This window comes from Saccoglossus kowalevskii, chromosome 17 (genome assembly GCF_978046115.1).
Source record: "Saccoglossus kowalevskii chromosome 17, keSacKowa6.1, whole genome shotgun sequence".
Taxonomy (NCBI): domain Eukaryota; kingdom Metazoa; phylum Hemichordata; class Enteropneusta; family Harrimaniidae; genus Saccoglossus; species Saccoglossus kowalevskii.
The window spans coordinates 12,404,101-12,465,048 of NC_140657.1; the positions used below are offsets into that span (position 1 = coordinate 12,404,101).

General features: G+C 35.2%; 3 protein-coding genes and 1 long non-coding RNA gene across 6 annotated transcripts; 3 read left to right on the top strand and 1 right to left on the bottom strand.

Moving 5' to 3' along the window:
• Positions 1 to 2,556: 2,556 nt before the first annotated feature.
• LOC100374899 (carbohydrate sulfotransferase 1-like) lies at positions 2,557 to 3,585 on the top strand. The gene has a single exon (XM_002741727.1). The coding sequence runs from the start codon at positions 2,557 to 2,559 to the stop codon at positions 3,583 to 3,585; it is 1,029 nt and encodes a 342-aa protein (XP_002741773.1).
• A 3,996-nt stretch (positions 3,586 to 7,581) lies between these two features.
• Positions 7,582 to 9,224, top strand: LOC102802339 (microsomal glutathione S-transferase 1-like). Its single transcript, XM_006825236.2, has 3 exons — positions 7,582 to 7,704; positions 8,673 to 8,740; positions 8,879 to 9,224. The coding sequence occupies exons 1-3, from the start codon at positions 7,582 to 7,584 to the stop codon at positions 9,114 to 9,116; spliced, it is 429 nt and encodes a 142-aa protein (XP_006825299.1). The 3' UTR covers positions 9,117 to 9,224.
• A 16,108-nt stretch (positions 9,225 to 25,332) lies between these two features.
• On the bottom strand, positions 25,333 to 51,584 carry LOC102802467 (axonemal dynein light chain domain-containing protein 1-like). 3 transcript variants are annotated; one of them, XM_085492559.1, is made up of 26 exons: positions 51,004 to 51,584; positions 50,158 to 50,339; positions 48,925 to 49,034; positions 48,686 to 48,806; positions 47,713 to 47,801; positions 47,179 to 47,235; positions 46,665 to 46,773; positions 46,335 to 46,409; positions 45,433 to 45,527; positions 44,662 to 44,754; positions 42,727 to 42,793; positions 42,056 to 42,093; positions 41,366 to 41,486; positions 40,524 to 40,792; positions 38,996 to 39,067; positions 37,806 to 37,890; positions 37,159 to 37,341; positions 32,992 to 33,043; positions 31,898 to 32,114; positions 31,519 to 31,612; positions 30,879 to 31,069; positions 29,182 to 29,278; positions 28,906 to 29,028; positions 28,114 to 28,326; positions 27,719 to 27,837; positions 25,333 to 26,644 (listed from the first exon to the last, which is right to left on the bottom strand). In XM_085492559.1, exons 1-26 carry the CDS (start codon positions 51,158 to 51,160, stop codon positions 26,278 to 26,280), a joined length of 3,396 nt encoding a protein of 1,131 aa, XP_085348685.1. In that variant the 5' UTR covers positions 51,161 to 51,584; the 3' UTR covers positions 25,333 to 26,277. The 3 variants fall into 3 exon arrangements, with proteins under 3 accessions (XP_085348685.1, XP_085348684.1, XP_085348686.1); XM_085492558.1 differs by having other exon boundaries at positions 27,719 to 27,840; XM_085492560.1 differs by lacking the exon at positions 38,996 to 39,067 and having other exon boundaries at positions 27,719 to 27,840.
• A 5,064-nt stretch (positions 51,585 to 56,648) lies between these two features.
• Positions 56,649 to 58,493, top strand: LOC146732642 (uncharacterized). Its single transcript, XR_014926757.1, has 2 exons — positions 56,649 to 56,863; positions 57,843 to 58,493. It is a non-coding gene; the product is annotated as an uncharacterized LOC146732642 (long non-coding RNA).
• Positions 58,494 to 60,948: the final 2,455 nt, after the last annotated feature.

Sequence of the window (60,948 nt, forward strand, 5' to 3'; positions counted from 1 at the left end):
TTATTATTATATATCTTATCCTTCCAAGGATACACCATGGGAATGATGAAATCCAAAATGTTTTGAACAGAATCAGCGAACTTCTTTGTGTGCAGTGCGGCCAAACTCTGATGGTAGCCATGTTTGTTGTCATTATTAGAGAACGCTTACGCGAGTAATCATTACATATTTGGAATTTGCATTTCCTTATATGGTAGAATGAAAATTGCTCGTAAAATACCGCAATTTATATAATTTATGGCGTTACGGTGACAGACGTATAATAATATGTTTTATAAACCTCGCCAAAATCATAAATATACTACACAGTACCCATGCACAGAATGTTGTAAACATGGGTATACGAGGGTGATCAATAAGTTCTCGGCCTCACCATAAAACAAAAGGCGGAACTCCTATTCTGGGGTATAACTCCATACTATAATGTTCACTCACTACCTATAGAGATGCAAAATTTAGGTATTCATTAATTAGCACTTGGTACCCATTTAAAATCAGAAGGTGAGGTGAAAATCACAAAATGGACTAGATAGAAGCTCGTGCTGTGATCAAGGATCTCTATAAAAAAGGGGATGACTCTCAAAGAAATCAGCGAAGACATGGTCACTCCCCTTCTTATTCCACTGTAAAGAAGTGGGTTGTTAACTTTAAGCAAGGCAAGGTGAGCACGAAAGATGACCCAAGCGTGGACGCCCAAACTCTGCCACCACGGAAAATCAGGTTGAGGCCATCCATAGCATGGTAATGAATGACTGACATATCGGCACCAGTTATGGCGCAGTTTAAAATGTCTTGTCGAACATCTTGGGGATCAGCAAGCTGTCTGCAAGGTGAGTGCCCCGAATGTTGACTCCATATCAGAAGTTCAATAGGTTGGAAGTTCCAAGGACGCTTTTTGCCCGTTTCCAGTCAAATCCTGGCAACTTCCTCAAGAGATTTGTGAGACATGGGTTCACCACTTTGATCCAGAATCAAAAGAGCAGAGCAAACAATGGACACACACGGGTTCGCAGCCGCCCAAAAAGCTCAAGCGAGTGGCATCAGTCGGCTAGGTGATGCCCAGTGTGCGCTGGGATAGCAAAGGTGTCATCATGATTGAGTACTTGCAAAAGGGTCAAACAATCAATGTAGAGTACTAGTACTATGCTTCAGAACTGCACAGTTAGAAGCAGCAATCAAAGAGAAAAAGAGAGCTGGTGTGCTGTTGCTCCAGGACAATGCACCTCACCAAACAGCACAGGTGGCAGTGGCAGCAGCAACCGAATGTGGCTTTGAACTCTTACCTCACCCTTCCTGCTCACCTGGCCTGGCATCGTCGAACTTCTACCTGTTTTCTAAAATTAAGTTCTACTTGCGTGGTCACTGTTTTGAAACTGATGATGACGTCATCCAAGCTGTTGAAGCTTATCTAAAGAATCAAGATGAAATCTTCTTCCAGGAGGGAATAGGAAAACTTGAACATCGATGGACAATGTGCATTGAACTTAGAGGATACTATGTTTGAACTATTTTTCAACTTTTTATGAGGAAGGCCGTGAACTTATTGATCACCCCTCGTATATCAAGAAAACGCATAAATGATACACAGATCATAAGATGACCTGATGTACAGTATTACTGAATAATGTAATGAAAGTATATATAAACAAGGTATAGTTCAAATAACGTGGAGATATATCACAACCATGTGGACTTTGAGTGATAGTAGATGAACACGCTATACAAATACTACGACATTTAAACGAAGGGTAGTATGATACGTGATAATGCAAGTACAGCGTGTGTCAATTATCGCTGTTTCCAGTTGATTAATATTATAGATGTAACGTCTGTAAAATATCCCTGATGTTCAGGATTTGGAACACGGTTGTAAAAAGATAAATGGTCAATGTTACTCCTTACACACGATCTCTTGGAGCACATGTTGCTGTTTTCCCCTTTCTATAACGCTGGCTCCCAACAACGCCAGTTTCATTAATGACAACCCTGTCGGTCTCGTTACAAACGTGTTGGCTTGTCTTCTCTCTGTTTGCACACAGACGACTGAAAGTCATTCCTGCCTTGTGACACGCAGACACACAACAAATAAATAATTGAAATTGAATAAATTAAACACGACATACACATATTACTGCCTCTACTACATACACCTGTACATTAATTTGCAATTCTAATTGGAGGCGGATTCTCGCGTGTCACTTATTTTTATACAACTTTACGTGTGTTTTTTTCATTATTTTGTCCTGGCTACTTACTCCTTAGAATAATTAGGATATTTATACTTAATCCACAATAAATTGAAGCATGTCTTGAAGCCTGTGTTCCACTATGAATAAGTGATAGTTAACGAGCAGCTACAGTATGATAACAATAGTTTTGGGTCGTGGTTCTACACCTGAGGCCCAGTCTCTTCCATTAAACAGACATTGATGAGTGGGAACAAAGTCGTAAACAGCTTGCGTTAATTCAGTCAAAAAAGTATGTTTATATTATACCAACATATTATTTTATTTTGTTTACATATTACAGTGAATGTATTTAATACTCTCCTACACAATGTATTCAAATAATATCTACCTTTTTTTAAGGAATGAAAGGCACGATGGCACGCTGGCAGTAGACAAGTATGCTAACCTGGGAATGCTCAAGCTGAAAAGAATCAATGTACTTGTTATGGCATCTTTCCGCAGTGGTTCAACATTTATTTCCGAAATTTTTATCAGGAATCCACTCGCATTCTACATCTTCGAGCCTGGGTATGTGTTACACGACAAAAAATGTCTACTCCCAATGAGTAAATATACCATGTCGTCACAACGGATTAATATGTTGTATGACATTTATTCCTGTAATTTCACAACGCCTACTACTAACTGCTATGAGTACGTCAACATTGAACAATTCCAGGCACACTGGATAATTAATGAAAGATATCAGCAGAAAACCAAATATATCGACATGACGCATGTGACTGAATTCTGTATGAATCACCCAATTACGGCGATTAAAACAATTCGAGTAGATCGTTTATCTGAACTTGTGCCGCTCATCAAAGACCCGCAGATACAGCTCAAAGTTTTGCATCTTATCCGTGATCCAAGAGGAAAGTTTTCGTCGATGGAAAATATTCGCAAACAGAATAGTGTCAATCAACTAATACAAAAATTGGATGATTACTGTTCTAGATGGGTGGAAAACATGGCCATTGGGAGAACCATGGGGGAATGGCTCCTCGGTAATTACAGAGCGATTAGATATGAAGATTTTGCAGAGAATCCAATAAACAAATCACGAAAACTTTACAAGTTTTTAGGACTCGACCTTCCTGCTACAGTGATAGATTGGTTAAACAATAATACCAAAATCAATAAGGGTAACAACCCTTATTCGACAAGTCGTGATTCCATAAAAACTGCGCATGCGTGGAAATATAGATTACCATTTAATATAGCAAGACAGATTGAGACATTGGACTCATGTCGTGATCTCATGAATTTTGCTGGATATACGCTGAGTAAAGATGAACACGAATTTCAAAACAAAAGTGTTTCGTATCTAAAATCACGCCTAGACTGGTTTATGTGAGGGAAGAACTGGTTATCCTAGATGATAGCTAAATCACATTTATTCAAAATACTTGCATTGTCATTCAAGTGTGATGTTGATGTTTTTTGTCATTTGTGACTTCGTATTCTAATTGCTTTGATATGTTATATATACATAGTGTAGTGATCTTATTTAAATATCGATGCAACAAATGAACCCCGAACCCTACGTGAATAAAGCTGAACAAGTTGTTCATTTGAAATTAGGCCACTCTGTGTACGTGTTACGTGTTCGAGTTCCCTTCCTCTCCACGTGTTCGTCGCACCGGCTATGTGCGAATAGTGCATTGGCGATGAGGATTCTAGTGAACCCGTAACTGTAGACAACCGAAGCGTGACTACCATAATGTAAGGTCAGATAAACGTGCACTTTTTGAAAATAGCTGTGTTGCTTGACAAATTACTGATGCGTGACAGAAAAAGGTCATTCTTTAGATAGAGGAGGGGAAGATTGTTTCGTAAACACTGATAATACCTACTACAGCTTAATTTGACAATGCGCACAAAAAATTTGTAAAATTTCTGGAGATTATTTCTTGCCGAAATAAAATATTTCAATTCAGACGCAAACTACAGATCTGTTCGTCACACGTCCTCGCCTCGCCCTGGATTCACGGCGCTGTCAGATTGCGGGGCGTTATTTACATTCGGTCGCTGGTTGCCCACTCAAACATCGCCATGGATCCGGATATAGCATAATGAAGTGGACATGGACGCATATCTGCTTGATTGAAAACAGTGCGCAACTTCTTTACATTCACCATTCACCAAGGTAACTATCAACAATAAGTTAATTCATTAAATGCTGCTGTCATATTATTTTGAACCAACACGGTTTTGATTCTATCATTGATTCTGTTACCTAATGCCAACTAACAGAAATGTGTTTGCATACCGGTGTGTTTTGTGCCATTGAAGCCATAGATTCGGGGGAAAAAACATTAAAATTCTGAAAACTCTGAAGACTCATATATCATGGGCTATTCCTCTGCAACTCAACCATGTTTTCTTCACAGGTACATCCCCAGTACGAATACACACTAAAAGGCATACACCTACCGCCTTCCTTAACTAAATTAATCTCTGATTTGAGTATTCCACATTGTCCTGAATTCGTTACGAACAATATATGCAATCATACTGGTGTATTCCAAGATATGGAAACGTTTAACTTTGAAATTTTGGAAGGCTCAACACCCTGGATGAGATCGATTGAGGTTGGTACTGGGAATATTACAAGGCCGTTAATAACGCGATACAAAGAGAGCGTCGTGATCCTCACTGTCGCACCAAATGAATACACCGTATTCATTATATTAGATGCAAATAATCGGTATTTACAATTTTAGCTTTACGAAGAATCACGAAATTGGACAACAATTTGTACGTATGTATGACTCAGACTGTATTTTACGCTCACCATTTGGCCTTAATTCCAAAACCGAGGTATGTATTTAGTTCTGTGGAGAGTATCTCAGAGGATATATTTATTCTTGGCAAAGATCAGAAGTCACATGACATTGTCCTTCGTAGTTGTTTGAAACAATGAATCTTTGTAAACATATATTTTTTTCTGTTCCGGAAATTTGACAAAAGTGTTATGCGATGCGACGAAAGGTGTGTCCAAACAATTCGTTAGTGAATACACCCTGACAAAAATCATTTTTAGGCATGTTAGGACTTCCGCCAATGATGATCCCACAGCTTAGCACATTGAGTGAACCAATACGAAATCTAACAATGTTAAATTGTGTGCAATTTATTTGGGGTCAAACGCAACAAATGGCATATCAGTATCAATATGTTAAAATAAAATCCTTGGTTAGTTTGATGTAAACAAAGAGACAACTGACAATGTTGATGTTAGTCTAGGGGCATTTTTTTCGGCAGGGAGATTAACTTATCAGTTGCGCTAGTCGAACACTTTCTGAAACTGAAACACGCTACAGCAAACTTAAAAGGAAACCACATGTCAGTATTGAACTGCACAAATGTCGACCGCATGGAGAGATGGGTGTCCAAAGGACAACGGTTTAAAATTGAAGTTGTATTCAGACCTGGGGCAAATAACCCGAGTGATTACTTTTCCCGACATCCTTTGCGTCGAAGTCATTCTTGAAGCAAGGGTACTGATGTGTATATTTCGTTTGTACAGGGAAATAACAATACAACGTGCTATAAACAAAATCCAGTCTGCTACTAAAGATCACCCAATTATAAAGTTTGCCGTGAAACTAATAAATGACATAAATAATCAATGAACAAAAAAATAATAAAATTATACAGAAATACAGAAATGATGTATATGAAATCGAGTGAATAAAAGTATGGTTACGACAAAAAAATTAGTTAGATACGTCACACTAGATAGATCGTTATAACATATGCTCCCGAAACAAATCATTCTGATGCCGATCTTGACCACATGTTCCAACATTATATTGACGCCCTTGCAGAACTATTAAGACGCATCATCCGTCCTAGAATCAAAACAGGACAGCGTATGCCACATATTGATACACGTTCAAACACTAACACAGAACCACCTACAATGGAAGAACCCAATATTAATCCAGACTATGTGTATTATTGAATTAACTGTATATCACATGTATTTATATTGAAATACATTTAATTTCCATGTTTGAAATGTATTGAGCTATTACGTTATGTGTACATATATACTATATTAACAGTAAAAATAAAAAAAGCATAAACAAATAAAAGATATTAATGATCAAAATAACTTGATGGATACCCCATGCTAAAGTAAAGTAGGTGTAGTGATTTCATTTAAATATCGATAGATCAGATGAATGAATTTGTTCCTACTGCATATCACAGGATTCGTGTAACCACAGACCTTATATAGGTACGTGAATACAACTGAACGAGTTGTTCATTTCATAATCAGCGTGTTACTTACTTTCTCTTCTGTCCCTCTCTATGTGTTCGTTCAGGTACAGTGGATGTTGGGTCGCTGTCAGATTTATTAATTTTAGCATAATTTCAATATTTGTTGACTATTTGTTATATTTTTACGTTTTTTCGCATACATATTTAATGTACCGTATTTACTTTATTAAAAGTATATATTATACATTATATTGTGTGTATACTAAAACATTACAGTATGTGCCACTAATAGGCAAATATGTTATTCATCTTCAATGGCCTCAGTCAAATTTGTTCACAGTGTGACAATATCACGACTTTCATGAAAGTCGTTACGTAACAGATCATTTTCTTTTTTTCATTAAGCTACATTATCCTTGCATCTCAATAGTGAAACATTCTCAAATACATGTTGTTACGGGAAGCGATATGTCTTTAATCTATTGCCACAATCTTGAAATTTCATTGACTTCAGCTTAAATCAGCAAACATTTTGCGAAGTGTGCTTTCCCCTGGCGGAATGATGAACAGATGATTATTCAGTGAATATTCACAATTGGCAGAGCTAATTCTAAATCATTGTTACATGTACTCAATTAATCGATGATCAATATTCAGAGCCCAGCACGTGTGCAAGGCCAAGATTTGTGGTTACCTTAGAACATGGTTGGATTCAGCCTGGAAAGCAAGTTAGAAATCGCGGAGCATCCCGTAACAATATTGTTACCCACATACACTTTGATACCGATATTTTCAAAATAAAACTTGGATCTAACATTACGATATTCAAAAATGGAGAATGCAAAAATGGTTGGGGATGGGGGATTCTATTCAATTATTAAACCGTCTCCATGGGTTACCGACTGTAGAATACTAGTACATCTTATTCTACAATAATGAATAAAGAAATACTGAATACCCTGAATGATCAAATGACACCAAACCAGCGAACTAGTAATGATTAACCCAATAACCCAACGATAAAAGGTCATCAGTTTTGATATAGACATCAGATTTCCTCACATGTTTAGTTCATATCTAGGCATCGCGCTCTGTTGATACTCATTGAACGGAACACATCATGGCTGATATTTTCCACCTTGACAACGACGTCTTCAGGTCGTACCTTGCATGTGGCACTGTTATTATTGTGAAAATGATGGCCCTGTCGCTTTTTACCACATACCGTCGGTTTAAGTACAAGGTACTAGTATACAGATATATACATGATTATATTCCATTCAAGAGCTTAATGTCACAGGACATTCTTAACCATGTACGTTGATTGTCATGTTTAGGGAGTGAGCAACTTGGTGTTCGGGGGAAGGCCAATGACTCAGATTGCCGGAGTGTTTCTCGCCTTTCAAATTTGTAATGGCGATTGATAAGGTATGAAATGAGCAGTTGGTACTAAGTCCACGTGTACTGATCTGTATTGTCAGTATAATTGGTCACCAATTGAATAAGTAACTTGAAACTCTACTGCATGTATGATGTCGAGTGTAGACGACACGTTGTGTGGAAGCAAGTACCAATTAAAATCATTCTCCCATATTACAGTAGACTCGCGTTTTAAGATGTAAAGACAATCAACAAGCATTTAAAAAGACTGCTTTCTTCGATGTTTAGCCTGCGCTAACCCCACTCAAAATATGTTTTTAATTAAAATATGAAAAATACATTTCGGTGTATAATAATTGGATAATTATCATATTAATTATTTGTTCCTTTGGCGTGGATTACACGGATAACAATATCAAGCATATTGAACACGTACACAATTTCAACAGAGTAATCCTGTTAGAGAAGGACTTACTTCAGACAATATACGCTAACTAACGTGAAATTAATGTGTGAATATCCATGATGAATATCTTGAAAATAAAGTGTACTTGCAAATATACATACACGTAAAAAAAGATTAGATGCAAAACTATAGGAAAATTGTTATAATGTTAATTATTGACAGAGTCAAATTGTATGTACATTTCTTGTGTGTGTTATTTTGCAAGTATCCCATCTTCGCCAGCCAAGGACCATTTTTTGGCCGAAGCCTCAATATTATGAATGGCCTGCTTTAGAGAAACCGTGCGATTCGGACGATGCAAGTAACGGTATTAATGTGATGATTTTCTTTAGAAAACATATGTTCTCAATTTACACATTTTTCAGGCGTTTTCCAATCCAGAAGACACTAAAAGACCTGTTACGAAACATGAAGATGTAGAAAGAGTCAGAAGGTGGGAAATTTGTCAGTTATTCGTTTAGAACCAAAATATAGTACTTACGAGTTTTGACCAATCTGTGCTTATTATATTCATTTAAGCATGTGCTAATCGCTATATTTATAATTGTATAATATTTGTATTTTTACACAGGCTCCATAGAAACGACTTGGAAAACATCCCAGTATTTCTAGCATTGGGTTGTATGTACATAGCAACGGAACCAGTACCCAGCACTGCAATATGGCATTTCCGCGTTTTTGCAATCTCTCGGATTCTGCATAGCATAAGTTACCTGGCCGGAATTCAGCCTTGGCGTGTTCTAGTCTATTCAGTTGGATTTTTAGTCAATGCTTCCATGGCTTACCATATCTTATGTGCTGCACTTTAAACATCATTAATGGGAAGTTTGAAACATATCAATTTAGTCTGTTAGTGTATTGAGGTATAAAAGTGTATATGTATAATTTATCTATTAAAATTGACTGTAGGATTGTAATTTTTGGGATTATTTGAATTCGTATGTTCCAATGCTGTCGTATGAATGATACATATACGAGTTTATCATATTTATCAAGCACAAATCATGTGAAAGGCCATGCGACATTTTTTATATCACATCTCCGAGTATTACACACTCTATTGGAACATTCATTGGTCTTTGCACGTAATTTGTGACCACTACGTCGTCGATTGACAATCTCCTAGGAGACATGGCTTGTTTGCCGCCTGCGAACAATATTTTGGTAATAGACGTTTTGGAATATGGCAGTCAGTCTTCTTTTTGGGATAACTGAATTTAGTTGACTTCACCATGTGTACTTCATGTTAACCTTCCATTTCCTTCAATTGTGAAGCAGTTACTTAGTAGCGGAAAAGTTAAATTCACTCATCGTATTTACCGGCCGGAATTCAATTTTGACGACAGTTTGTGGATTCTTTCACTTGTTCACAAATCTTCAGAACATCAAGTTGCTTCCCTGCCACCATGTTATTGTATTAGGGGATGTGTGGGGATAAACACGGAGGTTATTATCTGGACAGGTTGCAAGTGCAATGTTTACTTAGCAGGCATCTTATAGTCCAGTCATTCTAGCAAAAAAAGGGAGCCAACCCGTCACAAACAGAAATAATTTCTTCACAGTATATATATATGCATATATTCAAAATGGACGTTTTGCACAATTTTACAACATGGAAATATAAGTATTTGGACATATCTTTGGACATAATATAATTATTTAATGTAACTTCTTTTCCGGCTTCTCTTCTATGTGGCACAAGTAATAAGTTTAATATGCTACAATTTTAAACAGAATCGTACAGTACAGAAAAGATGTAAATAAATGGTTTCCTGGGTAGACGGATGCTTCATCTGCATAAATTTTACGAGGCCGTCCCATCTAAAAGAAAACTAGAGGAATGAAACACCTTGGTTGGATCTACAAATCTGCTATACTATATACATAATAGACAATTTAAACGTAAATTTTCAACTCTATAAACTATATTTTTGATTTAACAAACTGTATTAACTGGTTATAATTCTGTCCAAAAGTTTATTGTTTGATTAATGTAATTGCTAATCATCATCACTATCTTCATAAGATATCTGAACTACATTTGTGCATCCTCGACATTGACCACAAACTGCAGAACATTCAAGGTTGTGCTTTCTGCAGGTACATCTGAGACTGCGACAGTGTGTGCAGCAGTTGCATCTCACTATCCTCAAGAGAAATTCAGGTGCTGCCTCCTTGTCAGTCATTACAGGAATGATGATCAGTTGTGGAACGCGTCCTGGGATTTGCTTCCTGGCGAGAAACCTGATTCGTGTCTTTATCACGACTTGATTGTCCATAAAGGCGAAACACCCGTCCGAAAAGGACAGGGCCCCTACTTCAGCCCGACGCCTACCTGAGGTGAGGGTGAGTAGGAAGACTTTTTTCCACTTCAAAAGTTTGAATGGTGCTGATCAGAGAGGCTCAAAGGGCAGTCTGCTTAGAGTGGCCAACACAACCGATATGTTCCAATTGGTTGGTTCCCTCGTTCGGGGTCTAGGCTTCTGATTAAACAGTAAACAGTCTCCTAATGGTAGGAAAACCGGCTAGCCTCGTCCCCGGAGAATCCCAATGGTGGGTGACAAGGCTGACCTATAGCCAACAATCGTCCATTTCATTCAAACGATGGACGAAAAGTCAGCTGTCTGGCCAACAAAGGGATGGCATTGATCTCCCTTCCACTACACCAATCAGTGTTTGTACGTCATTTCGAGGCGTAGGCTGTGTTGGTGGGATCCTGTTCGCCCTGGCCAGGATGTTGGCAGCCCACTCAGAAAAAATCTGAGTGAGTCAACTGAGAGCCTCGATGCGTGTAAGTGGTACACAGCTGGGCTCAAAGGCAGTGCGCTGTCTGGTTGGGACAGCAGATCCGGAAGTTCGAAAGCACCCCTGGTGTTTCGACTAACATTTCCAACAGTAGTGGGAACCAGACTTTGCTTGACCTGTTGGGCGCCACCCGCATCAAAGTGAAGATGCGCTACTGTTGAAGTTTCTCCAGTACCCGGTGAATAGTGGGAGGGGAGGAAAGGAGTACATGTTTATGTGGGCCCACGGGGGTCGACAAAGTCCAGGCTCCTGGAGTCAGCAGGAGTGTTGTGTATGTCGACGGCTTGGCGTTCTGGGGTGTGATGAGTACACGTTCATGGGGGCCCACGGGGGTCGACAAAGTCCAGGCCCCTGGAGTCGGCAGGAGTGTCGTGTATGTTGAGAGCTTGGCGTTCCGGCATGTGATGAATAGGTCTAAACTTGGACCGTCCCACCGTCAAAACAGTCTGGAAGTTACCCATTGGGGTATCTGCCACTCCGCGTTCTGGAGTGGTTCTCAAATCTAGTGAGACTACACAGTAGAAACAGAGCATGGAGAATAATATGGTACTCGGCATTTCCAAGAGGCTTATACTGATTTAGTCTGCTTAAGTCCAGAACGGGGCACAGCCACCTGTAGTCTCAGTCTTTGGAACCACCAATACTTGTGAGTAGAAGCCCGGACTTAATGCTGGGTCCCCTATCCTGTGTATAGCACCCTTTGTAAGTGAACTATCTACCTCCTGTCGGATTGCTCCCACTTTGCGGGGGTCCCCTGGTAGTGCCCCGAGTGGGAGCTGGTGCCAGGAGGATGGAGATTGCAGCGGGATCTTGTAACCATGTATCGCCACCTGGAGAATCCAGGGATCAGTTGAGCACTGCCTCTGAACCAGAAGACCGGTTTTAATATGCCCATACCCCTTGTAGCAAGCGGAAGCATCCAACCTGCTTCCCCTGCGAGCTGGGTAAGTGACCCCTGAGGAAGAGGGGGCCACCACCTGGTCCCTTCTTCGGGGGGGCACTCTTCCCTCCCCAGAAGAGTCGGGACGCCTGCCTCCTGGCTACTTCTGGCCAGTGGGTGCTGACTTTGGTCGTTACGTTTTCTCAGTTTGGAGTTCTTATCGCTTGCCCTTGGCAGAAGCCAAACTGGCTCGCGGGTCTCACCTGTACCAACTGGTCAGTGGGATCCAGAAGCACTGAGACTGCTTCTTCCATCCTCAAAAAAGAAGAGGGTGGGGCAGGTCCAGCCTGTGTAACTGAGGCGGTGTCCCACCAACTGCTGTGTCTGCTGGTCTAGAAGGCTGGTGCGTTCTGCCATTGAGACTTCAGAGTGCTGGCGGCGCAAAACTATTCGTTCCAGTAGGCTGAGGGTAGCCACTCATTATTTCCGACTAACCGGTCTAAATATTCCATGAACATGGCCACCCCCTTTGCCCCTCCCACAGAACCAACAAAATTTGTGGTACCGGGGTCGGGGGAGGAACCGAAAAATCCGATCCGATCAGGTCACTAGGATTAATGTTCCCCCTTCAGTCCACGGCGTGGCTCACGGAGTCATTACGAGGAACAGGCTCCGAGGGGCCGCCCAAGGTTGCACATTTATATGATACTATTTTGACGGCCATATTGAATTTATGCAAATGGTTGTTATTCAATCAAATGTTTCACAATCACATACATTCACACACACCAAACCATATCGTAGCAACTTGAATATCTAAAAATATCATCTACAATTAAAGATATATCCTAATAGTTATACTTACCATGTTGTAAAAATGCACCAAACGGTCATTTTGAATATATGCAAATTAGGTATATTTCGGAAGCCTAGATTTTTCTAGACTTTTAGTATGTCAATCTAGGCACCTCCCCGGAATGTATTGTGAAGAAATTATTTCTGTTGCAATTTGTGATAGGTCAAACCATAAATTTACTGGACTATTAGTATAGTATGTCCAGTTCTCTATAGTGAAGTCATCTATTTGGTGCACTTGTATATGTTTTTGAAATTGGTGACATTGTTTGCTCCTTTTTCGAAATGATTATTTTTAAATACATGTTCACTATCCCAGTACTTTTATATTTGTCACACTGAGGCGTTGCTTTCTGTTTTTCATTCAATTTTGTGTAGCGTTGTTGCTTTTTAGCACCACTTCTGCTGTCACGCTTCACAGAGTTGACAGGGTTGGCTGTATTTTCTGGACCCATTTTCATCAACTGTTATTGTATTCTCAGAAACTCTAATACTTTTGTGGCTCTATCTGCAGAATCTTTACAACCAAGAACCATACTGTCTCGAACCATTCCATCTTCAAAAGTGCCAAATTTACATCTGCTAGCTGGCGAAGCCTTATCACACATTAGTCATTATTTTCATTTGGTTGTTTATCAGTATCATGAAATACATATCGCTTATATTTCGTACTGGAACAAAATGTGCTTCTAATTTGTCAAGAATGAGTATCATACTCACTACCTGATAAATGTAATCACTTGAGAACTTTCGTATACTCTACAGCATTTCAATTTTTACAACAATATTGTCGTCTTAGTAAGCACTGTCTCTGCTGCATAGTCTTCATTAGACTCACGAAATGTTTGCAAGTTCATAAATACATTGCCATAGCAATTCATATCATATTCACATGAAATTGGACTTAATTATTCACCATTTTCAATTAATTTATCAAGTCACAGCTTTTTCAAAATATACTTAAGTCGAATCGAATGCAGAATTGTATGTAGGTTAAATGAATTATGGGTTAACTTCAAGATTTATTAGACTGCCAGTCAGAACATGTGACTGAAATACATCTTAATGAATTGTGAATATGTGAAAAGTGGTTTCCTAAACACGACCGAACATCCGGGTATTTTAAGTTGGTTACTCTCAGAAACCTGTACATTGGGTTAGTTGTCAAGACTCCCTTAACATGTGCAACATATATCAATTTAGTTGTTCAGGATTTTCCCCAAAGTTGGGTTTGGGCTGTTGTCTCGACGCGTTCTCTGCGACGAGTTCCACAGCAGCCGTACATAGTTCATAAAAATACATGGTACAGTGGCGCGCGTCCTACATAGGTCGCATTTTGTTCCCGTTCCACGGTGTCTCTGCAGAAGGCAAGCAATGGTAATACAGTATATTACATACGCAACATAGAACATAGAACGGTATGTGATGCATATCTGCCCCTGAGCATGTTGTGGACTATTGAACATCTGACGCTTATAACAATTTACTTACTTGCTGCACGCACATGTTCAAAAGCATAGAAAATATGTATAATGATAAGGTAATTATGAGAATGCCACAAAGTATGCACACAGGCAGTACAGTATTGCATTGACTTTGATTCACTGTGTGACACTCAATACAATCACCGTTCTGATATTCTCGGGATATTGAAAGGAAATATTCATAACAGCGTCCGGATTACTTTCGGAAATTCCGTCGCGTTTCGGAAAGTTTTAATTTTCAAAACTTTTGAATATTTATTTGTGCTTTTAGGTTAGTGAGGAGGTTATAATAATTTTTCATTGCACTTTAACTCTGTTTTTACACCCCTCAGACCCCTTTAAAAAGTCACTTCTGGCCATTATAATGGCCACTATTATCTTAATGGCCAGAGTATTGACCAGAATTTTTTAAGTGGCCGAAATATTTAAAATGGTGGTTTTAATGACCCATGTTTTTTATACTGGTCAGAATAATTACAATTGCTTTTTAAATGATGGAGTTGATGACATGTTTTTTGATGGGCAGTATAATGGTCATTTTATTTTTCATTACATACATAACATGACCAGTATTTTTGTTCATGTCACTAATATAATGGCCCAGAAAAAAACCTTCTACCTCATGTGAGTCGATATACGTGTGGGAATTTATTTTTCCAAGTTTTACTGGCGCTTGCAAGTACACTTAAATGAAATTTCACGAATAATACCTCGATCCCCAGTGAAATTTTATAGTAACGCTGATGCCAGTGACTACTGGTGGACTACATAACCTGCGGAGTATTTAGATGCTGTTGAATCATATGACTATTGCAGTACTGCAACTGACACAGCAAGGTATGAATTTGTAATTATTTTACCATTTTACAATGACTTCAATACAATACTAGTATTAGATACTTTTGTTGCTGTTTATGTAGCAGGATAGTCTTTTGGGGCTTTCGTTTTTGTTTTTCAAAAATTATATAAATTAAAAAACACTGTGGCATTTGCTTTATGTACTATCATGCCTATTTTTTGGAAAAAAATAAATGCGCAATTTTTTGTTCAGTCATGGCTCACTGTGTAAGTACTGTTTCATTATTATTCATAATTGTCAAACAACAAGCTCAAGTAGGTGTTAATGAGGATTAGCTCCTATGTTTGTTAATACAAGAAAAGTATAAACAAAGGTTATTTCCAACTCCTGAAATCTGCAAAAAAACATCAACGTAAATTTGTTTCCATTCATGGCAATGTTTTTAAATTATTAATATAATTTAACTGACTGCAAAATGTGTTTTCTTTTTAATTTTCAAAGATTATGTATATTGTTTTTTTTTTCTCTTCAGACAATACCAACAATAGTGTACTGTACATTGGGAAATCTAATTTAGTAACCATGTATGAACTATATATATTATGCCCATAACGTCAAATACCATACAGAATCCCTTTTTCCTGTAAACTAGTATATGATGATATATGTCCACAATGTGCAACAGTTCATTTTCTTTGCGCACAAAAAAAACTCCCATACTCAAAATAACTTTTAATTTAGCATGGATTTAAACTAAATTTCAATTAAATCTAATATTCTTTGCCCATCTTTGAGTCCAATTTGATTTGAATGAGTTGTAGAGATCAATATAAAAGAGAAGTGAACCTAAATGTATGCGCCTAAGGAAGGAATAAACAGAAGACACTTATTAATAGTATTCACGCAGAGTTCTTTAGCAAAGGCTAAGAGGTCCAATACTTAGCCTGTGCTAGAAAAAATTTGCATGAACACAGGCTAAGAAATACTAAGTACAGAGTAAATCTGGTCAGTCCAGAGCCTAAGCACACTGGCAGGCAAAACAAAACATGCATGAGCGCTTAGCTCGGCTAAAAAAACCATTGTATTCAATGTTCATTTAGGAGATTTACTACTATATTAATAACTTTTTATTTCGGTGTGCCATTTCCTGCATGACAATCAACGTTAACATTTATAGAGAAATTTATTCAAGAAAAAAATGAACTGATGATGAGACTTGTGCTACTTCCTGTTATTCTACAATTTGCACTTTCTGAATTTGCTTTGGTATTGTTTTATAGCTGTAGAACTAACCTTCCTAGTTACTCTAACTGAGCAATCATAATTAAAATTCCTGCAGATTTTGCCTATTCTTAATAAGTTTGAGCGTTCCTTACCCCGTGCTAACCATCGTTTCCTTCTGTGCATGAACTCAACCATACAAGATTAGCTTAAATCTTAGCCCGTTCATTGTGTAGCATGATCCATGGAGCTAAAAAAAGAAGGAGACTGGACTGGTTTTAATCCTACTTGAGTCTTTTGTTTTAAGCTGATTATTCTTTTGTGTTTACGCGCCTTTCATGTCGATGACTTCTGCCGGCTGCCGTCACACTGATTATTCAGCCGTCATCGCCTTCCTGAGATGTAACGATCATTTTTGTTCTGCGCAGTTGACGTTAAAGGTCGGTGAACATGCGCGTAGCGGTAATTACGGAAGAGTGTCGTCAGTTCTACATGTCTGCTTTTGAGTCATGGAAATCGGACGGGTTTTCAGCAAGTTATTACAATGTATGTGGTTCTCGTAATGTCAAAAACATTGCTCACAAGAAATTGATTTTAAAATAAAATACTTGGCCGCAGACGATAAAATTTCTACCGATATATAGTGTTTTCCATGTACTTTCCAACAAGCTTGAATTGAAGTTCGAGCTCCCATAGCCAAATTCACAATCACGTTTTTCATTTCTGTTCATCTGTCCTACTTTCTGTGTGGGCCCTCATAGACAACACGTGCCTTGGATATACGACGCGTTAAATTTGAGCTCCGGCAAATTCTATTTTTCCCGCGGACGCCGAAATTTAGTTAAATAGTAAGCTTACCTCTTCTACGTCATGTTAGGGTAGGTGCCAATAGCGGCATATCACGGCCAAACCGGCAATCGCCGATTGAATTTGACATGCGTTGCGTTGCTTTGATTTGTGTTGATATCTCATATTAAGGGATAGGAGATAGTTATATTGTGGCGGGTTGGAAGTTAACGATACTTTGTTCTCCACTACATTGATTCCATCACAATTACTTGTGTATTACACATCACCAATTTAGAAGTTACTGTGTAATTCTGGCCATGTTTTTTTTCCTGCTTGAGTCGTTATAAATTTTTTTTCGTCCCTCACCCTGCTTTGTAATAACGACCGAACTCATCCGAGAACGTCCGATCATGACTAATTAAATATTCACGTCCAGTAATCCCACCATAAACCCGTCAAGTGTTATCTGTTGACCAAATAGTCGGCAGAAGTTATGGTAACAATAACATCAAAGGGAGTTCACTCTCCTTCTTTTTTTAGCTTCATGCATGAACACTACTATTGAAGATCCAACGGGGCAAATGGGTGAAAATTAAACAAATTATAATGAAGGTGTAATATGCAGTCAGTAAACGTCCTGGGTGTTTCTGGGTCAGTCAAATTGATCATGGGTACTCTGGCTCAACTTGGACAAAAAAATATTTAGTCTATACATGGAACTATAAACCTTATAGTTCCATGGTCTATATAACGGGAACAGGGGCATGCTACCAGTGGGTATCCCTTTCAAGTAAGCTTAGTTATAATCTTCTACCAAATTAACACCTTAGAGAAACTGATAATAAATCTATGTCAACACCACTGTTACATCCTCTCCTGTTTCATAAGCCAAACATGGCTGCCAGGGTGTAGCTACACAAAATGAGACAATTTTGTGGTTGGAATATAATCAGAAAAATTAAATTTGATCAAAACTTGAATAGCCAAGTCCATTCTATTGATGCGAGTGAAACTAAAAATTAAGTTTTTATTCCATTATGAAATCAGGAAAGGGAAACAAAAATGGTAAGTTTTCTCTGCAAGGAAACAAAACTGGCTAAAAGTAAACAATGACCTGTGAAAATTTGTGTCATTATAACAAGTGGATTTTTCATCATATTTAGAACAGATATAGCATAGTGCACTCATTATACACTGACCAATGGGAATACTAGTAAATACTGTTTCAGATGTATAAATCTTCTAGGGAGGTTATAACCCACATTGCACATAGGAAACTGGATTTTCTTTTGTCTCAGACAGAAGTTGCATGTCCCTGTTTTCTAAGGTATATGCTTAAATCATAACCATCTGGATACCATTATATCATTTTTCAAATTAAACTGTTTTTATATTTTTAATATTATTTTCTTGATTTTGAAAAACAATATAGAAACAATATTACACCATAATTACTCTATTAGCAACACATGCGCTTAGGTAAATTACAGGGATCTTCAATGGTCGAAATAAGTAAATGATTTAGTATCCACAAATGTAATTTTAGAGCAAATATGGTATTGTATTGGATCATAATTATAATACAATTATTTATTTTGTGAAAGTACCAGGGGATCGATGAAGTTGTACATTCATGGTAGCATTCCCATTGTGGAGGGACTCTATAATTTTGTATGTACACAGCTTCCTATTTTGAGAGACAAAATCATGCAGCTGCATTGTTACATAACATTCTTTTGTCTCTTGTCTTGTAGGAAGTTAAATCCCCCTATTGTTCTCAGAAATTAGGTTCCTAAGTACTGTCCTAGTCTCTCAAGAGACAAACTGTGTGTATATATGGCACAACCCCTTAATATATTCGGTTAGGAAACAATTTGATTTTATTTTATTCTGTTGTCTAGATGCATTTTTCGATATTTATATTTTTTCAATCAGAATGTACCGGGTATCATTTTTTGGAAGTATATCTGAGTTGCATAGGGGAGAAATTAACATAACACAAGATGTCATTTTATCGACATTGCTATTTGTGAGGACAGAAATATGCCAGCATACACAGACACCACAAATTTGTGTTTCCAAAATTGGTTACAAAGTGTATTAATTAAAAACTGGTCATTGTAAGCTAATAGTAAACTGAATTATTTTTTGCAGATAATGACAATTTATAAAAAGGAAAAAACTATATATATGGGACATAAGAAGTTGAAGAACCAGGATTTATGGACATTAAGGGAAGAAAAAAGTTTAACCAGTATTGATGGATGCAATGGTTTAGCATTTACATGTTGTTTATGTTTAGACGGTCTTTGGTTATAAATTATTTACTTTCCAGTCAGTTTTTGAAGCGTAAGCCTTTGTCATACTTTTGGCTGTGGTGACTTCCTGTCACTATGCTTTTGTTTCCCTTTGGTTAGCTAAACATAAACGCTTGTTAAAATTCACACTTGGAAGTAAGAGGTTCTAATGGAATAGCAAGCAATCTAATCTATTCCTGAAATTGTTAAATTATATATAGTGTTATCTGGAAATGTAAAAATAAACTTCTAGAAATCTGTTATTCAGTTCAAAAAATAAACTGGCTGCATGCAGAATCTCAGAGAAACAATTGCATGTACATGCAGGAATGGACGGATGTTGCAGCAGCAGAAGTTTGGGCCTGGGCATTCCAGTCGCATTTTTAAAATGATTTTAAATAATGTACGTATTCTTAACAAACTGTTATATGATAGGGGGCAGAGCATGAAATAATATTTTAGTTTTGGAAACTATACAAAGATGTGTGTTCCAGTTCAGTAATTCAATACCTTTGATGAGCCATTATTAATAGCACACTAAGGGTTAGATTTGAATAAATTTTTAGTGAGATTGGTGCATTCTTAATTCAAAAAAACTTAAAAAGTTTTACTGCTACTAAATTATACATATGTTTGGTATAATTTATTGTAAAACATTAATGTTGTTGTGAAAATAGTTTTATATAAAGCAGTGAAAATTTGCCAAAATCCTTGTATGTGTTGCCAGTGATATGCTAGTTTCCATTGTTATTTAAATCAGGGAGGTAATCCATTACAAAACATCACTGATTCACAGTAGTCTGGTTTCAGGCTACACCAAGTCACAGTCCTTAAAGGGACTTTGACCAAGTGCAGGCTAAGATTTAAGCTAATCCCAAATGTTTGCATATCAGCTATACGCAATTGTGTTCACTCACAGGAGGGCCTAACAGTTATAGCACAGGCCACAGTGTTGAGGGTCTGTGCACTGGCTAAGAACACCCAAAGTTGTTTCCCAAGGGAGGCAGCAATTAGTGCCATAACTACGCTGTTAACCAAAATAAACCAACCACAAATTATCGAACCAACCACCATATATTTTTCTCCTTTAATATTTGTTTTTTCATTCCTTTTCCATGTTTTATTGATTTTATAATGCTTTTTTTTTTATTAATATCACCATTTTTTTCAATTGTTTTTTTTTAAACCATTGTGGTGCTTCCGATATGAGTTTGCTGATAGTTGATAGAATGGAATTTTTGTGACGTTGATTGGTACACTCAGAAGCACAACATCACATGTGCAAATTTACATTACACCCCAAAACACAACTCCAATTTATTTATTTATTTATTTATTTATTTATTTATTTGTTTGTTTGTTTGTTTGTCTGTCTGTCTGTCTGTCTGTCTGTCTGTCTGTCTGTCTGTCTGTCTGTCTGTCTGTCTGTCTGTCTGTCTGTCTGTCTGTCTGTCTGTCTGTCTGTCTGTCTGTCTGGTGTGGTGTGGGTTGGGTTGGGTTGGTTGGTTGGTTTGTCTGTTTGTTTTGTTTTGTTTTGTTTGTTTGTTTGTTTGTTTGTTTGTTCGGTCGGTCGGTCGGTCGGCTGGACGGACGGACGGACGGACGGACGGACGGACAGATAGATAGATAGATAGATAGAATTTTTTATTTGGAACGTACCAATGAAATCTTGAGTAAAGTCCAAAAATAACAATAACAAAACAAAACATTCAGAACAACAAAAACTTACAGTATTAAAACATGTCAAGAATATAGAAAATAAATTTTGCAAAAATGCTAAGAATGAAAAAATCATTACTTGAAACAATAATAGGAAATAATTCATCCATGCTAAAATCTTCCAGCTTTGGGGCATAGATGTATAAAGCTGCAAGGAATCTAGATCTTTGTTCTTTGATTTGACAATTATTACAATATAAAATTGTAATGTTTCTCATCCCCTACTTCATTGCATTCATGGAGATTACATAGCCTGTTTTCCTTCCTTCCTTTAAATGCCTTTATGTCTACCGAATTCAATGGGAAGAAAATGTGCATAAGTTCTAAATTTAGTATAAGCTATTCTATGATTTTTATTTTTAATTTTTTCCAAATAATGTTCAAATTCAAAATTTTCTTTAGCACACCTGTAAAAGTCAAGCTTACAATTGTTCAACAAATTGTTTTTCCACTTCATACGGTACAAACATTTGAGCTTCTCTTTAAAAATATCACAAAAAATATTCTGATGTGGGTCTGAATTAGTTAGATCTGTTATGACTAGTAATTTTTGTATGAAGTTAAGCCATGGGTCATGCACAAGAGTTTTGGATTCTTCATAGGCTGCATCAATGATAGAATTTTTTTTTTTACATACTAGTCTTTGATAATATTTCATAACTGAAACACAGATATCCAATATAAGTGGATATTGACCTAATTCACCTCTACATGGGTCATTAGATGCCTTCCTGTGCACACCCAGAACTCTTTTACAGAATTTAATATGAAGTTTTTCTGGAATTAATTTATCTGAGAAAAGTTTTGTTTCAAAATTGCAATTGTCGACTGTACATTTATTTTTACCAGACCCCTTGTAGATGTTCAGCATAACCCCTCCCCCACACATCAGCCCCATATAAAGCTGTGGGTTTGATAATAGAGTTAAATAGTTTTTTAGCCAGACTAACAGAATAACATTCCTCACTGATCCAAAGAATTTTGTACATCTTGAACAGTGCTTTCTGTGCTTTGTCTTGTAGCCTAGACATAGCATTATGAAACTTACCATTTGTTTGAAAAACAATGCCAAGATAATTATAATAATTAACACACTGTAATTTAGTGGCGTCCAAATAAAACTGAAATTTGTTTTCTAAGTTTTTACCTAGTCTATTAAAAATAATGATTTTGCTTTTGTTAATATTTACTTTTAAATGCCAATTGTTACAGTAATTTTGTACTGCATCAATGCACTTTTGTAACCCCTCTTGGGTTGTAGAAAACAATAGCAAGTCATCAGCATATAACAAACTGTTATATGTTATAACTGTTATAACAAACTGTTTGCTGTCTACGACATGCACTAATAAAACTCTGCATTCTGTAACGCCGTTATATACTGTTTCTGTGCATCCAAATAAATCGGTCCGTCTTTGCTCGCTTTCTAGTGCACGTCGCTTCATAAATTTGAACGAAACATGTCAGCAGCAGAAATGTTGCGTTCGTAAACAGCTGCTTAACAAAGTCACCGACTAATGGCGTCCCTTAGCCCGTGCTAAGGACTGCCCCTTCCAATGCGTGGAGGCAATTGGGTCTAGTCAAAATGCAATCATGTAGCATGAACATTACTATTGTCCAGCATTATAATACCGTGAACAAACATACATGCCATTCACTGCTAAGTCAGCCAACTACACACATCTATGCTAGACCCCCCCCCCCATATAACTTACTGAACCACCCAACACCGTTTTGTACACATGCAGTAGTCCTGGAATATTTTCACAGATATTTTTCATATTGCATTATACCATTCATAATAGCAGAATATAAAAATGAAGCAGAGCATCATGGGTATTTTTTAGCTGATTGTGTCTAAGCCACTCTAAAATAACCTTCCATCTACCCTTCCACATAAACTTCTACAGTTTATAACACACATTATGAAAAGTTACTGATTAAGTATTTCAATGTAAAATGTTATAGTTTGGGTGTATTTGAAGACTGAACTTTAGTTTTTTGTCATTATTAAAATGGAATTTTGTTTATGTTTGAGCTTAACCCCACTCATAAAGACAGGCTCTTTTTTCAGATTAATAACTCGCTGTTTATGTGACTTTTTGGAGTAACTCGCTGTGACTTTTTGGAGTAACCAGCTGTTTATGTGACTTTTTTTGGTGGAAAGTCAGTTGCTGAGTATTTTGGGGGTTGCACACTGTTCGAATGTTCAGTAGTGAATGTCTTGCTTGTTTGTTCAAGGTATTATAATGATAGACATTGCCTTTATAAGAACATGAAGTAGTACAGAGTCTCGTTGTCAGTCCATTTTTATCTCAAGAATAATGTCACAGAATGTGCTTGTAATAATTGTCAAGTTTAGTATAGTTATGAATAAGAATAGTTATGAATAGTTATGAATATAAGTCAAATTTTCGAATGGACATCAAGTACAATGGTATTTTGGGTGATTAGCCTGAGCTCATGTTTGCACAAACTTCGTTAGCGCCCGTAATAAGGGTCTAGACCGTATTATGAAAACAGGTCATCTTCTATGTTTAATAACCTATTGCATTACACTATATATTAATAAGTCAACAGTATCAAGTGCATGATCTGTTGTGATTTCAAAAACAAATTAACCCAAAACTTCATATTATTTCAAGATATATAATTCCATATTTCAAATTTTTCTAAATCTTGTATTTTACGTTTACTTACAATATTACTGGCTTAAAATTGAAGCAAACTGAAGCGAGGGAGGAAAAAGAGGAGAGCTGTCAATCCCCATGTGCCATTACCGGGTATATCTGTGACATGAAAAAAAAATGACCATTTTATTCATGTAATGAAAAATAAAATGATCATTATAATACCCATTAAGAAAATAGATTGTCACCCACTCCATCATTAAATAAAAAAAACTATTATTCTGACCAGTATAAAAATAGTGCTCATTATAACTACCAGTTGGAAATTACTGGTCAATATTTTGACCATTAAAAAAGTTCTGGTTGATATTCTGACCATTAAAAAAATAGTGGCCATTACAATGGCCAGAAGTGACTTTTTAAAGGGGTCTGAGGGGTGTAAAAAACAGAGTTAAAGTGAAATGAAAAATTATTATAACCTCCTCACTAACCTATAAGTATGAATTAATATTCAAAAGTTGTGAAAATTAAAACTTTCCGAAGAGCGACGGAATTTCCGAAAGTACTCTGGACGCTGTTTCATATTGTATGTAATACTGAATCAAAATTACCTTAGTGGTTCACAAGTAGGGAATAATATGATGATGTTTACACCACACGTGTACAAACATCACTCATGCAGCTGAAATTTGTTTTTCTACCAAACATATTGTAGTACAGTGTAATACAATGGATAATGATGAGAGTTTCAAATCTATGATCACAAATGTGATGCACATTGATATATTAAGTCTATGGGATTCGAAATTGCCATTACTCATTACGAATACCAATATCTGAAATACTTTCAGTAACATTTTTACAAATAGACGGTCAAATTTTTCCTCAAATTTTGCAGACAATATCATGAAAAATATGCATAGAGCAAATACCCACTATATATCTTTCCGAGTCGTAGTCAAATGGTTTTTGTTTCATCGGGAAAGTGGCATTGATGCCATGATCTATATTCAGCTGTTCATATTTAACCGCAGGCTCATTTTATCTGTCAAAAACTCCTTTGAATGTTGAGGCTGGTCATTTCGTACAAAACCTTTGGTTTAGTTTTTGGATGATAGAGGACAATGTATTTTTTAGTCTGTAAATGTACTAGTAGCTTGGATTGACGAATATATATGTAGGAGAGAATAGGATGTTGCTGCGAAGATGTGGAAAAATAGTGACAGTAAAATTAAAATTGTTTTCTTGACGTATAGCCTGGTAGAAAACTGGCCCTTACAATCAAATTCTAGGCACAAATGTATGAAGTAGAAAAAGCAGATTAGGTAGTCTCCTCAAACTTCAAGTTCAACCGGATATATCAAGGGAATCTAATCAATAAATTTAGAATTTTTGATGGAATTTAATGGATTTGGCTTCTTCATATATTTTGTGTTTAACCAATTTCTATAAAAATGGTCAGCTTCATATGAATAAGCAAAGACATTAGAAAAAGATACTGATGTCTTTGGAATAGGGCACTGGTTTAAACAAAATCGCACCACTCTTTTTTTTTAAATGGACACAGCAATTTTTATTAAACAAGTTTATGTTCATTAAAAAGATATTTACATGCTTAGTCAAGAAATATCTCTTAGCATAAATCTCAGATTTCTAATTTATGTATATGGATAGCTAATTGAATTAAGCTGTTACAAGACTATTATCTTTGGGTTGGAGTCCCAAAAAATATTTTTTTTCAATTGGCAAGGTCTAGCGTCACCTTGGTCTGCCGTCAGCATTTGGAAAAAGTAAAGTAAATGTAGTCTCAGATGTGATATTTTTTAGCGATGTAATATATGTGATGTGATACAATTGTTTGTATGTAAATAATGCATCATTAGTATTCGTTTGCATGCTTGTTTCTCATTAGCATAATGAGTCAACCTTTACAGTCATTCACAGTAATGACCAAATATATGTATTCAAGCAAGGCAATAATGTTACCATACATTGTGCATTTACCACATACTTTAAGTTGACACACACTGCGCACTTAAAAAATAATAAAAGCTACATGTATTAAACTGTGTAGACTGGAATCTGTCATCATGTTGAGTCTCTATAAATAATGGAACAATTCGCTCAGTCCTTTTAGTGTGTGTCTGTCTTCACTGTATGAGACACATGCATACTATATACTAAACTCCCCTGTAAACTGAGATTTCAGTATATTTAGTGATTGGTTTGGATACGTTACACTGTACATATATGATAGCAACACATGGTTATGTGAGAGAACTTAACAAAGTTAACAAAGCTGTCAGAAGCAGCACCAGGACGGATAATGTATTTGGCAAATTCATGTGTTATCAATGTACACAACTACAGTTATTACAGTTCTGTGATGAAAAAACATCTTTTAGTGGTAAATATCTCAAACAATCTAATCGGAAAACACAATAGATATATTACAAAATGTACAATTTATTAAGAAATTCTAGTCAAAAAATTATTTTGATTTCTTGGAAACCTTTGATGAGCGTGAGCTTGCACTAGATCTATGTGATGCTTGTGAGGGCGATCTAGGAGGCGTTCCTGTTGATTTTACTGAAGTCGAAGAAGTTGGTCTTTTAGCTGCTCCTGATGGTTCTGGGACAGTCATCTGTGTTGGTGTTGATGGTGGTTTTCCTTTGTCTTTTCCCTTTCCCTTGACAACTTCAGCTTCTTTAGCATCCTCACTTGGGGTCCGATTCTCAGGGATTGTTGGTGTAACACTCTTTCCATCAATAGCTCTTAGTCTTTCCAATGCAGTTTTCAACTCATCCTCAAGTTCAGAAACTTTTTCTTCAGCATTTTGTGCCCGTTCCTCAGTCTCTCTGCAAATGTCAATCAATAGTAATACAGTATATATACACACAAAAGATTTTAGCAAAAGAATATGATATAATATATATCATTACATGTGCTATTGCGCATTCTTAGATTACTTGACTGCATACCACATGACAAATGTCAGTCACAACAAACAACCAGCTGGATTTTCCACACACAAATTTTGACACACAACCTTTCTGTCATATTATGATGGCAATTTCGAAATCCCAGAGACTTAATTACCTTTGAATATTTTTAAGAATATTTCTGATAATTTGACTAGTTTATAATTAGGGTAGGGACATGATGTTTTACTAGCTCTTTTTGAGCTATTTATCATGTTCCACACCATAATGACAAAGCATTATGTATTTAGCAAGTACCCAATTGTATTTACTTTATGATGAAATAAAATATACAAAATTATATCAATGTGCATCACATTTGTGATCATAGATTTGAAACTCTCATCATTATCTGTTATGGCAAGAATAAATTAAAATACCCAGGATTTATTCATTTTGCAATAAACTGTACTCCAAGGCAATATAAGGATATTTACTTTAAAAAAGTTGGGGGTCACCAGCCTTATTTTCAAGAAATTGATGGTTGTATTCTAGTAGAAAGTGGCCATTTTGGCACTATTATAATGCTTTTACCATATGTTCCTATGGCAGAGATATTATACAATACCTCAAAATCTAGCCTGGTGACATAGGCTGAAAAAATCCTATATTGTTTATGAAGGAGCATATTTTGTTGTTCTGAATTATTTAAAAAATCTGGGTTTTAAAAAGTGTCCAAAAGGGCAATTTTTCTTAATATTAATATTGTGTTCTATGAAATTGTTCTAAAAATAGCAATTTTTAAATTAATAGCGTTTCTCAAAAAGCTTAACTGTAACACACAAAATAATGCTATTTAATTGTACCATGGGACATTAGCTTCATGATTGTACATAATAAACTAATGAACATTGTTATGTGATTTATGACCAATTTTGTCCAAAATTATGACTAGGGTTCCACCTTAAACAGGACTACAGACAGGAAAAAGGTTAACAAAAAATGACTTACATAAGTTTAGTTTGTAATATTTCTACAGCAGCCAAGGCTTCATAAGCGCGTGTAGTATTCGGCGTGTCTGACCTATCACCACTGGTATCTGCTTTTAATAATTTATCCACATCAACAGTCTGCTAACAAAATCATACAGTTCAGTTAGAATCAACCACAATGTAATTTGAAAGTTTTCTTTTTATGATAATCTCCTGATGCTTTACTTTTCCAAAAGAAATATGGTGCAACTTTTGCTAAAATAATCACAATTTGAAAAAGATGATCTGTGAAAAGTGTTACACATTACTTGTGAATGATGACAAAAGTTGAATTTCATGCTCAAAAGGTTAAAGGTTAAACCACACGATCAATAAAAATTGATCATTACAAGTAATGACCAAATATTTCCTTACCTTGGTTTTCTCTGAAGATATTTCATCTAGCGATATTGGGCGCACATTTTCATCATAACCGATTACTTGCATTTCAGACAGGTTAACTTTCTCATCTGCTGCAATCTTTTCTGTTGGTTGTTCTTTCTCTTCTTGCGATTCAACACCAGGCGTTTCTTCTTTAGTTTCTTCAACAACTTCTGTTGATTTAGGTGGTTCTGGTGTTTGTGCAATCTGTAGTGGGAAACAATTTGAATAGCATTTGTTAGGATTACGAGGTCTTACTACCTAGCATAATCATAGAATGAGGTGCCGCATGTATAACCGAAATGCAAATGATAGACTTTCAACCCCAACTGCGCTACTTTGCTGTAATTTTGCTGTGATTTGTTGTGAATCTCAGGGAAATTTATTGACTGACCAAAACCCTGGAGAAATTATTTCAACGCCACAACAGTATAAATACCTTATAAATACCTGTCGTTTTTTAGTTTTTTTTGTTTACTCATTCGTTTCTCTGTATAAAATGCGTTCATGGAAAATTCTTAGTAACATCATTTGATGTATTGCTCGGCGACGTCATTTGCTATTTGAAATTCATTCACCCCTAGAAACTGGAGATTTAATTTAATGCGACATCAGCAATTAGATTCAAATCTGATGTCCATAATAGGTCCATATGTTGGTCACCTTGCAATTAGGGCGACCAAAATATCAGACAGAAAAATACCTCCCACAATTGCAAAACCTGTTATGTTCCCATGTAAATTAGCTATGAAGGGAAAGTAGGCAATTTAATAAAAAGTATCTTACCGACTCATCATATTTCTTCTCAGGTGGTTCTGTTTCCAATGGTTTAAAGAGTTCCAATGATCCACCTCCTAATAGTTCTTGTACTAGTATAGTAGCGGTATGAATCCATTCTGCACACTCCACCTCAAATGATAATAATATACTTATATTATTCTTCAATTATAACAATGAACACTCAGGGTTTATCAAGAAAACATGGTAAGACAAATGGTTTTAGTTATGTTGATAAAAGGACAACCTTTAGTATTTTTGGACCCAAAAATTGATCTTAAATACCTTTATTTTCTTGAGATCTCTGAATTCATGCTCTGCATCATCCATGCCAAGTTCTTGTTTTCGTTGCATTTCTTGTGCTACAATACCACTACAACATCTATTTACAAATAAATACAATGAGAAATATATACAATGTTTATTATCCACTTTTACTTGCAGGTATACAAAAACAAATATGATTTCATATGATACCTTTTTCTAATACAAGACAGCACACTAATAACAATCTTCACGTTGAATATATCCACATCTGATCAATTATCATTCTCTTACTTAAAATTATGAAAGAACAGTCCAATTAAGATTTGTTCGATTAGCTTGTCAAGTCAATTCAAACAAGCAGTACGGCATAAACTTTTAGCTGAATATACGTAGTGTTGCATACATTGACAGTGCTTAAATTAATTTATATAATTAACCTGGAGTGTTTATTGAGCAAATCTTCACAGTACTGGTATTCCATTGCATAAGTGTATTCAATTCAATTGCACTCAGAGGACCAAACTAAACTAGCTGTATTTACCTTATCCTGCTTTAGCACCATGACTGATTTATTTATATATGTTTGATTATAATGATTGTGATTAAATTATTAACACTGGAGAGACAGTGTTTTGTTTTGTGCTATAAATACCTGATGTGTTATTGGAGAAAGTGGTCAGTCTAGATAATACTGTAAAACATGTTGAAATAGCTGCATGTAATTTTAGCGAATTTGACTCTTGGCATGAATTAACAGAATCTTAATTTAGCTAAAGTGTCGACTATCTGTGAGAATATACTTTCTGTTAAATTAGCTAAATCTTGAATTAGCGAAAAAAACAGATTAGCTAAATTCTAAAATGACATGCTAGTTAAAAAGACATGTTTTTTAGTAAATCAGGCTGTGTGAAAGCACTACACTGTAAATGTTCAAGTTGGATTCTATTCCCACAATGCATTGTATTGTTATAAAACAAAAATAGTAATCAAGGTATTTTAAAGTTGACATGTTGAAAATAGGCATAAGCAAAAACATCAATCCTTCTTTAATGCAGAGTGGGTAATTTAACGTTGTTGTCCCTAGACATATGAACTACCGGTACTCCTGTTAGTATGTAAATAAGAGTTGTCAAAGATACTGTTTATAATAGTACATACCATCTCAGATATCCCAACCTAATACATAGTGCATTGTCCCTATATAAACCCTATACACTGTATTATTTTGTTCAACACAATAGTATTACATGTAATATGTATTCAAATCGCTACATCCCTGTGAAACACTTCTGTAATGTTGTGTAGTATTACTTTACACTGTGTAAAAACTGAATAGACCATTGATGCAAATAGCTACCCAGGATTTCATTGAAAGCGAGAGAGCCACAATGCTGAGTTTTTTTTAGACCATAAATAGTGTACACTGTTTTAAGGCGGAAAAAAAGTATTGTGGCAAGATTTGCATTTAAGATCAATACTTCAGCAAAAAAAAAATTTTACTTTACAGTAGAGAATACTGTAGACTTCAAGTTTGAATAATAATATTTCTCATAACTGTACTTTTTTATTAGTGATAAATAAAATATACACAATATATCACAATGGATTTTGTTTACTTATCAGTCATTTGCTGTAATTCACATTGTAAGTTGATTTTCTACAATATTAGTGGAGAAAAAAGTCAACAAAGCAAATATATACAAAAAAATACTTACCCAATAATGTAGTTTGAAAAATTTGTGAGTCTCTCAAAGAGAGATTCAGCCTTTTCTTTAATATCGTTGGTGGTCGAAGTAGCTGCCATGCTGCTTTCTATTGCTTCTATTGGAGTATCTGCTTTATCTGGTGCTAAGCGAAGTAATACTTGAATCATCCAATGTACGATTTCAGCATGCAATACACGAACCTGAAATTAATAGATGAAATAAATACTGTTGAGTATCAGTACATCAAACCATACTAACTCACTGACAAGCTGCATAGGTCAAAGATCATAAACTACATAGGTCATAGGGCAAAGATAATAAACTGCCTAGGCCATAGTTCAAAGATCATAAACTGCATAGGTCATAGTTCAAAGATCATAAACTACATAGGGCAAAGATAATAAACTGCCGAGGCCATAGTTCAAAGATCATAAACTGCATAGGTCATAGTTCAAAGATCATAAACTACATAGGTCATAGGGCAAAGATCATAAATTGCAGAGGTCAAAGACCACAAACTACATGGGCCATAGCTCATAAACTGCATGGGTCATAGGTCATAAACTGCATGGGTCATAGGTCATAAACTGCATGGGTCATAGGTTGAAGATTATGTACTGCATAGGTCATATGTGTTTGCCATCATTACCTGTTCTACTAGTTTGGCATCTTCGTTATCCACTCCATTTATTGTAGTGGTTAACCAAGTCTGCGTATTCCGGAATATATGCTCAATTGTAATGCTGAATGAAAAATAAAATGTTCAATGAATAAACATATAATTCAAGGTAGACTCCAGTACATCGCTCTGCACTTATAGTGTGCATTTTAAATGGCTCTCCTACATGTCATAGTTTTTGTACAGAATATTTTGGCATTCGATACATAAATCCACACCTCTCAGACTTTGTGTAGCAGAATTTGGAAACATGACTGTACATATATTGAAAGATATCACAGATATCCAGAATTAGGATAACAACGATATGTGATTTCTATTATTAAGTATCAGTAAATAAAAATCTCACGGTTTGTGTTCTTTGTTAGCATTGCGATCTTCTTCTTTCTGAGTAGATCCCACCAAGGTAAAGGTATCATCAACAGTTATAATCCAATCATCAAAGAGATCATAAAGACGACCCCATTCTGATTCTGGTGGTAGCGACCCGCCATTTACAATCTGGTTTAGTCTAGAGTCCCACGGTTCCATAGCATTTGCTAGTGTTATGAAACCCTTGGCAACTCCTAGAAGATGAGAATTAGTAATAATTGTTGTGAATCCAAGTTGTATTGAAAGTTGATAATGTATTTGTAAAATATATTATATTGTAGGATCTTTATTAACTGATACATGGCCATCGGCCCAAAACAGTAAATACAAAATATTTAAATTATTTACAATATTTCAGCGGCTTCCCTCCTAAGTTTCATAGCATTAAATACAAATGGAGCTAAACGCTGTAGAAGTACTTTGTAAAATATAAGGAACATATAAAGATACTGTTATGAAACATGACATATTAATTTGTGACATCTTGGTATTCATAGATTACTAGTAATCTTGGAAATTTATCTGAATAAACAATACTACTAATAATAATGAGGTTATTGAAAGGATATCGCAAAGTATTCACAAATTAAGACAATACAGTGGGAGTATTAATAACGTGTAACAAAGGTCAAAGTGGACCCACAGTACAGTAGGAGTTTCAACCTACACGCAGCAAAAGTCAAAACAAGTGTGTAGCGTCTGAATGCATACTTTGCAGTATCCTTGTAATAACACTAATAATTATCTTCTCAAACCAACCACTTGGTACAGGAAGCTCAGTGCTTAGCAAAATAGTGAAAATTATTATTAAAAGTTTTCTCGTAATGAACTTTATTAACAAAAGCATCTACTTTCTTGGAATTACCGCATAATTATTCTGTATTTCAAACTCACATTTCCTAATATGGAAGGATACGGAAAATCTGTGCAATACCGTAAATTAAAACATGTTCTGACTTTTAGCACCCCATTTCTATAGCAGCCAGACAACTGAAACTAGTCTACTAGGGAAAAGCAGGAATAATAATTTGCAACAACAGTATTGAATATTTCTACTAGACAGAATCTTACCATTTTCTCCATTGACTCGCACTTTGAAGAGCTCCATGAAATTTTCCACAAGCTGTACACAAAATAGGAAAAACAGTAAATAAAAAAATGTTACAATAGTGAAACTCTCACTTTAACCCTATTGTGCCATATTGTTTCCTGTTTCGGTGCATAATATTGCACATTTCAATATATGTTTCAACAATTTATTTGGTAATCTTGGATCAAGTGGATGTAATTATTTATCAGGTGCTGGTCAACATTTTTGGGAGAATCGCTATGATGTAGCATTAATTGGTGAAGTTGACTTCCAATGGTATTCCAATGGTTGATAAACAACAGAGTGGAAAATAAACGCAAGCCATCATTATAATTACAGTGTGATTTATACAGACTTAAACTAAGCACCAATGGTGTATTGTGTATGCCACTGAATGAAACATCCTATGCTAGGCTACAATCAGATTCTACATATCACAGCAACTGGCAACATGCAAGAGGCCGCTGACATCGTTATGAAGTTGTACTCAACAAGCAGGTTTACACGTGGCAACACACCAAGGAATGTATGCATAGTTGCCTCGTTTGTATGCTACAATGTTGCCTGAAAAAAAACGTTAGTTTTCGATCCTTCGCCTTGTGTAAAACAAATTTAATTAAGGTTTGGTTTCAAGATTATTATATTTAAAGATATGAATATGCTCAGATTGTAGGAAATAAGTCACAAATGTTGAAATTTCAATGATTTTTAGTTTTTTTTAAATGTTGAGTTTCATTTAATAGAATAATTATAATTTTAGGTAAAATTCTCAGATATTTCCTACAATTTGATCATATTCATAACTGTCAAATATAATCGTTCCAAAACTTTAATCAGAATTTCAGAACTCCAATGTCTGTTAAAACATTCTATAGGCTCGAAGATTATAGTTATAAGTGTTTTCCTGTGAAGATAGTACATTATATATATGACAAATATTAAAATCCATCAAGGGACACACCATGCACTGAATGAAAATAACATGCAAGCTGTGATACCATACATCACACCAAACTAATATTTACTACATATGGTCAGCTAGGTGGCCTTTATATAAAGGTGGTCACTACGAGCAGGTGGGTGGTCTGAATATTAATAAAGGTGGTCACTACGAGCAGGTGGATGGTCTGAATATTAATAAAGGTGGTCACTACAAGCAGCTCGGTGGTCTGAATATTAATAAAGGTGGTCACTACAAGCAGCTCGGTGGTCTGAATATTAATAAAGGTGGTCACTACAAGCAGCTCGGTGGTCTGAATATTAATAAAGGTGTTCACTACAAGTAGCTGTGTGGTCTGAATATTAAGGTGGTCACTTATGAGCGGCTAGATGGCCTTTACATAAAGGCCATCACTTTAGACTGTGAAGTAAGTAAATAGACAGTCTATTATGTATAGGTATGAAGACACTGCGCACTACATCTACAATGTGACATTAAAGCAAGCAACAACAAGAAATCATCGACAAACCCAAACAAGTAAGGCATGAAAGTGCAATACAACGTGCTGAACGATAACATTGAAAGATTTGTTAACAAACTGCGGCACATGCTGGCTCAGTACAAAAGCCATGAATGAAAACATGTAGACAATATACATGTAGCCCTAAATTGTACGATATGAAGCACACAGCTTGTATAATCAATGTATTTGTTTACTACAGATCTGTTTATTTTGACGGAGACTGTAAAAGAAGCTAAAACTAAACTGTATTGGAGTCTTGAGGTGACAATACAATGCTTTCTTTATCAGTCGTACGTATGAATGTATTATACTATGTATGATGAACAAGAACGAATTAGGTGAGCCAAAAAATGTGACTACCAGTGAATACATAAAAAAAATCCAATTACAATAAATTTAGCAGTTTTTAGGACATTATATTTATTTGCGCATGCAAGCTTTTATCAGAGAAATAGCAATAACTGTACTTTGCCACCATGCATTGCCAGACAAAAGCATTCGTTAGGATAAGTGAAGGAAAAAAAAAAACCAAAGAGTGCACTGCACACCACACTGATGCGTTACCTCTTTTAAATCCTGAATTGGTGAAAAATATAATGAAAGAAATAAAGTAACATTGAAATGTTAGCATTTTATGGAACAGGTGCACAACAGTGGTGCTGATTGTTGAGCTGAAACAAACATATTTTGTGTCAATAGCTCACATTATCAAATTAAAATGGAATTTGTGAAAATATAAGGAATCCATTAATACAAGTGCCTCAGACTTCTGTTCCATTAATTTATTACCATATTGTCTAGTTAGCATACTTACAATAAAGTATGTCTAATTAGCATACTTACAATAAAGTATGTCTAGTTAGCATACTTACAATAAAGTATGTCTAATTAGCATACTTACAATAAAGTATGTCTAGTTAGCATACTTACAATAAAGTATGTCTAATTAGCATACTTACAATAAAGTATGTCTAGTTAGCATACTTACAATAAAGTATGTCTAATTAGCATACTTACAATAAAGTATGTCTAGTTAGCATACTTACAATAAAGTATGTCTAATTAGCATACTTACAATAAAGTATGTCTAGTTAGCATACTTACAATAAAGTATGTCTTATTAGCATACTTACAATAAAGTATGTCTAGTTAGCATACTTACAATAAAGTATGTCTAATTAGCATACTTACAATAAAGTATGTCTAGTTAGCATACTTACAATAAAGTATGTCTAATTAGCATACTTACAATAAAGTATGTCTAGTTAGCATACTTACAATAAAGTATGTCTAATTAGCATACTTACAATAAAGTATGTCTAGTTAGCATACTTACAATAAAGTATGTCTAATTAGCATACTTACAATAAAGTATGTCTAGTTAGCATACTTACAATAAAGTATGTCTTATTAGCATACTTACAATAAAGTATGTCTAGTTAGCATACTTACATTAAAGTATGTCTTACTAGCATACTTACAATAAAGTATGTCTAGTTAGCATACTTACATTAAAGTATGTCTCATTAGCATACTTACATTGAAGTATGTCTCATTAGCATACTTACATTGAAGTATGTCTCATTAGCATACTTACACTGAAGTATGTCTCATTAGCATACTTACAATAAAGTATGTCTTATTAGCCCGGCTAAATACCCCGGCTTAGTGTTCTAGGTTCTTCGCGTAATTAGGTGTTCGTATGCAAGGGATTTTTCCACACAAAAACGACAAATTCGGCCGAATTTTGTTATCGGTTGGCTTAATATAACCCCAACGAACCGTATTTTTGTGAAAGATTGGTATTTTTGTCCTGATTTGTAAGAATCTGAAAAACGCGTTTCACAACTTGTCTCTTATTTAGTTTTATGCGTCATTCAAGATGGCGGCCCCCATATAGTAAATATCGCATTTATTTTATTATCACGTGTGCGCCAGCTGACTGTGGCTAATGAGACATACTATATTGTAAGTATAAATGAGACATACTTTATTGTAAGTATGCTAATGAGACATACTTCAGTGTAAGTATGCTAATGAGACATACTTCAATGTAAGTATGTCTCATTAGCATACTTACAATAAAGTATGTCTCATTAGCATACTTTCAATAAAGTATGTCTTATTAGCATACTTGTAATAAAGAATGTCTCATTAGCATACATGTACTTGCAATAAAGTATGACTAGTTAGCATACTTGCAATAAAGTATGGCTAATTAGCATACTTACACTAAAGTATGTCTCATTAGCATACTTACAATAAAGTATGTCTCATTAGCATACTTACACTGAAGTATGTCTCATTAGCATACTTACAATAAAGTATGTCACATTAGCATACTTGTAATAAAGTATGTCTCATTAGCATACTTGCAATAAAGTATGACTAATTAGCATACTTACAATAAAGTATGGCTAATTAGCATACTTACACTGAAGTGTATCTCATTAGCATACTTGCAATAAAGTATGGCTAATTAGCATACTTACACTGAAGTATGTCTCATTAGCATACTTACACTGAAGTATGTCTCATTAGCATGGCTAGAGTATATTTCTGTGTGCTTAATCACATGTCAAAACTATCAAGACAGGTACACAGGAACTAACAATAGATCATATATAATGTACCCCACACCCCACATAATACTTCACACACGTTTTAGTACCTATATATACTCACCTTGTTCATCACCAGCATCTTTTCATGTGCTGGAAACTCAGTACCATCATCAGAGAGATGTCTACTGAATACCTTCAAAGCTGTCTCAGTCCATCCTTCCATCTGTTTGTTGATGTGGTACATACTCTCTTCAAAGCTGAGCAGGACATCACCACCAAATTTCTCAACTTCTTTGTTAATTGTCTGAGGAATAAATCAAGATATATGCAGTTGTTGTTTACTGAGTATCAGACACATGTTCTATGGAACGCACAAGACCAGTATCGAACATGACAAAGCCCAACAGTATTACTGTAAAATACTTTATTTTTGCTGGAATTTATATTTGCTGATTGTACTTTTCACTGATTTATGATGAGAGTTAAATGTAAAATATAGGAAAAACGATATATTCATTGGATTTTATTTTCACTGAATCATTCCTTCAAAGAAAATAGCGAAAATTAATTCCGAGCAAAAATAAAGTATTCTACAGTAATTTAAAGCCAGAAAACAATGTTTCTCCGAACTGTTTATAAGAGAAAGTGTAAACTGTACATACAATGCTGGAATTATTTTGTGACTTTATTTTTGCTGACAATTCTAAAAATGTGTGAAAAAAAAAGTTGTGAACTCAAACAGAATTCATTACATTTTTCAATACTCACCTCTTCCCAGAATCTCATATCTTGGAATAATTTTCCAATGGTTTCTCTGTCAGGGGGCATTACAGAGTAGTCTGGTGGACGACCACTGTGGTTGAGAAAAATAAAACAAAATTAGGTACTAGCTAAAAATAAAAACTCGTGTTAGTGTTAGATGTCAATGATTTGGGTCGGCTTTTCAATGTTCAGTTTTAGTGGATTGTGATGTTAATATAAAGAGATTTTCTGGAGTTTGGGGTTAATATAAAATGATAGATTTATTTGTGAGTCAGATTTGTACTTGAAGGGTATTTTTTTCAATTATTTTTATTTGTTTTCATGCAAATATCTTGGCAGTGCAAAGAACCATGCATGTCATTTTGATGAAATATAGATTGCATTACAGTTAATTGTAATAAATTAAAAATAATTACAAATTCTTAATATCGATTAGAAATTATTTTAATTTGTAAATAACATAATATATGATAAATGTTTGATGAAGTTATGTACATTTTATTAACAAAAAAATATATTTTTTTCAATCTTAAAAAATTATTAAATATTCAAAAAAAGTCCTGCATTGATGACATTAAAAATGGTTAATTTTTTAAATATAATGTATTAGATGTTTCTTCTGATGATGGATGATGTATTCAATTTCATTTTCGAAAAAAACATACAATAAACAATTTCAAAACTTATTAAACTTAAAACACATCAAAACACATCAAAACAAACCAACATGCAGCATTTATTAAAAACAGTTAATTAAAAATAGCATGTTTTAATGAAATAAATTATCAAATATTTATAAAATAAAGTGACAAGCATAAATAAATCAAGCTTATTGTGTATTTTATTTAAACAAAATAATTAACCCCTCATAGAATATATAGCGATATACGATGATATCATATCTGGAATAATTGCAGATACAAGATTAGTATGGTTAGGTCATCGATTGAGATAAGCGTATTAGCTGAAGGCTGACTCCAGAAGGCAGTGTTGAAATAACTGCATTTCTAGAAAAGCGCCACCAGAAGATCAGTACATGCAAGACGACAACATTTTCACACTCAGGCAGATGTTATTAAGCCAATCATGTTAATTGTAGTGCAGAAAGGTTAAGAGCAAGGTTTTAGTCTTCCACCACACCTACCACACACCACAACACCTTGGACATACATAAAAGCATGCATGTCCAATCTCACCTCATGGAAGAGTGACGAAAGGAGGTACTGAATGTATCTGGAGTATGGGTTTGGCTGAGCTCCTTGGGAAAGCTTCATTAGGGTAAAATAAAAGGCATAGCAAAATAACATGAATACAAAAATAAACTAATAACAAAATAAGAAGTCTTTCCAAATCTGTTTTTCTTCAATTTTAAGATTAAAGGATTCAAAATTATGTGAAAATTATGAGACCATGGTAACCAATTGTAAATTAATTTATTTTATATCGTAGCAATTCATTACAAATATTTTCAATTATATTATACCAGTATATCAACATTGTGAAAGCATTGTTGTGATTGGCCAACAACCCTTTGTGATATATCATTGTTTTAACGCTCTTATTAGGGCTCGAAAAATGAACAGCAAATAATTATATTCGATCAGCAACATTTGAAAAACACGTTAAATACATACTGTACAATTTGATGTTTGAATTAACAACAACAACAAAATTGTGAACATAGTATTCAGACAGTAGATATCCTGGTCACAATCAGACTAACAAAAACAATGCTGGTTAATCAAAATTAAAACTAAATGTATTGGCTGCACTTGCGAGTGTTGCACTGTCAATAAGTTAGCTGTGGATATATGAAGGTGTTTTCTACAACTGATTTATTTAAAAAAACAGGTGCTCATTTTTTATTCTCTATGGATGCACCCAGAACACTATGTTGCAGTTTGTTTTTTCTTTTTCTGATTTAAAATAATTTATAATTGTTTTTATCCATAAAAAGTACACAAAAATTGTAATAAATCAATGCTTGGCATGGTGAACCACAAGATTGCAGACAGAAGTGTGACATATACATATTGGAACAAATTATGATCTCAATCATGGGGTTAAGAATTGGAAGGACTTATTATACATGTATACTCAAGAAAAAAAAGTATACATTTGTAGCTGCAGCATTGGGAATAACCAATGGGAAAACACTGAGGAATTAGACAGGATAACACACAGTTAATCAGATATGCATTTAAAGTTTAAAAAGTAAAAAGTAAAAATACAGCATTTCTCAAATACTGACTGCAGCACATTCATGGTATGGTAAATATCTGAATATTTTGAGCACCAGACTCACGTTTTATGTGAATGGACTAATTTACTTGAAAATGAAAATGTAGCAATTAATTAACCATTGAAACAATATAATATTTGCCAGTGAAATTTGGGTGCTACATTTTGCACATTATGTATTTGGTGTAATTTTTTATGTTAATTTTGGATAAAATGGAGTCTTTATCTAAACATTTGATAAAATACAGAATAAATGATGTGTTGAAGTTGACAAGTGTTGATTTTGACATTAATTATGCATAAAACTGTAGATATTATATATAATAAGCTGTGATGCTGTATAATGCATATTCAAACATACCAAAATGATAGTTGAAATATTTAAACATATACCAAGTATTTTAGAAATACCCCACTCCCACCCCTATATAAATAATATGGTCTGCAAATTTTCGAATATATTGCAATTTTATGTATACTTACATAATCTCACGTTGAAACTCTTCAATCCATTTCTGAATACCCTTCTTGATTTGGCTCAAACGAACTCTAGATTTCTCGTCACTCTTCAGTAATTGCTGATGGAAATCACCGATCAGTTCACGGAACTTGTCCACGTACCCTTGCAAAGTGGACAACTGCTCAGTGTCTTTATCCCCAAGCACAATGGTGAAATGAGTGGCCAACTTAGACCAGCCTTTCTCACTCATGTGAAGTCTCTTGGCACTGGCTAAACTATTCGCATCAGTCACCTGAGTGAATAGAAAACAGAAATGTTAAAATTTGTTCCACGCTACAAGTGAATGACCATAATGTTCAGTTCAGAATCATGCACAAAACTGTTGTTTTAATATTACATACTGTGGAATACTTTATTTTAGCTGAAATTAATTTTCGCTGAAAATAATTTTTGGGTGTTTTGCATGGAATTTATTTTCGCTGATTTTTGGCGAGTTGAATGTGAAATACAAGGAAAAAGGTATATTCGCTAGATTTTATTTTCCCTGAATCATTTCTTCAGCGAAAATTAATTCTATAAAAGCGAAAATAAAGCATTTTACAGTACTAAAAATCCTTGTCACCAAAATGGACAACATGCTGACAACAATCTAATACAGGTTGAAGCTCTAGCACTTTCCATTTCATTTGTGAAGTTAATTGGTCAGATTTACATAGTTAAGAGGTGATGTCCACTTCTTTAAAACAGAAAGAATGTTACTGTTAAATAATTGTTTTTAAAACCAAAATGGCTGTTTGTCGGCCAATATGCCTCTCGTATAAAATCAGAGTATTAACCAAGTATGTCTGAATTGCCAAAATATTACCTTCAAAGCTAGACTATATGCTGCATGGCTCCAGAGTTCTCTTTCTTCAGTTAGACTTGATACTTGCGTTTCTAATCGCTTTCGCTGTAGTTCATATAATTCATGGTACTCGGTCAGTAGGCTAAAATAGACAACACACACCTTCAAAGTTTTACAAACAAACAAACGAATAAAAAGAGCCCTGAATGTCAGAACTATTCCCTGTGTAACCAACTGTTTTAAAATTAAGAAATACGACCATCACGCTGGTGTTTGTCCCAATGCAATCCACATGTAAGGTTATCCATATATACGGTAAACGCAGACTAGTGATCTCCCTGTTGGCAATTGGCCTTTATATAAAAGCAATCATGATTCTAAATTTTTCATTTTAACATAGACAAACAAGCATTTTGTTTATTAGTGCAACTAATTATAGTTATGATATCTCATTTCAAAATAAAAGAATGTAATACAATTATATATGAGAGTGTAGCATTCAAACCTAATTCTGATCACGGCATGACAGTAGCTAAATCTTGTTGTCAGTCACTAGTGTCTATTCAGACAATTGACACTGAATATGTTATGAGAATAAGGCACAACCAGTCTTTTTATATCATTTTGCAAGTCAAAAATGTGAAATAAAAGTTGGACTAGCAACAATATTCTACAAAGGAAAACATTTAATTGTGGAAAACATAATCTTACCCAGCATTTTTCTCTGACTCTGCAAGAGCAGCTTTCAACTAAAAAATAAACACAGAAACGATACAAAGTTCAAATTACTTATTAAAAGCACATATAGTGAGGAATGTTTGAAAATCAACATAATTAACATAAACGCATCCAACAACATATGTGCAAATATGGTCATTTGTATAGTTCCTACATCTCCTATTTCATCAAATTTCACATATTTTAGACTTTTTAAATTGTTGTGAATTGAATTTTAGTGACAAACTTACAAATTATTATAAAAAGAAATCAGAAAATCATATTCTATGATCAGAATCAGAATATTCATTCCAGACAAAATCAACATATCAGTATTCTACAAGACATGTAACAAACAGTCGGACACTGAGTAAAAATAGCAGAGAACATACAAGTATGCAATTTTGATTTGCTGAAATCTCTGGTTTTGCAGACCTTTTCAACACCTCACCAAAAGATTTCTAATATTTTAGACTTTCTCAAGGCTTTAAAATGTTGGGTTAGGTATTCTGAAGACACCCAGGGAGAACATTTCCTGGACATTAATTACAGAGAAAGGGCTTTCTGAATAGAAATGTACAGGCTGATTATGAATTCACCAATTATATTCAGTTGTTACTGTAATAATGTTAATTCTATTTCATAGTTTCGTTGCTAATACTTACATTTTCTTGCGCCTGTTGTGCTTGGTTTGTGACTAGTTGGTCATGTTCTTTTACATCAGATAACTCACTTTAAGTAGAAAACAAAATACACTCTGTTATCCCAAAATTCGCTTCACGCATTTATTGTCAACGTTCAAATAATAAATTTTGACAGTTTTTGTGAATCATCAATCTGATTAAAAATAAGATCCTAATTTGGATTTATTAAAATTCTTTTAATGTATTTAATTATTTTTACTGTAAAATGATTGATTGTCACTCATTTTACATAGGTTTAAATTTCGCTGATTTAGCATTTCAGGCATATTCAGTGGGTTTTAAATAGATAATGTGTTCTATGCTAAAATTCACATACTCACTGGGTTTTAATTTTTCTCATTTTCCAGTGAGCGAAATAAGCAAAATTAAAACCCAGTAAATAATTAACCCTTTTACAGTATTTTTTTTTTGTGTCGCGAAATAGATAAAACAAGTCATTGAAAATGACACAGTCCCCGTTAAGTTCTCTTTGTGCTCGTCATAATAAAGCGGAGGCGTTGTCGCGAGCGTGTCCTTGAAACTTGAGTACCAAGTGGCGTATACAACAGATTGTTTATTTACATCAAAACACGTGTTTTGTGTCATAGTCATATGGCCAAAATAAAAAGAGCCGTTATTCGGCCATCTTTGATCTGATTATGAAACACACTGATATGTATGATGTATGTGCGAAATACGAATGAAAATGATACATAAATTGTGGAAATATAGTAGTAAGGCCAAAAAGTCAGATGGCTGTCAATCGGCCATCCTTGAACAGATTTTGAAACAAATTGTCATGGACATGCATCCTAACATGTATAAAGTACATGTATGTGCCAAATTTGAATGAAAACTGACAGAGCACGTCCAAGATACCGCAAAAAAAAAAAAAAAACAAGATGCCTGCCAGTCGGCCATCTTTGATCCAATTGCAAAATTAATCGTCATGGACATGTATCCTAGCATGTATAATCCATGTAACAAGTTTGAATGACAACTGACAAAGCGTGTCCAAAATACAACATTTTCAAAAAACAAGATGGCTGCCAGTCGACCATCTTGAATCAAATCGCTAAACCACTGCATGTGCATATGTCCCACATAAGGTACTAGGCACAGGCAAAGAATGAACGGAATCGGTCCACAGGATTCTGAAATATGACGCTGGACAGACTGGCGCACGGACAGACTGACGCACGGACAAACTCAGGAACTCACGGACGGTAGGGGACATGTATCCTAACCTGTATGATATATGTACTAAATTTGAATGAAAACTGACAAAGCATGTCCAAAAAACAACATTTTCAAAAAACAAGATGGCTGCCAGTCGGCCATCTTTGATTCAATTGTGAAATAAATCATTATGGACATGTATCCTAACAAGTATAATCTATGTACTAAATTTGAATGAAAGCTGACAAAGCATGTCCAAAATACAACATTTTCAAAAAACAAGATGACTGCCAGTTGGCCATTTTGAATCGAATCGCTAAACCACTGCATGTGCATATGTCCCACATAAAGTACTAGGCACAGGCAAAGAATGAACGGAATCGGTCCAAGGGATTCTGAAATATGACTCCGGATGGATGGACGCACGGACGGACGGAGACCGAATTATAAGTTCCCGTTTTCGAACTTCGTCCAAACGGGGACTAATAACCTAAAATAAGATCATGTATGTAATAAAATAACAAAATTACAAAGTAATAAAAAATGTAGTAAAAATAAAAATAAATGAATTAAAAAAATACATACATACATCAGATTTGATCAGAAACATGATGATTATATAACTATATTCCTTAATACAATACATTCATGCTTACAGGATTTGGAGTTATATACATCTATCATCAATTATCTAATCTTGAATAATTCAATTGCAAGCCCATATTTCATTATACATACTTTGTTAAATCCGAAATATTCGTTTTAAATCGGAGAAGTTCTTCTGTTAGCCTTCTATCGAGTGCTCTCTGTGCCATTACCTCTTGGTGAAGACTGAAAAAAAAAAACAGAAATGTTTAAATTATTTCTGAGCAGTAGAAACAAAGTTTTGTTTGATAACAATCAATAACAGTTTGTTTGATTTTTCATCCATAAACTTCATTGTTTCTCATTTGCAAAAATAATTTTATAATTAATAATTTTCAAATATTTTCAAATTATAATTAATAATTTCAAATTAGCATAATCACAGTACAGTAATTGTCCAGCTATTCCTGGTCATGTTATATGCTAAATGCTAGTTAGAGCAAACACATTATGAATATTGTCTGCAGCAGCCAATCAGTGTCCACCTCAGTAAAGTCAATGCAAACAAAACTTACACATATGTCACTCGAATAATTAAATCAACTGCATGTATGTGCGTAACTATAATCAGCGAGTTGAGGGTGCCATCTGCACTTCAACACATTACACGGAAAGTTAAGGGTGATGACAGGCATTTATTAAGATTTTAACACACAAGTATCTAATATTGAAGGATATGATTCTAATAAATATTTACATAGCCCAGTAAATCAGAAGTGAACAAGTGCTCTTCAACAAGTGCATTTTTTTTGCCAATTATGTTGTAAAATTAATAACATTCATTCATCAGATTCTTCACCAAAAATGCATGTATTCAAAAGTTCAAAATGAATTTTTTAGAAGCATTTATTAGAAGTGTGTTACCTTTTAACCTGTCTCGGTACTTTGTCCAATAATCTATTGTATCGTTCCCGTATTTTTGCAAGCAAGGATCCCCTTTCTACACATTCCACAGATACCTATAAATAATGAATAAACAAAAACAATTTTCACACAAGTACAAGACCACTAATGGATTACGGTAAATTCCCATAGGCAACAATGCTAACATAGAATATCACGGATTCAAAACATGCTTTGATCCATATGGTCAGCAGTTACCAGTAACTGGAATTAATTCCCATAGACAACAATATTAACATAACAATATTAACATAACAATATTAACATTTGGTTTAATATCACGAATTCAAAACATTGGTTGAACCAAACGAACACCAGTTACCGATAGTCCGGCTATTCACCAACAATCCATATAATTTTTATAGTGTAAATACATGTATCCAAGAACCTGTACATACAGACATATAAAATGGATTTTATTTTGGTTTAAATTCAAGATGGCTACTGCCGAATTACCATTTACGAATATATGTTTACGGCTCGGGAGTTTTGTTTTATTGTCGGTGTCTCAATGGGTTTGTAACAAGTGTGATAGTGACAATGACGAGATTTTTTTTTTTTCAATGAGTTGCATTAAATTTCACAATAATCAGTGTAATTTATATTCAATAAACTACTTTCATGAAGACTTAAATTAATAGTATGCCCTATGAGGAAGTGTTTATCACAATCTAGAAATAAAAAAATACAACCATAATACATCACTTGGTGATAACTATAAATACTGAAATACAGGGTAATATCTTAGTATTTATTCTGACACATATTGTTTGTATAAAATTGTCATGTCTGCCCAAGTAGCAGTTTGCAGCCTAGAATAGAATACACTGGTTACAATGCATCACATCACAATTTTAACTTACCTGTCTAATGAGTTCATGGAATATCAAATTATAAATATTTTGCTCTTTTTTTATTAATTCCAATAAATTATGCATCTGAAGAGAAATAAAAAAAAAAAGATAGTGAGAACATATCACAAGAAAATACTAACTGATGATATTGAAAACACTACATTTGTCTTATTTAGAAAATTCATTCACAAATATACTTATTATTAATGCCCCTTGGTTGCCATGCACAAATCAAAATTTTAAATAAACAGACAAAATATTTTAGAATAATTGTATAATGTTGCATGGGACTCACATCAAACACAAATAAATTTTCAGAAAAATGTGATGCAAACTTACTTGTGTGGGTCCTTTCACTTCTATTTCCTCATCATCAATTCCAGATTTCTCCAACATAGTGTCCAGAGTTTCCATTAACTGGACTACTTCATACCGACTCACTGGTTTCCTAGGAAACAAAGAGACATGGGAAAAACATGGCAGCATTTCAGTACAGTTCAAAACATTTTGTAATTCACAGACGTATACAAAATAAATCCTACCAGGATAGATTTTAAATTAAACAGATCCCAGTGAACACATCAAGACAGAAATAGGTACAAGTATTTTTGAGATACAAAATGGTCGCCAGTAAATAGGCTTGATTCAAACAAATTGGTAATAGATGCGTCACAGTAAATCAAAAATATGAACAGAATTGGTCGGTACATATAAATGTATGTAAATTTTGTTGAACAAATAAGGCTGTCAGAATAACATTTTGAATCTTATAGAGAAAAAAATACAGGAGTATACCATAGAACCCAATCCGTAATCCCCCAGACAAGCTAAAACAAATGACAAAATAACTTACATTGATGGAAAAGTACGTAGATTCTTATCCATATCTGACAGCTGTGTAGTAAACTTACTGAGTAAACAGACAAAAACATGATGTTAGCAATACTAACACGTATAAATTTGCATGTGAGAAAATAACTGTGGATATAATGAATTTGTTATACATTACATCATGGTATATTATCACAATATAAGCATTCCATGAAATATATCTACTTCACAAACTGGTTCAAAATAAGTGCCGGATTACATTTTGTATTAATAATATTTTAATTTTTATAAACGAAGCAATGTGTAGTAAGTTTATGTATATAGAGTACAGCTTAAGATTGTATGAGACAGTACATCACATGCAGTTCAAAGGTGTGTAAAGACATCACACTCCAATCAAACTCCCCGTAGATGACAATGTAAACTTGGAATGCAGTCTTATTTTACACATAGACCAAATGAGTTAAACACCCAGAAGTTAAAGAAGTGTTTTCTTTTTTAATCAAATAGTGTACGCCACCATCACAAGAGTTAAAGAATTCATTCAACAACTTACTCTTCATTGAATTCTAGTCCTTGAACACCTTTGGATTTCACTACGTGATATTCTTCTGGTATCAATGTATCCGGTAAACTCATACCAGGCTATAAGACAAGCACACATAGTATTATAATATGACGGAACATGATAAAACTTAAGTAGTTTGTTATGTTATGTACAAACACCAAAAACTCTGGTTGTTACCAGTATCAGAGAATTAGCCATTTAATTGAATACTGTTATACTCCAATATTGGTGACTAAAACAGTTCGTTGAATACTGCTATTGGCTAATATTGGTGACTAAACCTAGCCATGTGTATCTCTGCAATGTTTTGTCATGGATCTGTTCCGGATAACATGATAAAAGTTGTTATTGTGCCACTAATTTAGAATAAAGCTAGCGATGTGACTAGTTTAGATAATTATCGCTCGATTGCGATAACCAACGTCATTTCCAAAATTGTTGAGCATATAATGATGTCTAGATGCCAGGAGTTTATTGACCTAACTGACAATCAGTTTGGATTTATGGAAAAACCATTCAACGGATCTGTGTGTATTTCTGTTAAAAGAAGCAATACGTCATTATAATTCGCTCGATAGTCACATGTTTGTCTGTTTCCTTGACGCTTTACAAATTGACTGAACGTAATGTACCTATATATATACCGTAAAATCTGTATTAGAAGCCGCATCCCTAATAGAAGCCGCACCCATTCTTTTTGAATGATTGAGAATCTAAAATTCACCATTTCATTAAATGGGGGAATGCTATATCCCGCTTATTCTGTGTATCTAACAGAGTACGTCAAGGCGGTGTTATGTCGCCAATGTTATTTAATGTATATATTAATAATCTGAATATCCATCTGAATGACACTGAGTGGATGTCTAGTTGGTGATAAACTGCTAAACAATCTCACCAAAATTTTAACAAAATAAAATACATATAAATGTAAATTTAGCAAAATTAAATTTCCACCTACCTTTTTACCTTGTACAGATTCTCTGTATTTCTCTAACGCTCTTGAAGAACTCTTATCATAAGGGTCATCTACAGGTTGTTTGCTTGGTTCTGGTATAACGTCATACAGAAATGAAATATCCCTGCAAAATAAAAATAAAACAAAGTCAAATTGGTGACAGTTTTTTTTATGACCGACGTCCGTTATTGGCTTTCAACCATAACGCTATTTGCATTATTGACTGTGTTATTGAAAATTACCTTCCGGCTCCAGTCAGTGATTTTGGTTGGTCTGTTAGATGCTGGAATTTTTTCCGTCTAGCAGGGAAGTTCCACATATTGGCTGGTGCTGCAGTACCTTTCGTTGTAGGCTATTGACAAAAATGTGAATAAAATTAAATTATAAGCATGTGTATACAAAATTTCACACCACGGACCTGAATGCTACTGATAACAAATATGAAAGAATAACAATTCTCTGCTCATTGTGTTGCAGGTGGGCACAGCTAACACATTTTTGACACAGAAATCCCATTCAATTATTGGAATTACTGGTAGTCATATTGAAATTCTAATTTTCAATTCAAAATGGCTACCAAAATAGGGTATAATGCTAAATTGTACATGTATGGCTAAATCATAAAGATAAAGCATTGAAATAAATTTGTGTTCCCTTTCTGTTTATTTTGTCTTGGTCATTTTCTGTAAAATACTTTATTTTAGCTGGAATAAATTTTCCATTTTGGTGGATTTGTGTGGAATTATTTTCATTGATTTTCGACAAGTTGAATGTGAAATATAGGAACAAATGTATATTCGCTGAATTTTATTTTCACTGAATCATTCCTTCAGCAAAAATAGCGAAAATAAAGTATTCTACAGTAATTGATAAAACCCCTTGGTATTATTATCAGAACTGCACATGTGCATACTCCTATTTTTGTTCTTCTGTTTTCTCAAAATTTAATCATGTCCATCCTTAAATATAATAATCTCCATCTCATTATGTAAAAACCATCCTTGTCTCTGAGAACTGTTAACCTTCTTGATAATATTGCATGTTAATACATCAAAATGCATGCGTGTAATATATTTTTTCTTAGAAAGGCTTGAACTTCGGCACTGAATGCATTACCACATAAGACTGACATAATCAGACATGTATCGTATTTTTAGAAAGTCATTATTACAAATAACAATTTTCATCACTTCTATAAAATTTTGAATAATTGGTACAGACCAAATGTCAGCTGCAAAAATCAAATGATTTAATTTTTAACTTGAATTTCTTTTTTAGAGTTCAAAGTCGGTAATGCAATGTTCAAAACCTATATAAACATGACCAGCTATAGGTTAACAGTTCTAGTTTTGTTCATTCTCATCATTTGCCTTTTTCCTGCAAAATTTGTAACTTGTCATCACTTTTTTCATGATTTTTCGGCCACAAATGACAAGAATGAGTATTTAGCTATGGACAGCTAACACATGACATACCCTGTAAGTTATGACTTTTGTTCTCAGTGGTGGACCTAACTGATCTTGATTACTCTGAGGTAGCTGAGTTAATGTATTTAATATATCCTCTGGTATGAATTCACTTTGTAGTGATGTGGGCAATGGTTTGGTCCTGTCCACAGTCATCTCGCTAGACTTTAGTTCAGGTAGGGGACTTTCTTCTGTGAAATAAAAAAAAAATGAAAATGCTTGGAAATCAGTAGAAAAAAAAATGTGTACAGTGAGTTTAGGTGTTAGTTTATGCAACATTTATACATGATAATAACAATTTACAGAATTAATTTGGTTCTGAACTATTAGCAACTAGAGATACCTTCGCCTAGACCAAAGACATTCAACTAAAAAGCTGTTAGCATTAATTATCTTGTACTAGTATTCACCACTACATCTTTGTAAAATGTAATTGCATTGTTTTGATCATTCACACATTGCAAAGGTCACATGTAAGCCTAAAGCTAGTCAAAGTACGAGAGTAAAGAATTTCATGGGTCTTATTATGCTCCAGTCAATGTCAACCCCGACCCCTCCCACCTCGGGCGATACAAGACAAATGTGGGGCATTAGACGAAGTGGGGAGGGTGGAGGTTGACATTGACTGGAGCATTGTGCCAATCATCACACAATTCAAATGTGAAGGTTTAAACTTTTGTAGATCCAGACTTTTTCATTTTTATCGAAATTTACTAAAAATGCCAAGATAAATTATAAAAAGTTATATTTATAATGTATATATGAGAAATGTTTTTTTTTTGTTTTTAATTTTCAGTTTCAAATTTAATACAAACACTCAAAAAAAATCTAATGATCACCAAGATTCATGCATACCTCTGTCTTCATCTGTTAAAACTACCTTTACTTTGGTCATTCTTGGTGTGGAATGTCTCGAGTCAGATCTAGATGTGTTTTGGTGAGGACTACCAGGAGGTGGCATCGGCGCTAGTGCCAACTCATTTCCAGGATTTTGGGAAACAGCAGTCGACATTTCGGATTTTTTTAATCAAAATAAACAATAGTCAAACTCGCACGCACGTCTTGCTGTAAAACTTCGTAGTTCAACTATGCAACAATGTAGTCATACATAGATGTGACACTTTAAATACATATTCGTGCGTAAACAGGCATCCTTATTAATTATGCAAACGATAAAATGCCATTAATCGCAAGGCTACGACTACACTTCCGGTTCAGAACAGCAATCAGAATTCTTCCGATTTCAGCTTGAATTACAGTTCAAACGTCGGCAACGTATTGCGTTGTCGAACTTGAAATCCTTCGCTGGTACAGAGAGGTTGATCTATTTCAATAAAAGTCGCACATCGAGCTGTATTATCAGGCTAATATCCAGGTTTCCTCCTCGAAACCCATACGGATTACTAAGTTGTTGTTTTTGTTGCCAAGGTCCGAGCGTGTGCTAGTTTGTTGTTTCGTTTCTCCAAGAAAGGTTGCTAGTCAGTTCGCCCTCAACGTTGAAAATATGTAATAACTACCACCAACGAACATTGACTCTTGGCATCGGTGTTTTATTGCCACCATCAGTGTATATGTCCCAAAAAATAATTTTAAAATTATACACACAAGTAATCTCAAGACTATATACATATTCAAAATTAGCCTTTGCTTAAATTTTGTCTGATATGTCTGTTATTGAAGCTCGCTTAAAGCGCGGTGGTCGTCGCGCAGCGCGTGTTTGAATTTAATGTAAATAAACAATGTATTTTACACGCGTTGTATACGTCGCTATGAGTCCCATATCGAACAGAACGCGGCACGACGACTGTCGCCCTTTAAAATGCTTTGTTGAGTTTCACGAAATTCGAACATGGAACGATTTTAAGTGTTTTAATTGATATAAGTAACAAAAAGTATCAGAATACTACCGTATACGTAAAACTAAGAAGTGTAGTTAAATTGCTGTTATTTCATTGTGTTGTGTGTGTGTGTGTCCTACTATATCTGAATAAATTACTATCTAAACAGAAAAAATGCTATACTGTAAAATACTTCAAGTTTATTTTCGATTGGAATTTATTTTCGCTTTTAAAAATAAAATCAAGCAAATATACATTTTTCCTATATTTTATGTTCAACTCTTCAAAAGTGAGTGAAAATAAACTCTATTCTAGTAAAAATTAAGTATTTTACAGTAGTCAGTTCCCCGAATGTTCAAAGTTGAAAATATATGTTAACTACTGGGCATTTTAGCCGTTATTAATATATATATTTTTTTGTTTTTATTTCAGACTTCAAAGTTATTGCTTAATTTCGAAATTATTAAAATAATCCATGATTCCCCATTTAAATATTTTGTTTAAAAGTTGTCAAAAACAGTTGACAAATGATACAAAATAAAATATAAGTAACAGTTTAAAATCCTGAAACTGCTCAAAATTATTGAGCTTGCATATATTTTAACAAGACAGTTATATAATCCGGCAGTATTGGCGAATTATCCGAACCGCAAGCAATGTGAATAAAAGATCTTACTAGATTTGTTGATATTTGTTTATTTTTATTCTTTAAATTATTCATTCATTTATTTGTTGTTGTTTTTTTTAAATATGAATGAAAAGAAAAAAAGTTCAATAATCGTACTTTAATCAGATTGAACCACACATAACAAAGATACAATGAGCAAATGAACTAAATTGTTGTTGACAAGCAAACTAACCCAAACTAACCCCTACAATACGGGCACATGTGATATTGAATGTGGTCGTTGATGGCTGACATCTTTTCTGGATATTTCGAGCAATGGCTCTTCGCACCTACATCCGGATACGAAGTTTGAACTACTGGGATTACCGGAAGGACTGTGAAAGACCAAATATAATACGAAATTCTATATATCGCCCTCAACGTCGGAACTCGTGAAACAAATGAACGTACGCCACTCCACAGTGTCATCATACACGTTTTTACCTTAACGTATTGATTACAATACATTTACACGTCAACGCTCCATTACAGTGGTGCAAACATATTTGTGACATGGAAACATTCAGTTTTTAGGTAGAAAACATGAATAAAAATTGAAAAATTAAAAATAAAAATGTTGTTATTAAACAGAAAAATTACCATGTCATGTTATGCGTTGTTTGTGCTCAATCCCCCATGATTCTCCGTTATTTGAAATACGTCACTCAACAACGCCGAGAACCACCATCAAAGGAAAACGGAATCAGCCTACTAAAGTTGTGTTGCGTGAGGAGTTTCACAGAGCGTCAATTATCGCTGCCAGATTGAAAACGGATGTCTTATTGGTTTCGTTTCCAGTCTTCTAGTCAATGAAACTCGTAGTTATATTTAATTGTTTGCTCACTGTGGACGGACAATCTGAATAAAATCTGATGTAGTGTACGGACTTTAATTATTTTGGCTATAAACTTATTTTTATTTTATTTTTTATTATTTTTGTTATTTTCCTTTGATTTTGTGATTTTTTTTGAATTCCGCATACCTTGTTGGCTTTCGCAATTACCAAAACTTCAAAAAATAAATGCTATATCAAAATAAAATAAAATAAATATACAAAAAAAAACAAAGCTAGGATCTTATTTTAATCAGCTTGTGTGGAAGGAGTGATATTTACTGTGTTTAATTTTATCGGACTAAATATTGCAGCGTGATAAACTGGGTTTTAAATTATTGTGAAGGAACAACAAACTCTATCGTTAACTTGAAATATTCACTAGGCATAAATTAAGAGCATTAAGTGAAAATAAAATCCAGCGAATCATAAAGCCTGTACAGTAATTTGTTGAACCGTCCATGGAGAATTGTTTCATTACGCAAAAAACGAAGTAATTCGATACTTTGTCCGAAACATCTAGTAATATTGAATAATTACCAATTGTATTTACAAACCTTCTTCCATTTTCTATGTATTGTATTTATCAGCCTTAGCAGTTTTCATTAAAAAAAATCATCCCAAAGGCAAAAGTGTAACCACTATCGTGAAACGATGAAACTAAGCGTAGTATTACAATTACAGGTGGAGAGAATATATGAAACTAACCCACGGTAAATAAATGTTATGGTAAATTGTCTTCACCTCTGTTAAAAAAGCTCGAACACGAAAATAAAAACAATTGATTACAGCCATGCCCCCCCCCCAAACGCATGACGATTCGTATCATCTGGATTACGCATAGCTTCTCTGCGATTTACGCTCCGTATATCTTAAGCGTAGCTTGGACCCCCCCCCCCCAAAAAAAAATACATTTTGCTGGATCCACCACTGATCAATATGTCGGTGATTCGTTGCTAGCGAGTAAGCTTTTGTCTTTCGAATACAAATTTGCCGAATTAAGAAGTGTGTATTCACTGTGTCTGAGTGCTCCGTTTATATGTGCAACACAGTTTTCCGGAAGTTTAGCTTGTCACTTTGTGTTTGAGAAATTCTGACCCCAGTGGTAAACAACATAGTAAACGGATAAACCGACTTTACCTAGTACAGTGGTTCCAGTGTCTTTTTATCAACTGTTGGGATTATAAAATTCGTTAAACATGGGATTATTTTAAATCTGTCGTTGACATCCATTTACATATAGCGATTATTCGAGCTTACATCGCACCCAATGCCTTGTTCTAACAAATATGGTTGTAGTCATATAAATAATTTTATCAATTTCTGACAACAGATTCTATGATGTCATACCCATGATCCCTTGCTTAAGAATCAAGACGGTTGACTACATAACACCGATGAAAAGTTGAATATCTATAGAATGAAAACTTGTATAAAAAACTGTAAATAGCATTCTCCTACATTTGTGGAGCTTTTTCCTTAGGAGTCATTATGTTGTTTGGATTGATGTTTCCTTGAGCTTAAATACACTGAATTGAACTAGACTGAACCCCTGCACGCATTGTGGTATTGTGGTATATAAACGTACACAATTGGCCAATTGGCGAAGACGGTACAAGATTACTGTAAATGACACAGCACATTTCTTTGTAATTCTTTTCACAGGCGAGCTGAATACATCTATTGTGAAACATTGTATTTACGAGGCAGGTTAGTGACACACTTCTTAAGTATATCGGGAGCTTTTGGCCCCAAGTTGGCGACACTGGCCGATGATTTTAGTAGTCGTCAATTCGAATAGTGTCCATCCCACTGGTCAAGTCGTGAACTCAATCAGGAGAAAAAAAATTGGCGAAACAGGGGCATAACTGAATCCATTTTTAGCTCGCCTCCTCTGTACGAGTCCCAGACATATAGCCGAAAATAATGACCCACAGACTGATCAATACCAAATCCTACTAGACCTTCAATTTGATCATTAGATGGCTAGGCCAGCCTTCAAATTGTTGAAGTGGACATACGTTAACCGAGGTATTATGATATCTGCTATCTGTGTTACGCTTTCAATATCACAAGTTAACCAAAAGACCTTGTTAGACCACTCACAATGAGTGAGTCCTAAGTTATTTACGTATTCCATAAAGTAATGTACACGACTTTGTTTTTTACAGCAATGTTTACAAGTGTAAACCACATTTAGTTAAATACGTCTTGCTGTTGTGATATGGTCAAAGAAATAATTCAACTTTTCCCATAAAAATGTGTTACATATCCACGAAAATGACATGACTGGTATCTGTATGGTAAACTAATCGCACATCTCAAAATTTGATTTGGTAATATACGAGGAAAGAATCATTATGTAGTTCCAATTATTAGTAATTATTTGACTGTTTTTCTTCAAAAAAAATACTTTTTTGCAAAGATAAGATGATTACGTGTGTCCCAATTAATAAGTTGGTATACACCAAAGTCCATCTATCACATAGGGATAGAAGATAGGAGGACTGTGAATGCATTTTTGAAACTGGATTATCTGTGGTCCTATTTCATTGGTCGAATGTCCGCGAGGGACAACCTTTACACGATTTCTGCACATGTGAATACACGTTGACAATAGGTGAAGTCGCAGCTCTGACGTCTGACAGCAACTTCAACTTGTTTTGTGCTTCGAACCCTAAACCTTAAAAGACATATGTCTTTTAAGGTCTATGTTTGAACATGTATTGAAAATTAACGCGTGTCGTGCTAGAGACAATGCCCATCTCAAGACATACTCACTCACGCATATTTTTGGTAATATGTCCAACCATGCATATAAACACTAGAAGGTTTCACTTGTAGAACTCTGAAATGGTAGCATCGCGACGTCAAGGGTGCCTGAATATAAAAGTGCAAAACATGTTTTGTCTCAGGGTGCCCCAACCTGCATCCCTAATTGTGCAATCTTATAAAATGACGGCGCAATCCGGGGAATTTACTAGCAGCAACTATCATCACGTGATTCAATTGGGTCACACCTTTCTTACACCCCTGGAAGAGCTACGGTGTAAAGCTATTATAGTGTAATATTGGGCGTCCAGTGTTGTACGCAAACACTGTGGTCCGTATCTGCCATTGGCTATTGCACCTGTGACGTCACAGACCAGTGTCGGATCAAGCTATTGAAATCAATTTGTGCATACATGATTAGGCACCTTTCCCTCTGTGCCAAAAACACGACCTGAACACCCACCAAGGCAGCAACATACACATCACAAGGCACTACAATTTATAACTTGAATTTACCAACGTGCATTTCAAGACATATTTGCGAGATGGTTAAATTATTTGTAATTGCGATCGCCGTGCTGCTGGTCATTGTCCAGGCACTAACAGGTAAGGCATACACGCCGAGGGGAAGGTATTTATGTGTGTTTATTTATCCACGATCGATTGTGCTTTATTCAAGTTTTTAGATTCAAGTAAAACAAATAAGTGTTGCCTCGTAACGATGTATAAGTACACCGCACTTTTTTTCCATATACATGTATCACATTAACGGATAATACTAGTACGCACTATGGCGTTTAATCAGTGATATTTGAATAAAATCTGCGTGTATCGACAAATTCAGCTAAATTGTTCCCAGGTTTATTATCGGAGCCAGTTGTAATTTAATATGTATAATTGAAAATAATAATGCCAAACAGCGAACAATTTGATTGTCCAACCCAAGGTTGTAAGCGAAGGATTTTTGTGTGCGTGTTTAGTACTGAGAACAATACACAACAAAAGAATACACACACATTTCAAAAACAGACAACACAATAACCATTGTTATCTGTGGCTCAGCAGCAAATAGCGGTAGCAAAAAATGATGTTATTTGATATTCATTGCGAAAAATCAAACACAATTATTTGTTTAAATAAAATATTTCGTGGGTGCCGTTTAGCAAGGCAGGGAAGAACGTCTATATAATCAACAAACATTTAAACGTACCGTCGTACAAAATAATGTAATATTGATATACAGTAAACCATGTGAGGAAGATAAGTTATGATCGAGGACAATCTTTAAAATCGTGTTATTTTTATTACACGCAAGACACCAGACACGTTTTTGAACAACTGGGTCAAATAACTCATGAATATGTATTAGTAGGTATGTGATATATAAAAGCGAAGGCAGTGCACTTGAAAGCTGTGTGCTTTTAAACCATAGCCCCGACAGGGTACGTTGTCATGGTGACGCTGAAAGTCGAATGGCGAAGTTTACAATTGCTCAGAATTTCATTTCAGTTCTCATTATCGGGAAAAAAAATCAGAACACCTTCTGTATGTATACGCTTGCTATCACGTTTTCTTTTTTATGCAGTTTCGGCTAAGCTACGGATCCCACGTTCTGAGGGCGAGGCCGAGTCCGAGTCCGAAGACAGCGTTAGCTCAATGTCTGCGTCCATGTCTATCGTGGTGGCAGCGGTAACATGCACTGTCATTAACATGTTGCGGAACTGAACACCATGCCGATGTTTCTATGACAACACAAACCAGAAGAGTATATCACGTCATCTCGGAATCTGTCAACAGATTACTCTATATATTTATACGAGTTTCGATTAATCTTCCTGATCAGGAAACCCGTATTTACGGTTTAAACGTCTTGCCACCACTGTGTGTTAGATTTATTCCTGTATATCTAACAGACTGGATATTTTTTAAACTCTTTATTTAACATCCATCTTTTGTATTGTGCGTTTTGTAAAAAACTTTCGCAATTAAAATTATTTTTACTCTAGTTATTATTGATATTGTACGGTTATTGTGCTTCTGTGAGTAATAACGCCCTCGCTGGCGGATTTTCTCGAACGTAGTTTGCGTCCGATTGAATCCGTCGGCGAGGACGCAATACTATCACCGACCATGTCAGGCATTGAAGCATCAGTCTTGTTGTCTTAACTAGTCTGTTCACAGGGAATTAGAATAACTTGAGTAATATTTTTCAATAAAAAATAATCCCCTAAAAAAACTTGTTGCGGTTTTTTTTCTTTCACCCCTCCCCCTCTTATCACAAAGTCCGTTGCCGAAAATTTGGAGGATCTTTGCCGAGGATCTTACCTATGCGACTTCACATATCGTAAAATGTATTTGTAATTTCATCAATTTCAGTGCATCGAATGACCAGTCAAATTTTCGTTTAATTACATGCATTAATTGTACATTGTTAAGAGGTCCAGCCCGACACTCGATGAATCTTGATTCAAAAAATAATAGCGAAGAATACTCACATTTTTTCAAGTTGTCATATGGGCTGTATACGATAAAACCTAATGACAGACAGTCCAGACAACTATTGTATCGCAATAAACTAAAACACCCGTCCACGCACACTGCATAAATAAAAACGGTAAATGATATTATACTATTGTGGCCATTGGTGGCGCTTTGCCAATAAGAGTAGTAGTCGTAATAAATATAATAAAATGTTTCACATATTTTGGCACTTAAAGGGCTGTGGTCGTCGCGCCACGCATGCGCGAGATTTTAGACTCATATAAACAAATATGGCGACTTTGAATGTTGCGCAGACCAACGAATGAGTGTTGCGCAACAAACTGATACGTTATCTGATGATTGGAAGGTATCAAAGGAGTCACCGGCGGTAATTAGTGCACCTTGTACAATGTCAAAACTCGTACTCGTGATTTTCATTAGAAGAGCGCAATGGATTCTGGGGAAATTAATGTTTATCAACACAAATGTCGCACATGCGCGGCGCGACGATCACCGCCCTTTAACTATAAAGGGTGTATCTATCGCGGGGGGTGATGGGGCTCCCCGTCGTATACATGTTGAGTCACTTGTAACGCAAAATTATAAAACTTTAATATACCACACAGTGTAAATTCGAAATTGCACGGGTCGACCATAACATGTCAGAGTTCATAATTTACAATGTCTATAATTTGTCTCAGACTAGTCTGAGGATTAGTCTAGTGCATATGGAAACCCGTCTCTTTTTGTTACCGTCATCCAAATGGTATTTCCGGATTTACAGTTCCCTCAATGAAGCGAAGGGAGGTACGAAAATACGGACTTTGGCTGTCGAATATTAGCCCTGCGTACACTGCTGTGTGTACGGGGACGCGTTGATAGATGTCCCCACCACAGCCCTGCGTACCTCCATAGAGAAAGTACGGGACTTTGAAAAATATAATTTTTTTAATGAAATAACATGCCCAGGTACCAAAAATGATGATCGATCACCAGATATATCCAGAACTCCCAGTTCGGAGTCCAATTGTGGATGAAATCGGCTACTTTGCCCTAAAAACAAACACATTCTCTTGCGTGAATGAAATTAAAAATGGCGGCGCTTGGTGGATAATTTCTCCGGTACCTACGCGTTTACATTTTGTCCGTCCGCATTTTAAAGACATTTCAGTTTCAGATAACTTTGTAATGGTTGTTACGGATAACTATCGTCATTTCAACCGATTTCGGCTGGAAAACTACTATTTTTAACTTGCGCACCAATTACGGTGCGCTCCCTCCCGGACTTTGTCTATGGAGGTACGCAGGGCTGTGGTGGGGACATCTATCAACCGAACGCGTCCCCGTACACACAGCACTGTACGCAGGGCTAGTCGAATATGTGTTATCATCTAAAAAGTATATGGCTTGTGTGATATGCACTGTATTCGTAACTCTACTCAAAGGTCACGCGAGACTTTTGGCTTATCAGTACATGCATTAGCCAATATCTTTAATATTGATCTCATTCATAGTACATGGAGCTTTTCTAACGCCAAGATGGCCGCAGTCCAAATCAGAGACTTTGATCCCAACACCGACATGGAAGCCGTTTTAGAAATTTGGTACTCTTCGTCATTACAGACTGGGCCAATGACCCACGACATGCTAACCAAAGTCATGCCTTCGATGCGTGACCAATACCTGCCAATGGGGAAGAGTTATGTCGCTGAGAAACATGGTAGTATCGCTGGTTTCATCTCGATGGTCGATGGCTATCTCGGAGCACTGTTTGTTTCCACGGCGTGTCAGCGCCAAGGCATCGGAACAAGACTACTCGACCATGTTAGGAATCAACACGGGTCACCACTTATTCTTGAAGTATTTGAAGTCAATATGCTGGCCAGGAATTTTTACGCGAAGTACGGATTTCTGGAAATATCTAAGAAAAATGATGAGCATACGGGACTTCCAGCGGTTGTCATGCAGTTACCCTAGTCTGGTGAAAAATCCAACTTCTACCACGGGAGTCTAAGCCGCCAAACTGTTACAACTTGAACCACTGAGGTCAATGTGAACGATGTGTGTCCGAATAAATATGTATTGCAGTCACTCTAATATTGGCTTCTTTTGTTACCATGTGCTTTGAGGACAAGTTTGACTTGACATGACATCTTAGCGATTATTCATACAAACATCTATTCTCTTCAACATTTACTGAGTCGTCGGGA

What these genes read in the sequence shown, in the direction of transcription:
- LOC100374899 (XM_002741727.1), top strand. Translation starts at nt 2,557, where the DNA reads ATGTATTCAAATAATATCTACCTTTTTTTAAGGAATGAAAGGCACGAT.
- LOC102802339 (XM_006825236.2), top strand. Translation starts at nt 7,582, where the DNA reads ATGGCTGATATTTTCCACCTTGACAACGACGTCTTCAGGTCGTACCTT. An exon ending in ACCGTCGGTTTAAGTACAAG is followed by an intron (nt 7,705 to 8,672) that starts GTACTAGTATAC and finishes CACATTTTTCAG; the next exon opens with GCGTTTTCCAATCCAGAAGA. An exon ending in GATGTAGAAAGAGTCAGAAG is followed by an intron (nt 8,741 to 8,878) that starts GTGGGAAATTTG and finishes ATTTTTACACAG; the next exon opens with GCTCCATAGAAACGACTTGG.
- LOC102802467 (XM_085492558.1), bottom strand. Translation starts at nt 51,160, where the DNA reads ATGTCGACTGCTGTTTCCCAAAATCCTGGAAATGAGTTGGCACTAGCG. An exon ending in TCACTGACTGGAGCCGGAAG is followed by an intron (nt 48,807 to 48,924) that starts GTAATTTTCAAT and finishes TTTATTTTGCAG; the next exon opens with GGATATTTCATTTCTGTATG. An exon ending in AATCTGTACAAGGTAAAAAG is followed by an intron (nt 47,802 to 48,685) that starts GTAGGTGGAAAT and finishes CTTGTCTTATAG; the next exon opens with CCTGGTATGAGTTTACCGGA.